This window comes from Mercenaria mercenaria, chromosome 9, assembly GCF_021730395.1.
Source record: "Mercenaria mercenaria strain notata chromosome 9, MADL_Memer_1, whole genome shotgun sequence".
In the NCBI taxonomy this organism is placed as follows: domain Eukaryota; kingdom Metazoa; phylum Mollusca; class Bivalvia; order Venerida; family Veneridae; genus Mercenaria; species Mercenaria mercenaria.
The window spans coordinates 39,297,156-39,369,244 of NC_069369.1; the positions used below are offsets into that span (position 1 = coordinate 39,297,156).

Consider the following 72,089-nt stretch of genomic DNA (forward strand, 5'->3'; position numbering starts at 1 on the left):
TTCATGATTCTAGGCCAAAGCAGTCTCAAGTTACCGTCTTGAAACCGTTTATTTGTTCTGGGTCACTGTGACCTTGACCTTTCACCTACTGATCTCAAATTCAATAGGGGTCATCAGCTACTCATGACCAACCTCCCTATCAACTTTCATGATCCTAGGCTCAAGCATTCTTGAGTTATCATCCGGAAACCGTTAACTGTTCGGGTCACTGTGACCTTGACCTACTAATCTCAAAATCAATAGGGGTCATCTGCTGATTATGGCCAACCTCCCTATCAACTTTCATGATCCTAGACCAAAGCGTTCTTGAATTAACATCCGGAAATGGTTTGGTCTACATACCGACCAACATACAGACTGACCAACCAACATCTGCAAAATAATATGGAAACAATATGGGTATGGAAGCAAAACTTGTATACCTGCTGGAATCGCAGGATGTGGCAAAACAAAGTGTTCAACACCTTTCAGTTGCCTTTTACAATCACAAAGTGACAAGTGGTTCAAACTAGAAAATGCTTTTGTAAAAAAGCGCATGTCTCCCCCAATGCAAAGTCCTTTAGGCAAGAAGTCAATAGGGGTCAGGAGCAAAAGTCAAAGAGACACTGATGGTTGGTTGCAATAGGGATCATCTACTTGGCATGTCCAATCATCCCCCTAAATTTCAGCTCTCTTGGCCTAGTGGTTCTCAAGTCACTGTTCAGGCTTCTGTGACCTTGACCTTTGATCAGGTGATCTCAAAATAAATAGGGGTCATCTACTCTGCAAGTCCAATCATCCTATTAAGTTTCAACATTGTAGGTCAAGTGGTTCTCAAGTTATTTCCAAAAAATGTTTTTACATGAACAGGCCACTGTGGCCTTGACCTTTAATAGACTGACCCCAAAATCAATAGGGGTCATCTACTCTGCATGTTCAATCATCCTATGAAGTTTCAACATTCTGGGTTGAGTGGTTCTCAAGTTATTGATCCGAACTGGTTATCAATGTTCAGGCCCCTGTGACCTTGACCTTTAACGGAGTGACCCCAAAAACAATAGGGGTCATTTACTCTGCATGAACAATCATCATATGAAGTTTCAACATTCTGGGTCAAGAGGTTCTCAAGTTATTGATTAGAAATGGTTTTCCATGTTCAGGCCCCTGTGGCCTTGACCTTTAACAGAGTGACCCTAAAATCATTAGGGGTCATCTACTCTGTATGACCAATCATCCTATGAAATTTCATCATTCTGGGTCAAATGGTTCTCTAGTTACTGACCGGAAATGGTTTTCAATGTTCAGGCCCCTGTGACCTTGACCTTTCACAGAGTGACCCCAAAATCAATAGGGGTCATCTACTCTGCATGACCAATCATCCTATTAAGTTTCAACATTCTGGGTCAAGTGGTTCTCAAGTTACTGACCGGAAATGGTTTTCAATGTTCAGGCCCCTGTGGCCTTGACCTTTAATGGAGTGACCCCAAAATCGATAGGGGTCATCTACTTTGCATGTACAATCATCCTATGAAGTTTCAACATTCTGGGTCAAGTGGTTCTCTAGTTATTGATCGGAAATGGTTTTCCATGTTCAGGCCCCTGTGACCTTGACCTTTGACAGAGTGACCCCAAAATCAATAGGGGTCATCTACTCTTCATGACCAATCATCCTATGAAGTTTCAACATTCTGGGTCAAGTGGTTCTCATGTTACTAACCGGAAATGGTTTTCAATGTTCGGGCCCCTGTGACCTTGACCTTTAATGGAGTGACCCCAAAATCAATAGGGGTCATCTTCTCTGCATGTACAATCATCCTATGAAGTTTCAACATTCTGGGTCAAGTGGTTCTCTAGTTATTGATCGGAAATGGTTTTCCATGTTCAGGCCCCTGTGACCTTGACCTTTGACAGAGTGACCCCAAAATCAATAGGGGTCATCTACTCTTCATGACAAATCATCCTATGAAGTTTCAACATTCTGGGTCAAGTGGTTCTCAAGTTACTGACCGGAAATGGTTTTCAATGTTCGGGCCCCTGTGACCTTGACCTTTAGTGGAGTGACCCCAAAATCGATAGGGGTCATCTACTCTGCATGTACAATCATCCTATGAAGTTTCAACATTCTGGGTCAAGTGGTTCTCTAGTTATTGATCGGAAATGGTTTTCCATGTTCAGGCCCCTGTGACCTTGACCTTTGACAGAGTGACCCCAAAATCAATAGGGGTCATCTACTCTGCATGACCAATCATCCTATGAAGTTTCAACATTCTGGGTCAAGTGGTTCTCAAGTTACTAACCGGAAATGGTTTTCAATGTTCGGGCCCCTGTGACCTTGACCTTTAATGGAGTGACCCCAAAATCAATAGGGGTCATCTACTCCAGCAGCCCTACAACCCTATGAAGTTTGAAGGTTCTAGGTCAAATGGTTCTCCAGTTATTGCTCGGAAATGAAGTGTGACGTACGGACGGACGGACGGACGGACAGGGCAAAAACAATATGTCTCCTGGGGGAGACATAATTACTTTCATATACAAGTTGTCCAAAAATCATAATTTATGGGACAGTTGTGTAGACCAGTCAAATTCCCTTCTCACTTTGGTTTGTACCTGCAATCTCCAAATCAGGCACCCTATGCTTTAACCCCTGAACCAGAATACATCCCTAGTTTCAGGGCAAATATAAAAGCAACTAAGACTATGTAACTTCTATACAGTGTTTATTTCAACTGTAATTTGAACTCTGCCTGCAATTCTAAAATTCATTGAAAGAAGCATGAAGGTATAGGCAAATACTGTCATGATGAAACTTACAATACAGTTTTAATTTAACAGCACTGCTGAGACTAATGGCAGAAAACACTACTTGCACGAGTAACTTTCACATCCCCTTTTACAGATGTGTTTTCCATCATTATTCCCAACAGTCAGCAATAAATGCACACTGGGAATCATACTGTTATGTTTCAATGACATCTTATTCATATAATGTTTCTATGGTAACATACACATAGCTGGAGGAGAGAATACCACAACTTGTATAAACATGCTTGAACTAGCATCATGGGAGTTGGCTCAACACTGACCACAGATATACAGATATATAATGCCCTAAAGATAGCAAAAACACATCTTTAACATGTAATAAATTCATTTCATCACTTCTTAACCTTTAGCCTGCTAGCTGCTAGTGATTCTGCCTTTGTGACCAGCGCAGACCAAGATCAGCCTGCACGGATCCTGTACATCCGTGCAGGCTGATCATGGTCTGCACTGTTTGCTATTCAGTCTGAGTCAGTAAATTTTCAGTGAACACCCCTTCGAATAGTAAATGGTACTGCCCAAACTGAATGATGGACCAGTCCATTTTAAAAATTGAGCAGGGTAAGGGTTAATCAAAATGTTTGTCTCTACTACAGTCACTTATAACTCTATCACAGTCCCTTTATATAACACATCTTACTATATTTATATAAAAATAATTTCTTTTTCTCTGTGTCAAAAAGATAATTGATTTCCCTAGCTTACTGCTGGGTGGGCTCAATTTTGGGTGTTTTTTTTTTTTTCAAGAAATTTCAAATTGCAAATTCAAAATAAATGTGAATAATAAGAATTTAGTCCGAAATTATGACCCTCTATGATTCACAAATTTATAACACTGATGATAAAGAAATTACGGACTATTTCATTAACACAAGAGAGGTAAATATTCCAATATTTGTCATAAAACCACAATATACATGAAAAGCATTTCATTACAGATGAAGTGCATATGAATTAATTCAAACTTATGTAAGCTCACACCAAACAATATTTCACTTTTAAAAGACAAAAAACAAGAGGGCCATGAAGGCCCTGTATCGCTATGAAGGCCCTGTATCGCTCACCTGACCTATTGACCTAAAGATCATCAAGATAACATTCTGACCAAGTTTCATTAAGATATGGTCATAAATGTGGCCTCTAAAGTGTTAACTAGCTATTCCTTTGATTTGACCCAGTGACCTAGTTTTTGACCCGACATGACCCAGATTCAAACTTGACCTAAAGATCATCAAGTTTAACATTCTGACTAAGTTTCATGAAGATACAATCATAAATGTGGCCTCTAGAGTGTTAACAAAATTTTCCTTTGTTTGACCTAGTAACCTAGTTTTTCACCCCACCTGACCCAGATTTAAACTTGACCTAAAGATCATCAAGATTAACATTTTGACCAAGATTCATTAAGATATTTCATAAATGTGGCCTCTAAAGTGTTAACTAGCTTTTCCTTTGATTTGACCCAGTGACCTAGTTTTTGAACAGACATGACCAAGATTCGAACATGTCCTAAAGATCATCAAGTTTAACATTCTGACTACCGTATTTTGGTGTGTATAGGTCGCGGTAATGTACAGTCCGCATCTAATTTTTGCTCTGGAAATGGTCAGAAAATTTAACTTCTAGCGTATTAGTCGCAGTTAAATTTCGGATTTTTTCCCCAGCAATATTTAATATTTACCGGCAAAAAAGTTATGGCGGCGGCCATATTGATGCCGCGGACTGAATTATTATCAGAACCTGATTGGTGGAAATCGGACTGTGTTATTTTCGTTCCCAACCGTTTCGTACCAACAGTAGTATCGGTAACAGACTACATCAAAGAAAAGCGGCTTTTTGACACTAATTGGCAGCAGACGTCTGTTATCATGCAAGTTTAAGTGTGAATTGTTTGCACAGCAATTATAACATCTTTCCGTGTCATGTAATTAACCGCGTTCTTTTGATTCTGAGTAAAAAGATTAACAAAATATCTCTTTTTGGATTTTTTTCTTTTATTTAAAAATCAAAAGTAAAAAATAATCATTCAAGCTTTTTAATACACTAAGAATTAGTATAAACAATGTTTGGAATGGAGGACGGATCTGTCCGGATTTTATCCAACCCGGAGTACATGTTAATGGCGTCCAGTAAAACGAAAGTAGAAACAAACGTAATTCAGACTGCAAAAACATCTTTGAATTAAAGTCATTCGTAATTTTAGTAGTCTGTATGGGTTATTTACGATATATTTTATTGAAAGTAACCGCTATTGGTTGAAAAGCCGCGGATATTGATATTTTTTATCCATTTTGTTCGTTCGTAACAGATGCACGTAATTTTGCGAGAGCTACGGTCAGAAAATTGGCCCGAAAAAAAAACTGCTGGCAATGTTCTGTCGTATAGGTCGCAGGAACTTTTTCAGGCAGCAAAATGGGTAGAAAAAGTGCGACCTATACACACTAAAATACGGTAAGTTTCATGAAGATACAGTCATAAATGTGGCCTCTAGAGTGTTAACAAGCTTTTCCTTTAATTTGACCTGGTGACCTAGTTTCTGACGATGGACGACGGACACAGGGAGATCACAAAAGCTCACCTTTGAGCACTTCGTGCTAAGGTGAGCTAAAAACAGACCGTTTCACACAATTTACAGGTACAAAATGTAAGATTTCATATAAAGGAATAAAACTTTAAATCAGTAACAAAAACTTAACAGTTTACACGCTGTTATCAATAAGCTACTGCCCATCTGCTTGTGCATTTTTACAAGTGTTATATCAAAAGCTGTAACCCTGAAATCCAATAAACATGTTCTATTTTCAATTCTGCCCTTAAGAACATTATAATATTAAATTCTTATCACACTTCCAACCTGCATCAGTGTCCTGCTTCTGCTAATGTATGTCCACAAGAATCAGTAACAAGTAATAATTTCATGATGTGAACAAATCACTAATAAATCCTTCACAATGTGATCGCCTGTGAAAATCTGGGTTTGTGTACAAATTCTAAAATTCCAACATACCTCAAAATAACCTACTGTTAGTGCATCAGGATGAGAGTCGTCTCCCCACCCTAACTTCCAGGACCAGGAATGGCTTTTTCTATTCCCTGATCATTACCCTAATTATTTGGGAACCCTATTTAACATATTGATTAAAGTATTACAATTCTTTATGTGCATGTAAAAAATAATGTACAAAAAAAGGCAAAATACTAAAGTTATCTGGACCAATTCTGACACACCACAAATCGAATCATGATTAATAACTAACAAAAAGTAACAATTGGGCTATTTTTTGGAACAACTTCCAACTCTAACACTTGAAACTTTGTTAGAGCTTAGTTGTATTTTCCTACCATTTATTTCAGACTAATAATTAAATCTTTACTAAACCGCGAGATCATTTCTGATTTTTTTAGTATTGTTAATACAGATGTAATCAGGATGGCCTAGTGAGATAGCTAAATTTATATACTAGGTCGAATACATACTATTGGTAACCAGAGTGCTGAGGTCACTCTAGAAGTATGGATCTACAGTCATATCTCAGCCAATATATGAGCCGCGCCATAAGAAAACCAACAAAGTGGGTTTGCGACCAGCATGGATCCAGACCAGCCTGCGGATCCGCGCAGTCTGGTCAGGATCCATGCTATTCGCTATCAAAGCCTACTGGAATTAGAGAAACTGTTAGCAAACTGCATGGATCCTGACCAGACTGCGCGGATGCGCAGGCTGGTCTGGATCAATGCTGGTTGCAAACCCACAATGTTGGTTTTCTCATGGCGCGGCTCATATGTTGTACTACCATGGTAATGTTTCACTTAATATTTCCCCATATATTAACAATTTACTAACTGCAACAGCACAATATACCAGTTCTACACTAGAATCAGACTAAGCCTTCGCAAATAGTGTGCAAAGTCATCAATTTTCGTTGCAGACTAATTTTTTGTGGATAAAAATTCAAACTAAAAATCCAAAAAGTCATTATATCCACAAAATAGCCATTCTGACCAGAACCATGAAACTTTGAGCCAATGAAAAACTTGATTTCACAGTGACCTAAAATTGAGATTTCATTTTCACATAAGAACAAGGTGACCTCTGTTTACAAATGATTTTTTGGACAAGTTTGACTGTGTATTTCACATCAACTTCAGCTTTTCCTTCAATCCTGTCTTGGAAATGTTAGTCATCTTCAATACTTCTCTATACTATTTTCTTCTGTACTCAAACATTATACTGCTTCATTGTTTCCTAAAACAATTTTCATTTCATTGTAATTGTTCCGCCATCCAAAGTGGCATTTTTTCCGTTGCAAAGTGGCATTTTATCTTACAGAATCTACCTGATTCTAAGTATATATACAAATTATTTTGAAGTTTGATAATTGATAACATTTATCATCTAAACCAAATATGTACATAATTTTTATCTAATACTAATATGTAAGTTAACAAGTCTTGTACACAGCCATTCATTCTCTGTCATGACCTCTTGATTCCAGCTTTAGCTTGCCTAAGTAATTCATCAAAGTCCATGGCACCTCTCTTTGGAGGTTTAGAGTCAAACTCTTCTTCTATCTCTTTATTGCCATCTGAAAAGAAAGTCAAAATACAATTAACATTATAGGTCTGATTTCTTTTCCCATTTGGCAAACCTTTCTTTAAACAGTTACACAAGTAGAAACCTTTGTAAACAGGACGTTTACCTTCATAACAACAGTCCCATACTGTGCAATTATTCAACTTTGCTGGCATAAAATATATAGTGCTTTTGATTCTAAACGGCTATCTTATTTGGAAATAAAAGCATGGACTTCAAATTTTAAAGATCAATGAATGGTTATTTTAGCTGTTCGTTGGGGTTTAGCATACATGCCATAATTTTTCAGGACATTTCCGGGATTCTGAGTTAAAATTTGCTCTTTGCCCGGGACATACACCGTGACATTAGTATTCGTCTGTTTCATGCATAAATATCATAAAATTACATGAGTTTCCGGAAATAAACATTGTTCCCTCGCTAAGGAATAATTTGCTGTAAATGTCGTCTAGCTTTCTAAGGGAGGTAAATAGGGTAATTCACGTCTATAGTTTGGCATGTGAATTGGTTGCGTTCCCAAGGTGAACTGAATTAGGAGAATTTCTACATACGAAGAATTAACCTGGTCATCGTGATTTAGAATCCAGTTTATTTGGTATCATTTTAAAGCTTAAACGTTTATCTAATCATTAATAAAATGGAATCCTCAAAGGAATAAAATAAATCTTGTAGATAAAATCGATATAAAATATTTCGGGTTGGGTCAATTTTCATGGATCGGTCGGCAAAGGCATTCAATTTTCCGGGACATTTCAACACTGTCCGGGACACCAGGACGAGTTGGTGATTTCTGGGACAATCCCGGACAATCCGGGACATATGACATGTATGGGTTTAGTTTTGTGGATTGACCAAACCATGAAATAAACAAAAATCAGTCCCCCATGATGACAGTAAACTGTGCATACAGTGAACTCCTCGAGGGGAAAAACAAAAGGTGTTTGTTTTAGCAACAGATTGTTATAAACATAATAGCAAACATGTTCCTTGTATAGCATTATTTGTTTAGCAAACTGATTCATATAATTGGTTGGTTTTAATGTCCATTTAAATTCAAAATTGTTCTCAATCACTGTCAATGCTACTGTAAAAGCCTGTATAAAACTTCTGATAATGATTTTTTGGGCTATTATGTCAATGTATTTTTAACATCGGAACATGGAAATGTGTTCCTTACACCAGATGAGTTGCCATAACCATGTTTGCTATAACCATTCTATCTTACATAGAAAGGCAAAAGTCGAGACATTTTTAAATTGTTCCCTATACCTGGAAATTTGTTATAACCGTGTTCATTATAGGTGAAATTTACTGTATAGAAATGTCTTCATAGTACAATAAACAAAGCTCATTCCAACCTGCTAAGACAATGGCACAATGTTAATATAATAGGGAGCAATACTGTAATGGACAAGGTGTCAATGAATCAACAGTTGTACGTTCAAACCTACTTAACTTATTACTACTGTTAATATGTTAATATAACTCAGTGTAATGAAAAAGTGAAAATGTAAAATTTCACCCAGCTGCATGTATGAAGGAGTTCGAACCCAGAAACCAGTACATTTCAGGGCCTCACAACTTCACTCGTTAATATACCTGCTGCGACCATAACATTACCGGCCCTCATGATAACATTTTTGGTAGCTTGCAGGCAAACATCACTTTAACTGTATTGCTGATACAATATGAATATGGAATATGGCAGTTACAATGACATTTAATGTCTATATATACATAAATATGTGTAGTAATGTGTGTGTGTGTGTATGCATATATATATATAAAAGAAAGCACATTCTTATTTTTCCTTAAAGAGCAGACATGAAACAAATAAATCAAGTTTAATTTTCAGCCACCATGTCTGTGCATATGACATGTATAATTTTCACTTTTTTGCAAAATGCAACATTATAACAAACATCTACTTTTCGTAAAATAATATTTTGTTGATCGTTATATATTCTCGGAAAATATCTTTCATTTTATTTCCTAGCATCAGATAGTGGTCAAGTACTTTGCAATTTTGTGAATGTGTAACAATGACACAACATAAGCTAAATAGATGAACTAATGATATCTTACTTATTTCCAAGGTTTAAATGACTATTTTGTCACTATATCAATAGCTGACTTTTGACCTTCGAACACAAAATGAATGGGATCTATACTGGTTTGTTAGGATTTACACTCGTGGATATGCTCAATCAAGAAATGCATGAAAATGAGTCCTCCATGGTTTTCAATGATCTCACAGTTATTCACGGCAATATTTCACATAGTATAATGTATGAAGCAGTTCGAACCTGAAGGCAACCAATACCACCAGGCCTCACAACTTCAAACTTTACTATCCCTGCCTCTGCTATGACGTTCCTTAAACTTACAGAAAACGTATTTTGAAGGTACAGGGTAGCACATTTCAACCGGCTTTATATTAGTGCTTAAAATTTGTTCAGCACAAATTATAAGCCTCACTGATTTATTACCATTTCTGTATTCCACTTTATAAATTCATTCAGGTGTCAAAGGAATTCTGAAACAAGTGTTGAGGAAATTTTGGCATGAAATGACCTGAATTACAAACATTTGGATTTAAAAACAGGCAAACAGTGGCAAATGAAATTAAAACTGAGGCTCAACCTGGCCAATTAATGACTCATGGTCTGCAACTGCTGTCATCAATACAAAAAAATGTGCTAAAATAGAAATATAATTTTTACCCAAGTCAGCATAATCCACATCACAGAACTGTCGTCTCCCTCCAAAACACAAGTCAAATTTTTCTAATGCAGGAATCTTTTTGCCCTCTGAAATTTGTCATCATACAAAAGTTAAAAGTTATCATGAGGAAGAATTATAAGAACATTTAAAATCAATATTCATTTAAATGCAATCTTTATTTTCAGACAGTATCTTCTCAAACAAAGTAACTTAGGGCAACAGGAAGAAAATGTGTTTTATAAACAAGAGCTGTCAGTGGACAGCACGCTCTACTATTCTCAGTGCTTGATAGTATAATATAAGCAATGAGTAAAACTTTAACATTACAATAAGCATATTCTAAGTCAAAAAGGGGCCATAATTCAGTCAAAATGCTTGATAGAGTTGCCTCCTCCTTTTTACAGACTGGGGTCATGATGGTTAACAAGTATGCAAAATATGAAAGCAATATCTCAATGGACTTTGAAAATATTTGGGGTGGTATGCAAACTTTAACATTTATTCTAAGTCGAAAAGGGGCCATAATTCAGTCAAAATGCTTGATAGAGTTGCCTCCTCCTTTTTAAAGACTGGGGTCATGATGGTAAACAAGTATGCAAAATATGAAAGCAATATCTCAATGGACTTTGAAAATATTTGGGGTGGTACGCAAACTAACATTTGTGTGACGCTCATGCTAACGCCGACGCCGGGGCGAGTAGGATAGCTCCCCTATTCTTTGAATAGTCGAGCTAAAAATTACATGCCCCACAACCGGTGTGCTATCAAAGGTGTTTTGTCTATGATTTTTTTTCTCAAGTCTGTTGAAACTTTGACCTTAAGATCCAAAAAGTGAAAGTCATCACTGCTGTTGGGCCAGGCAAAACCAATTTAAACCCCAAGGCCATTGTGACTTGACCTTTTACCTACTTAACCCTAAAGCAGTAAAGGTCCTACACATACCACAGGCAATCACCCTATAAAGTTTGACTGCCTAACTGTTCCCCCAGTTACTGTTTAAGAACCATTTTCAGTGTCACGGTCAATGTGACAGACCCCTAAAACAATTAGGGCTATTGCTGACCATATGCTCAAGCATTCTCCAGTTATTGGTTGTAAACTGTTTCAGTCTCAAGGTCACAGCGACACTTACCTTTACAGTACTGACCCCTAAACAACTGAGGTCATCTGCTGACTACTGTAGGCCCAAGCATTCTCTAGTTATTGATCAGAAACCAAAAGGTCTACTAGGGTCAGACCAACCCAAATGAGCAAAACAATAATACTCTGTCTCCTTTGAAGGGAAGCATATGTTTTTTACAATTGATAATATAACAATCATATTATTCAAACAAGATAGCATGAAGAACTTACTCTCAATAGCAGCAAAAGCATCACAGGTATATGTGAAGGTAACAAAGCCGTAGTTATCTCTGAAAACAACAAGATACAAAATTAACAATTGTATAGGCAAAAATACAAGGACAAACTATAATGAACTTTAAATTAAATTTACTTGCTTACATGGAAGCTAGATGGAAGACCAACATTTTTATAAGAACAAGAGCTGTCACAGGCGATAGCGCGCTCGACTATTTCGATGCTGGACAGTAAAACTGGGTAAGCTGGAGCTGTCACTGTAGTGTTTAATGACTCCAATGGTGGATGAAGATATTGCACAACAGCTTGAGTCAGTGTCAAAAATATTAAGTAATAAGAGAGATAAAGATAAAGTGTATCAAAACACTAAATAAGTATAATTCTAAGCAAAAAGGGGGCATAATTCATAAAATCTTGTTGCAAGAGTTATGCACCTTGTGTCATATGATGTGGGTGATGATGTGGAACAAATACTTCAAGTTTGAATCAAATCCATTTAGTAATAACTGAGATATAGTGAAAATGCATCAAAATTAACCTTAAATTCTAAGTAAAAGGGGACATAATTCATGAAAAAGTGGTGCCAGAGTTATGCACCTTGTGTCATATGATGTGGGTGATAAGGTGGAACAACTGTTTTAAGTTTGAATCAAATCCATTTAGTAATAACTGAGATAGAGTGAAAGTGCATCAAAACTTTAACCTGAAATTGTAAGTCAAAAGGGGGAATAATTCATAAAAAATTGGTGCAAGAGTTATGGCCCTTGTGCCATATGATGTGGGTGATGATGTTGAACAATTGTTTTAAGATTGAATCAAATCCATTTAGTAATAACAGAGATAGAGTGAAAGTGCACCAAAACTTTAACCTGAAATTCTATGTGGAAAGGGGGCATAATTCTTGAAAAATTTGTGCCAGAGTTATGAACCTTGTGTCATATGATGTGGGTGATGATGTGGAACAACTATTTTAAATTTGAATCAAATCCATATAGTAATAACTGAGATAGAGTGAAAGTGCACCAAAACTTTAACCTGAAATTCTAAGTAAAAAGGGGGGATAATTCATGAAATATTGGTGTGAGAGTTACGGCCCTTATGACAGATGATGTGGGTGATGGTGAGGAATAACCTGTTTTAAGTTTAAAGCAAATCCATCAAGTAATTACAGAAATAAGGAGAAAAAAGAGAAAGTGTAAAAAAAACTTTAACCAAGGTGGGGACGCGGAAAGATGCCAACGCCGAGGTGAGTAGGATAGCTCTCCATATACTTCATATAGTCGAGCTAAAAACAAAACAATTGATTTTCATCACATTTTTCACTGTTTCTTACAACAGTTCATTTCAGCATATCAAACTCTTTACAAAAACTAACTACATTTAAATCACTTGTTACATTCTAATAGCTACAAGTAAATCACGACATGAAATGGTAGTTTGGAGATATATCAGGTCATATAACTAATCTTCTGTCCATTTCCTCAACCCACTTCTTCCCCATAATTCCCTCAGCCCACTTTCAGCCCAGCATCACCTGCTTTCTGTCTGACTTAGTAACTTTCATCTCTAGATAGCAGGTCTAGAGGTGGGTGGGGGCGTAGAGAGCCCTAACCATTTTTTAACAAGAGCTCGTAGAACATGAAATGCCCCCTTTGATGCATTCAGTTATTGCACAAGGAACAGAAATTATTTGGTCACTGTGCACAAAAGTTCTACTGTTCTTCGTTAAAGTGACCATGACCTTTGACCTCAAAATCAATACGGGTCATCTGCTGGTCATGATAAACCTCCCTATTAAGTTTGGTGATCCTAGGCCCAGCATTCTCAAGTTATCGTCCGGACACATTTTAATTGTTCCGGGTCACTGTGACCTTGACCTTTGACCTACTGACCTCAAAATCAATAGGGATCATCTGCTGGTCATGACTAACCTCCCTATCAACTTTCATGATCCTAGGCCCAAGCATTCTTGAGTTATCATCCAGAAACCGTTTAACTGTTCTGGGTCACTGTGACCTTGACATTCTGACCTCAAAATCAAATGGGGTCATCTGCTGGTCATGACCAACCACCCTATAAACTTTAATGATCCTAGCCCCAAGTGTTCTTGAGTTATTATCCGGAAACGGATTGGTCTACATACCGACCGACAGACATCTGCAAAACAATATACCCCTCTTCTTTGAAGGGGGGCATAAAGACCACTGATTGCAGTGGCAGAGATCGCAAAAGAGCATTTTAGACAACTAATCTAAAAATATTTTTCTATCATGCTGATCTGCTTTATTAATGCTAGTAATAAATTCTCTTTATATTTTAGTAACAAAATATTTATGCAGGCTAGACATATTTTCAGATTTTCATTTATACAAAGGTTTGTTTTTGCCTGGTTACAGTAAGAAAATGTAAAGGTGATAAATTATTTTGATGATAGTGCAGACAATCAAAGTGTCAAAGGAGAAGGAATAGCTACTATCACAGAGCAGTTAAGACCTCTGTTATTGGAGGGAAATTTCAAATCTGTGGATTCAGGATCAAACATCATTTTCAGACATCTTGACCAATGAATCTAGAAATAGCTACTAAAACATTGCAAGATACAAATATATCAATAACCTACCCGCGTTCTCTAAAGTGCAGCTGTACATTTTCTATAGGTCCAAATCTGGAGAAATGATCTCGTAAGGAATGTCTTGAGTATCTGTGTGGCAGACCCCCAACGTAAACAATCCTTCGCTCTTTCTGTAAATACAAACATATAAAATAAGACTTAATATGGCTGACAAAAACATGGCATTACACACAAATAAATGCAAAATGCATGCCATATATAGTTTCTTTCCCATAGATTTACATACGCCGTGTTACACTGCAATGTTAACTAGAGTTGTCACAGGAGTGACAAATTATACCCCCACAATATGGCCTTGTCACAGAACTAAGCCAATGTCAAAGCTGCACTTGCTTGACCTTTGACCTACTGACCTCAAAATCAATAGAGGTCATCTGCTGGTCATGATCAATCTCCCTATTAAGTTTCATGATTCTTAGCCCAACATTCTCAAGTTATTGTCCAGAAAAGGTTTAAATGTTTTGGGTCACTCTGACCTTTGACCTTTGGAACTCAAAATAAATACGGGTCATCTACTGGTCATGACCAACCTCCCTATTAAGTTTCGTGAACCTAGTCCCAAGCGTTCTGAAATTATTGTCTGAAAACCGTTTATATGTTCCGGGTCACTGTGACCTTGACCTGTGACCTAAAAATCATTAGGGGTCATCTGCTGGTCATAACCAACCTCCCTATCAATTTTCATAATCCTAGGCCTAAGCATTCTCAAGTTATCATCCGGAAACCGTTTAACTGTTTCGTGTTATTGTGACCTTGACCTTTGACCTACTAAACTCAAAGTCGAACTTGACCTGTATACAAAATTTTATGATCCTAGACCCAAGCGTTCTCAAGTTATCATCCTGAAACCGTTTAACTGTTCCGAGTCACTGTGACCTTGACCTTTGACCTACTGACCTCAAAGTCGAACTTGACCTGTATAACATGATGTTTCACCTTTGTACCAAAATTTATGATCCTAGGCCCAAGCGTTCTAAAGTTATCATCCGGAAACCGTTTAACTGTTCAGGGTCACTGTGACCTTGACCTTTGACTTACTGACCCCAAAGTCGAACCTGACCTGTATTTTCTGATGTTACACCTGTGTACCAAAAATTATTTAAATCGGTCAAGCCTTTCATGAGTTATCATCCGGAAACCGTTTAACTGTTCCGAGTCACTGTGACATTGACCTTTGACCTACTAACCTCAAAGTTGAACTTGACCTGTATTTCATGATGTTACACCTGTGTACCAAAATTTATGATCCTAGGCCCAAGCCTTCTCAAGTTATCATCCGGAAACCATTTAACTGCTCAGGGTCAGTGACCTTGACCTTTGACCTACTGCCCCCAAAGTCGAACATGACCTGTATTTTCTGATGTTACACTTGTGTACCCAAAATTATTTAAATCGGTCAAGCCTTTAATGAGTTATCATCCGGAAACCATGAAAACCAACGGACTGACAGACCGACAAGCTCACTCCTATATACCCCCCAAAACTTCGTTTTGTGGGGGTATAATTAACATAACAGCTGCTAAATTACAACTGGAAATTTTTGTTGTCTATGAATATTTTTTAACTTGCATGGCTTCACAGCATGATATATTACAATCTCATGTTTACTAGTCTGCTTTTAGATATTTCATTCAGCTTTTAACCCTTATTACAGGTAAGCTGCATTGCAACACAAAACTTACAACACAAAGAGTTACAATACAACACAAACCATTTGCTGCTCTTTCTCTTCTTCTCTCTGTTTTTTCCGTTGTTCTCTAAATCTTTCCAGAGATTCATCTCTACGGCGAATTTCCCGTAATCTCCTCAAGCTCCTACAAATGAAAAATAGAATCCACTTATTTTGCTAAATTATCTGTGTTATATTCATACATTATTCAACACTGTTTTACTCAATTGTGAGATTTAAGCACAAGATTTTGACTACTTGAAATGGGCAGGTATGACTACAAACATGTACATGTATATGGTTATAAAAAATTTGCAACTCAGAATTTCCTTTTTTCTATGTTAGACACTTTGGTCTATTGGCCAATGCAGCCTTCATATATCTATCTAACAGATATTTGCCTACCAAATATTATTTACAATAGACAACATAGTAGATGCAGATTTCTGTACTTTCTTACTGGCACATCAAAATCATCTATGTATTGTTAATAAATTACCTGCTTCTACTTCTGCTTCTGTATCCTCTTGACCTTGACCTTGAATAAGAGCGTAACCTTGATCTAGATCTGAAACATCAAATGACTACTTGTAAATGGTTACTTTAAAATCATTTTTTAATGTCTCAATTATTTATATCTTTGCAGAACAAAACACTCTAATGAGAACAGTACATACAAGATAATCATTCAATCATCAGCAGTTTTTTTTGCTCAGAGATTTATCATTATTGTAGATTTGAAATGTCACAAACTTTGAAAGTACATTTTGTATCAGACAACTTCTTTTAACATGTACCTTGTTGAGGGCAAATCAAAACATAATAAAAGTTTGACTATCAAACAAAGGGAGACAACTCCCATTCAATATCTGGAAATCAGATGCACTAACCAACCACAGCTACAACAGCTTTACTTGCATCTTGGCATGAATAAATTTTTTAAAAAGCGCGTAAAGTAGAATTAAATGACAACACGTATTAGGAATGAGGCTTAAACCTAAGCAAACTCAAAAACACCCAAACTTTTTACATACTGACAGCAAGAATCTATCAATGATGATAACTGGTGTATATGTAAGAGTTGTGGAATATATCCATGTAAAAATACATGAAAATATTTCCAACCATCTCTGATTTATTTTGGCTTTTATGGTAACTTCAAGGTATATACAATTCAGAGGAGTCGTAGAAAAGCCTTTTTAAATGCAGACGGGACTTCAGAAATGTCCATGTTTCAGATAGTGTAACTGTTATCATATATGTATATTAGGGGCGACTACTAGTATTGAGGACAATTTTGACTATTGCAATACTATTGATATTGCTGAAAAACTATTGCGATACTATTCTATTGCAGGTTACTATTGCGATACTATTGCAAAAGTTATCTGCCACCATGTTTTATACAGTAAAACTACCAACTGGCATTGTTACACAGTGTAAGACACTGCACTGTTTATAACTGCTGTTAATACACATTGAGATACATGTTTGTATAACTGAAATGGACAGAAATAAATCTAACATTAAATACTTTTAACATTTTTTTTCTATTTCTTGCCTTCCTTGGCTTTGAAACAATAAGTAAAACAATAAACCTATGCAAGGTATACTCAAATGAATCGGCCATTTTGTTGCGAATGTCAACATGTTTATTAACACAAAGCATCGAAAAAGACGAAAATTGACGGATCGGACTAAAGTGTACCAGCACTAAATGAAGGGTCCTACGGAAAAATTTGCTATATCATACAAGTAGCCCACTTTCTTCATGTCCATAGTACATTTTCTCATTTAAGATTAAAAGGTTATTTAAATATATTTACTAATCAAAGTTTCTAAGAAACAAAATTTATTAATTATCTCAGAGACTTCCCAGTCCTTTGTGGTAGTTTAATTCCGTGAGGGTAATTATTGTAATGGAGACGTAAACATTTTCCGAAGCGCAAATGAAAGCTGCCTCTGTTTCTTGGTTTATAAATTATAAATTATTTCTTTATTTACTAAAATTTCAGAACTATCGAAACTGTCGATTGTTGAAGGAACTATCGGCCATTGTTATTGGATCGTGACTTTTCTATCGATGCATACTATCGGGACACTCAGTATCGCAATGCATCGATATTTCGATGTATCGTTACACCCCTAATGTATATGCAAGAATAAAGCTAAACTACTGCTGAATTTTGACAGCTCCGACATATACTGAAATATATTGTAAAATCTTTGACATACCCTTACAAATGAGGAATTTAAATCTCTATACAAGGTCAGCTTTGTGAAGAAAAGCTTAAAAAGACTTGCCACATCCAAATTTTTCTTACACAACTCTTAACTTATATAATATGTATATCCAGCTAAGACAATGTTATCCTTTTCAATTTCTGTGTATAAGATGTTGATTACATCCATAAATGAAATATGGAAATCTTTCAAACGGTCTCTAAAATTTATTTCGGCCTTTATGGTAACTTCAAAGAACACAAAATTCAAAGAAGTCGTAGAAAAGCCTTTACAGTTTCTATTATTTCTTACAATTCATGATCAGACACACATACTATTTGACATAACGTCATGAAAAAATTACTGCGTGCTTGGTCAGTATCATGTTTTTGGGTCATTATCAGCTATTACTGACTTGCGCGTGCAGCGCTCTCGACCAATCAGATGAGCAGTGTATATATCATAACAACATGTTTCTTTCAGACTGTATTTTCAAAAGTTGACAAAGTTTACCGTGACTTTCTGAATCGCCTCCTGCGAGATCGTGACCGGCATCTACTTCTTGACCTCGTTTTTCTTCTAGAACGCTCTTCTCTTAAATTTCGCTCTCTTCTCCATGAACGTTCTTGGGATCTTGATGGTGATCTTGATAGCGATCTTGAAGGTGATTTTGATGGCGACCTTGAAGGTGACCTTGATGACAAAGATGATGATCTCGACCCACAGGTAGAACACGATAATGACCTTGAACTGAAGAAAAATTTAGATCAATTTTAAACAAGTGGGCCAGAATAGCATTGTAAGACTCATCATGCTTGTTTCCTTGCTGTGTGACTGGTCTTATTGTGAAATTCTTTAAATTCATGGACATGAATTTCTTTGCTCTCAAGTATGTTTAAGATAAAAATGTTTGCTTGGATTTAATTTTGTGGATTTACACAACCAAAAAATCCACAAAAATTAGTTTCCCACAAATATCAATGGTTTCATAGTATTTTGTTTCGAAGTTTTCTGTATTTTGAAAACTGACACCAACCCGCTACAGCTACATTAAAAGAAGAATCATGTTGCTCTTAGATCTTTTGATACAAGACCTAACTAGGGATAATTTCTATAAAATCACTTAAGTTCTGACAACTGCTTTCTAGGACGAAAACGCAGAGATGTTCTTTAATCTTATAGTCCTACATGTGGAAAACAAGTCCATTCCTCTAGCTGCCATGTTTTATGCTGAACTAGTCACTTTTATCTGCTTAGTCACCTTTTTTCTGTAGGACTGTATATCAAATTCTAACCACTGGTATAAGTATTTTTTTAAATCACCTGTTCAGCCAGTATTTGATGTATTAGACAGCAAATTGCTCATTTCAAAACTTTGAAAAAAAATCGATTCAGATCTTACCTTGAGCCGCTACTTGACTGTGACCTTGACCTACAACAAGAAGAGGCTGAGCATGAAGACCTTGAGCATGATGATCCCGAACTAGAGTATCCCGAACATGAAGAGTATGATGACTTCCTCCGCTGTCGATATCTTCGTTGCCCCGACCTTGATCTAGAGAATGATCTTGAATTACTTCTAGAAAGAGAACGTGATTTTGACCTTGAAGGTCGTAATGAAAGATCTGGGCTATGAGTGAGACTTGAATATCCGCTACTAGCTTTACTATCGTCATTACATTTCTGTGAACTTCCATCAGCTAAAGAATCATATCTTGTACTGTTAGTGAATGAACTACAGTATTCTGGTAATTTACTATAAGTGGATGGGTCTCTGATAGGAGAAACGTCTCTTTCAAAATAGTCGTTAACCGTAATACCCCCTCTTCCTGTAACACAAGAAGCAGTCTTTTTCACTTGTTTCCTAGGTATTGACAAAGCTGTATAATACGAAGGTAATTTATCAAAAAACTGAGCAGGATCGCCGCGATCCTCCGACAAGTCTTCACGATTTTTTGATTTGAGATTTTTACTTTTTTCTTTATTAATATCGTCATCAAGTATTTCCCCTTCTTCAATATCAAAATAAACATCTTTTTCACAAATTGATTCTTTCCCACTGGATGATGAAGAAGCCTCTGTCTTTCCAGAAATCTTGAAATAATCATGATCAGAAACATGTTCAAAGTAGTTCTGATCCACATTTGAATTCAGGTCTTTCTTTTTGACCTCTGATCCAAGATGAGTGATTTTAGCATCTGCAACACTTTTGGTTACAACTTCATCGCAATCAACCTGGTCTTTATTTGAGACAATTTCTTCCTCAGCTAACGCAAGACTGTCTTTCAATTCTGAATTCTGCATCATAACACGCTGCAATCGTCTTGGCGTGCAGCCTGCTGGAAGTGCCACCGGGTGACCCCTTGTCATTGCACGTCCCCTGCCTCGCTTGGCGGGGACCATCATGGGTAGCATTACTGCAGACTTCGGTTTGTTTGAAGATTTCAGTTTTAGTAACATATCACTTGTTAATTCCTTCTTTTCCATATTGCCTGGAATTAATATTGAGAATAAAGAAGTCAGAAATATACTCTTGTTTACTTTAAACCAAGGAATTTCATGTTAACCTCTTTACTATCATGAAATGTCTTAGCCATATCTATTTATACAAGACAATATCAAATTGCAGAAATTTGCAAATGGCACAGACAAAACTTGTGTTAATAGTGAAGCAAGCAACTTGAAAAGATATAAAAGCCAACAAGGAAACTATTATCAAGGAAAAGAATTCACTTTTTTTGACATACTTCAAAATACACAAATTAAAAGACACAAGCTGTAATTGCACAAGATATATCAGTATATACTGTAAGATCATGCATATTCACAGGGAACTAATTTCTGTGTATTTCCTAGTTGAATTAACCCAAGAAAATTGGCAAATTTTCTATTTCTCGTATCCTTAAAATTTGAAATCAATGAATTCATGTGTATCCATAAAACATTTGTTTTTGACAAATTCACGAAATTTAATGCCCATGAAATTGAACGATTTTGCAGTATGTTATAATTTAATCAAAGAATTTGACTCCAAAATACAGTCCACACAGAAATTTAAGCACAAGTTTCAAATTTTTATCTACTGTAGATTGCACAGTATCTATATAATCTAATTTTTTGGTAATATCAAATACAGTAAGACTTGTGAATTTAAGAAAACCATGGATATTTCACAAACATCATGTTAAAAATCATCACATTTAAACAATGCAAATGTGCTGGTAAAAAATATTAAAATCAGGAAATAATACACTACATTGTACAGTATGCAAGCTGAAAATACATGTAAGAATTCTTCAAAGAAATGATATTAAAAAAAAAAACACCTTGCCACTCTATATGATGTCTTTTGCAATGAATGGCCTCAATTTTACATAAATACATTGAACACATGTTGCCCTTGCAGTCAATGATTAATTATACTTGTATTGTAATTTGCAGTGAAAATGGCAAGTACTGACTAAAACAAAATGGCAAATGATGATTTTACAATACATTTTCCTGATTTGAATATCCATTTGTATAAATAATGTAACATTATACATTCCAAGGTGTTACTATTATTTGTCAATTGAGCAAAGAAATGTTTCCATAAAATTTCTTTATTTCATATACCATTTTTATCTTTCCCATCTGATTCTTCAGCTGAGGTGTGTAGAGTAAATACTGGCGTTTCCCCCTGAACCTCTTCAGACACCTTACTGTCCATATTCTGTGAGGCTGTAAAAATAATTCAACAGTTTTACCTGTTGTTCACACAAACTAAGAATAACATACAGTTGAAATTCAGTATCTTGAATTCCAAGGGATCGAGCGTTTTACTTCGAGATAATCGAAATTCAGGCTTAAAATGAGATTTTGTGTATGTGTTTTCTAGACCAGACTTGAAAATGTCTTCGAGATAACCCAAATTTTGAGATATCAAACGAGAGCTTAAGATATCGAGTTGAAAATGTCTTCGAGATAACCCGTATTTTGAGATATCAAACAAGAGCTTGAGATATCGAGTTGAAAATGTCTTCGAGTTAACCCGAATTTTGAGATATCAAACGAGAGCTCAAAATATCGAGTTGAAAATGTCTTCGAGATAACCTTAATTTTGAGATATCAGAGAGTTCAAGATATTGAACTGAAAATAGTCTTTGAGACAACCCGAATTTTGAGATATCAAACGAGAGTTTGAGATATCAAGTTTTGACTTTATTTTGTATTGGACTTTATTACATAATTAATGCAATGTCATAATACTTTGACAACTTAACTTTTAGAGCTTCACTGAAATTAATTAACAATCAAATATTAAGATTTTGGCAATGAGCCAGTTTCCTGGGTAACACGGTGCTTTTTTCAGTTTTGGGGAAATGGTGGCAGGGCCCGTGAAGGGGAAATTACAACGAAACAACTAAATATGGGGGGAAATGTCATGTCGTAATATAACAGTATTTTTTTACTATTTTGTTACCCTCCAGAAAAAGATTTAAAGAGCATCTTGCCTTTTGTTTTAAATAGTACAGTTTACACATGTATTAAGAGTTTAGAAAAAAAAAACTTTTTAGGAGGAATGTTTTGTCAAACAATGGATGAAACACATTCTTTCTGGAGACAGGAATGGGTCCAAATTTGAGCCATAAAAACGACATAAAAGCAACACTGGACAAACATGTTTTTATTTCTATTACAAACATATTAAATAACTGTAATCACACTGTGTCACCACTGCTTTTTTTTGCTGTTTTTCTCCTCACAAGGATAAGTGTCCTGATTCCAAGGTCAAAGTCACAAAGGCTTTTTTTCTGTCTTATTATGTAACATGTAACTGTGTTCAGACCAGCTCAACTTTTTCAGAAAGAATGATATAAGTTGAAGATTTTCCATTTTTACAGATTTAGAGAACTGCAGTACTACATGCATGGAACAACATCCTAAGTAGAAATAGCTAACTTTCAGAAGCAACTATCAAGACAAGAGGACCATGATGGTCCTGAATCGCTCACCTCTTCCCACATGACCCAGTTTTGAGTATGACGTCGTTTTTTTCTTTTATTTGACATAGTGACCTAGTTTTTGAGCTCATGTGACCCAGTTTTGAACTTAACCTAGATATTATCAAGATAAAAATTCTGGGTAATTTTCATGAAGATCCATTGAAAAATATGGTCTCTAGAGAGGTCAGAAGGTTTTTCTATTATTTGACCTATTGACCTAGTTTTCGAAGGTACGTGACCCTGTTTTGAACTTTACCTAGATATCATCAAGGTGAACATTCTCACTAATTTTCATGAAGATCTCATGAAAAATATGGCCTCTAGAGAGGTCACAAGGTTTTTCTATTTTTATACCTACTGGCCTAGTTTATGACCGCACATGACCCAGTTTCGAAAACTGACCTAGATATCATCAAGGTGAACATTCAGATCAATTTTCATGAAGATCCATTGAAAAATATGGCCTCTAGAGAGGTCAAAAGATTTTAATAATTTCAGACCTACTGACCTAGTTTTTGACCGCAGTTGACTCAGTTTCAAACTTGACCTAGATATCATCAAGATGAACATTCAGACCAACTTTTATACAGATCCCATGAAAAGTATGGCCTCTAGAGAGGTCACAAGGTTTTTTATTATTTGACCTACTGACCTAGTTTTTTATGACACGTGACCCAGTTTCAATCTTGACCTAGATATCATCAAGGTGAACATTCTGACCAATTTTTATGGAGATCCATTCACAAGTATGGCCTCTAGAGAGGTCACAAGGTTTTTCTATTTTAAGACCTACTGACCTAGCTTTTGACCGCACATGACCCTGTTTCAAACTTGACCTAGATATCATCAAGATGAACATTCAGACCAATTTTCATACAGATCCAATGAAAAATATGGCCTTTACAGAGGTCACAAGGTTTTTCTATTATTTGACCTACTGACCTAGTTTTTGACGGCATGTGACCCATTTTCGAACTTGACCTAGATATCATCAAGATGAACATTCAGATTAACTTTCATACAGATCCCATGAAAAATATGGCCTCTAGAGAGGTCACAAGGTTTTTCTATTATTTGACCTACTGACCTAGTTTTGGACGGCACGTGACCCACTTTCGAACTTGACCTAGATATCATCAAGGTGTACATTCTGACCAATTTTCATGAAGATCTCATGAAATATATGGCCTCTAGAGAGGTCACAATGTTTTTCTATTTTTAGACCTACTGACCTAGTTTTTGACCGCACGTGACCCAGTTTCAAACTTGACCTAGATAGCATCAAGATGAACATTCAGACCAACTTTCATACAGATCCCATGAAAATTATGGCCTTACGAGAGGTCACAAGGTTTTTCTATTATTTGACCTACTGACCTAGTTTTTGAGGGAACGTGACTGAGTTTAAAACTTGACCTAGATATCATCAAGGTAAACGTTCTGACCAATTTTCATGAAGATCTTGTGAAATATATGGCCTCTAGAGAGGTCAAAAGGTTTTTCTATTTTTAGACCTACTGACCTAGTTTTTGACGGCAGGTGACCCAGTTTCGAACTTGACCTAGATATCATCAAGATGAACATTCTGACCAATTTTCATGAAGATCTTGTGAAATATATGGCCTCTAGAGAGGTCACAAGGTTTTTCTATTTTTAGACCTACTGACCTAGTTTTTGACCGCACGTGACCCAGTTTCGAACCTGACCTAGATATCATCAAGATGAACATTCTGACCAACTTTCATAAAGATCCCATGAAAAATGTGACCTCTAGAGTGGTCACAAGCAAAAGTTTACGGACGGACGCACGCACGCACGCACGGACGACGGACACCGCGCGATCACAAAAGCTCACCTTGTCACTTTGTGACAGGTGAGCTAAAAAAGGGCACCGCCTATGGGTGCCATCGCTCATCTGCAAGTGCTGGTCAGTATGTAAGAAAAGAGTTATAGTTCAGAATTTCTAAGTACAAAAGGGCCATAATTCTGACAAAATGCAGGTTAGAGTTAGTGGTCTACACGGTCAACTAGTGATGATAAACAAAGGTGCAAAGTTTCAAAGCTGTAGCTCTTATAGCTTTTGAGAAAAGGCGGACCTAAACAAAAATTTTAACCAAGAAACTCAAAATTAAAGTACAACAAGGAGCTGCGTTCAATAAACGCTTGATGCCCCCGGTGGCATCCTTGTCGATACAAAGCAACCCAAGTCCGAAACGAGGTCAAGGTCAAACTGAGGTCAGGTGATGTTTGAAGATGAGGAATGGTCACAGGTTACATCTGTATTAGAGTGGTGGAACCTATGCTCGCGGTATTTTGTACATATATAATCTTTTTAAGAAGCAAGAAAAAATTATTATTTCGATTTGCCTATGCAAAAACATAAAGTTATCCTTCTTTTATCGAAACATATTGTTGATGTGCGTCATCACGTGACTTAGTCGTCTAGTGAGCTATCGACACGGCATACGTGAAAAAGTGAAAATTCGTCCTGAAGGGAACCTATGCTGGCGGTATGTAATATCGATTAAACTAAGGACGAAAAAAAAATCAGCAGGCTAAAAATGAACAAACAAGCATATGCGAATATAATATTTAGAACATTACTCATTTATTATGTGAAAAACAAAATAAATGGGGATAAAATTTAGTATGTGCCTCTATGTGTATATTTCCCTTTCCGAAATGGAGTCACTATTAGAACAAAGCTTAAAAACTTATAATAATGTTGTTTAAAAACAGAATGTTCAAGTATTAAAGATTCAAACAACGACAGTGATTAACTCGCTAATGTTTTCTACACTTCTTTTGTGTGTAGGAAATTTACTCCTCCCTACATCTCAGAAAGAACCATTTGGACTTTGTCAAAATACTTAGATCAACATCGATCTTTTCATGGTTCGAAAGGCACTCGTAGTGTAGCCAGGCGTCACATTCATCACATCTTGCTCTTAAATCTATCTTATATCTGAATGTAATGCATGATTTCTAAAAAACTAACTTTAGTTTAGTGATTTTGACATATATGAGTGAGATTTGTGCGACGGATACAGATTGCGTAAAATGTATCGGCTGCTGTATCCGTCACGTGAATGGCACGCGTGGCTATCGCTACGTTTGTTGTAAAGGCATTTCACCACTGGTCGGTGTTGAACATAGCATGATGAAATATTTTTATTAGTGCTTCTTCAGAGAGCATATTTATCGAAATACCGCGAGCATAGGTTCCACCACTCTAGTATCAATTCATTCTTGTAAGCGGAACTGATGCTAGACGAAACGGTCCCATTTGGTTAACCAAGAGATGGCACATAAAAAGCAACCTAAGTCCAAAATGAAGTCAAGGTCAAACTGAGGTCAGGTGATGTCTGAAGATGAGGAATGGTCACAGGTTACATCTGCATTAGTATCAAGTCATTCTAGTAAGGGGTATTGATGCTAGACAGAACGGTCTCATTTGGTTAACCAAGAGATGGCCCATATAAAGCAACCTAAGTCCAAAACGAGGTCAATGTCAAGGTCAAACTGAGGTCAGGTGATGTCTGAAGACGAGGAATGGTCACAGGTTACATCTGCATAGTATCAAGTCATTCTAGTAAGGGGTATTGATGCTAGACGAAACGGTCCCATTTGGTTAACCTCGTATGGACGGACGAACGAACGCACATACTCACAGTATGATACTTATGTGACTTTTCAATGTTAAATTTTAGCCACATAAACCCAAAAATTAGTCACATAAACCCACTTTTGGACACTTTTTAAAGTGACTGTCATATAAACAAAGAGTCCAAACCCTAACCTGCTAGACACTCAAGTACCAATTTGTTAGCCCGAACAGACGAATAAATGGATGGACAGGACAATCACTATATGCCTCCTGCATCAGTAGATGCCGGGGGCATAAAAAGGGCCATAATTTTGACAAAATGCATATTAGAGTTATGGTTCTTGGCCTACACAGTCATCTAATGATGACAAAGTGTGCAAAGTTTCAAAGCTGTAGCTCTTACCGTTTTTGAGAAAGGGTGGACATAAACAAAATTTTCAATCAACGCTGACGATCAAGTGACGACAATATCTCGTTGTTTTTTTTTTTTTAATTAGGCGAGCTAAAAATGGTATGGCATACTACATCTAGTGGCAACTTACAGACAGACAAGTCACAAATGCTCTATTTTCAGTAATGATTGTTCCTAACCATCAGTTTGATTTCAAATATTTCTTAAGATGTATCACTTATCATCATCTAATAATATCTGTTTCTGTAATGACCTCACCTTCTTCAAACTGTTCCAGCAGTCCCTCAACATCTACAGCTTCTATCACATTTTTCAACACTGGCTCACTTATAGTGCGAGATATTGGTGCTTCCGCTATAACCGGTTCACTGTGACATCGGGATATTACTGGTTCAGTCATGGTGATTTGTTCTGACACAGTTATTTCCGCCATGACGTCATCGATGATTGTTTGCTCCATGATGTCAAGGTCCTAAAATATTTAAACATATGATAGAATTCAGTTCTTCAAATTACCTTTTACTGATCTAAAAATGGGTAATCTTTTACCACTGTACAAATGAAAAGTTTGCACCATAAAGTCAACCCTATTAAAAGGAAAATAAAACAAAAAGGAAAATTAAACATAAAACACTTCAAGCTCTAAAGGAAATTTACATTTTTCAATATGGTTGAAGACCGTCAGAATTTCCAACATTTTTTATTAGTACTCAGTCCACTACTAGACAAGATTCACAAATCAATTGTTGCAATATCTTACCCCACCCACCTCCATTTTCTCTTACAAAAATGATGATATTATTTCAGCTTATTATTAAATTTACTTTTTTTATCTATGGTATTAAACTTCATACTGTCCCTTCCTCCACAGTACAGAAAAAAAGCTCTTTTAACTCACTTTTAGTTAAACAAAACACCTCTTCCTGAAACCACATCAAATTATTAAATGTTTTTAAAATATACTTACAATGGTATCTAGAAAATTATGTCCAATGACATCAAAGTATTGGTCTGTAGCCACATCCATCAGAAAATCTATAATAAAGAAAATCCTTTATTGCAACAAACATACTTTGTTTATCTAACTCAAGTGAAACCACAAGTAAACTTAACAAGCTGTGTGCATCATAATAAAAGTTAACAGGTTATGATAACACATGTTGCTTCCCTAATCAGACATTGTAGTTACTTGTAGTTAAAATTCGTTTCATGGCAATTTCATATTTTTTTTAATAATTAATAACTATCTTGAAACCTTTGAAACATATAACAAGATCTATCTAGACATTTTAATGTAAATAAATATACATTGGGGACATAATTTGTGAAAAATTGATGCCAGAGTTATAGCCCTTGTGTCATACCACATTTGTGATGCGGAGCAACTATTTTAAGTTTGAATTTAATCCATTTAGTAATAACAGAGAATGACAGAGTGAAAACTTTAACCTGAAGTTAAGTAAAGAGGAGGAATGATTCATGAAATACTGATGCATGAGTTACGGCCCTTGTGTTATATGATACTGGCGGTGGTGTGGAATAATGACCTACAGTTTGAATCAAATCCCTTAGAACTGTAATAAGAGATATAAATTAAATTGAAACTGTAAGTGAAACGGTGGCATAAATTATGAAAAATTAGTTCCAAACTATGGAACTTTGTGTGTATGATGTGAAAAATTAGTTCCAAACTATGGACTTTGTGTGTATGATGTGAAAAATTAGTTCCAAACTATGGACTTTGTGTGTATGATGTGGGTAATTAACTAATGACGTGGAACACCAATTTGAAATTTGAATCAAGCCCATTTAGTAATAATAGAGATTATAGTAATAACAGAGATAGAGTGAAAGAGCACCAAAACTTTAAGCTGAAATTCTAAGTCAAAGGGGGGATAATTCATAGTATATCAGTGCAAAAATTATGGTCTTTGTGTCTAATTATGTGGATGATGATATGGAATACAATTTTAAGTTTGAAGCAAATCCATCAAGTAATAACAGAGATAAAGTGAAAGTGCATCAAAACTTTAACCAGGTTGTGTACGCAAAATGGGATGCTGGGACAAGTAGAGTAGAAATACTCTGTAGTTGGGCTAAAAATGAACATCCTTTTAATTATCATGAAATCAATGTTTCTTATATTTTACTGACATGCTTGATTTTAAATTGGATCAATGATTTCTTACGTCTTACGACCAAAGTGTGCAATTTTCAATACGTTGCTAACCTGACCAGGAATGCCTGGTTAGGAAAACACATGAGAATTGCTTTAAAATGTGATATTGCAATTTTCTTTAATTTTGCTATGGGCAAGATAAGATAATTAAGAGTTCGATGTTCAGACTATTGTTCAGACAACTGGTACATGCTTTTATGACTTCGTATACAAAGTGACTATCACAGCAAGATTTAATTTGATAAAAGAGCCTCTATTTAGTTGGTTGAGTAGTTTTGTATCAATAAATCACCGATAATTATATGTCTAGAAAAAATACCTGAGAATACCTTTAATTGAAGCCCTTAACCAATGCTAATCCCGGGTTCATTGTAACACCTGAATTCAACAACTTTATGGTAAAATACCTGAGCTACTGTGTTACATCAACTAAATTCTTTAAGTGCATCTTAAAATGAATATATTTGCCATGAATGCCAGTTGATACGCTACTGTATTTTATAATGTAATAATTGCATGGCTGTGTATTTTAATGATCCACATGATCATATATATTACAGTATTTCTGTACTTTATGCACTGGTGGTTTATAAAGAAAATTTTATAGCTGAGTATACTAAAACAGAAAATCTATTCCAACAAACAAATAATTGTATTTTACCATCAATTCCATCTAAAACGCAAGTTTTAATATACTCCATTTTAATATATATTATAGAAACTAATGAACTGCTGAGCTATGAAATGCAAAATGCCTTATGACATAGATATATGTATCTACAACATTTACAACTGATGTGCTTTGTATAACAGACTTAGTTTTATAACTTTACAGTCATGAAATATAAAGGTCAGTCAGTCACCATATTAAACATTTTTTAGTACTGTGGAAAATTTAGATAATACGTATATGGGAAATTCCTGACCGCTACATCAGGAGTTCATGGTGAACTCACACAATGATAATCTACAACAGCTGATAAAAAGAGGACAACTTAATGTCATGATAACCATGATCAGTACAATGTCAAACTGCATATTAGAAAAGTGGCCCAATTCTGGGTCACTGGTCACTTCTAATAGATATATGCATGATGGCCTCTCCCTGCAGCCACTTTAATGGCCCCTCCCAGCAGCCACTTTATTGGCCTCTCCCTGCAGCCACTTTATTGGTCTCTCCCAGCAGCCACTTTATTGGCCTCTCCCTGCAGCCACTATTGGTCTCTCCCTGCAGCCACTTTACTGGCCTCTCCCTGCAGACACTTTATTGGCCTCTCCCTGCAGCCACTTTATTGGCCTCTCCCTGCAGCCACTTTATTGGCCTCTCCCTGCAGCCACTTTATTGGCCTCTCCCTGCAGCCACTTTATTGGTCTCTCCCAGCAGCCACTATATTGGTCTCTCCCAGCAGCCACTTTATTGGCCTCTCCCTGCAGCCACTTTATTGGCCTCTCCCAGCAGCCATTTTATTGGCACAAGTGCCAGAATAAGGAGCCATTATTTTCTATATAAAGCTGATATCATTCTCTATACCAAGCTTAAACAAAATGATTGTACTTTTCTCATCAAATTAAAACTAGGTTTTATTCCATTAATCATAAACATAATTATATTCTAAATTTAAATTCTTTTTATGATAAAGTATTATGTTTGTTTACACATACAGACTACTGTTGGCCTTTTGGCTGACTAAAAAAATAGTACATGTATTATACCCCTTAACACTGCCTTCCTGTGCGAAATAAAGCCTTCTTTTATTTGTAAAGAACCAGATTTTTAAAATCACCTGAGGCTGACTTTGTAAAAAGTTTTATGGGACTACATTGTGTAAAATGAATTCAATCCATTCATCTGTTCCAGGATTTAATTGAATTAACGAACAAGATCCAAGTCAAAATGAAGCTGCAACTTAACCAAAAATTGGTGGATTATAACTGAAGTCGAACTTGGCCTGTGTTGTGTAACCATATACCCATGTACCAAATGTTTCATAAGTAATCAACTGCACATCAACAATTTGTAAAATTTAAGTCCGAAAATGGTCATTATTCTGCCAAGCATAAATAGATTGTCACCAACATCGAACTTGGCCTGTATTTTATAATCTCTGTACTTAAAATGAATTCAATCCATTCATCCTATTAAGAGTAACTGAACGGACACCCGTAAGGTAGTTCTGCATGTGTCAGCTGTGTTCACAATTTTGATAACATTTTCCCTAATAGAAATATTTCTAAATTGTACATTTTAATTTAACTTTTCACAGCCATAAATAAACGTATGGTCTGTAATATGTGCTTGTGTTTCAGATATTTACACGTGATTAAAGAAATTACGCATTACACACAGATTTTAAGACACTATTTTGAATGATCTAAAGTTTCAAATGTGTACTATTATATTTTACCTTTAGAGAAATAGTAATGTTGCCATTTTAATAAATTTACTCACAGGTTGCCATTAATTCATAAAACAATTTTCAATGAATTTTTCATTCCCTTATACCAAGTCCTGGCTTCTTCTAGGTTATCCGGATAAACAACATCACGCCATTACTTCAAGTTTTTCAAACATGCAGAACAAATTTATAGGGATAACAGTGCTTTTTCCACTATTTTAGGAATGGGGCCAGCCGGGGCCTTTACAACTGGGAACAAGAGTGCCAGACTGTCACAAAATACGCCCGTCTAAATATTCAGTTACGTATCATAAAGGTAATAATATTGATGTTGTATGCCTTGTTAACGTAAGATCAGATGAAAACTGTTCGACTTAAGAGAGCGGACATGCTTTTGGACGCCGACCGCCCGCCATGGGTGTTCACATAATATGCCCCGCTCTTTCAAAGACAGGTGTATAAAAATGTGTCAAAAAACGCCCAGTTTGGGAGATTTTTTATTTTCAGGATTAACCAACGAACCATTTTGAGCAAGTTCTATGGTAAAGATAGTCAAGTTACCAACATTTATTCACTGAAAACAATTTTTTTATTTTACATATCTTTGACCGAGTTTGCGATACACAGACATTCACAACAAACATGACTGTGTCTTGTGATTCATTATCACTTACATCACTGTCTGAATCTATTATGCAGATTTCAGCCACTGGCTCTATTGCTGTTTTAACTTTCCATTCACTTTGTTTCTTTATTTATTTATCTGGGTTTTACGGCGCACCAACGCAGTATAGGTTATATGGCGCCAAACAGGAATACAAGTTTTGGTTTCACATCTCATTTAGATCGAAATAAAAACATGAGGTATGGAATTAAAATCTGCATACCTGCTGGAATCACAGAGTTACAGCAAAACCAAGTGTTAAGACCCTATTAGTCGCCTCTTACGATCATGCAAGGGTAAGGCAGTGGTTCCAATCTTTTCATACACAGATCGTCCCAGAACCACAATCATGTGATTCTGACTAGACTTAGCCGTTGTAGGTGTGATAGTTTAAGAGGAATGCTGTCTGTCTGACAACTAAACTGTCATCAATTTTCAGCATACTTTTAGCATCAATTTTATTGACTTGTAATATAATACTTACAATTGTCAGAGGCATGTTTACAATTAACAGGCACTTACATAACAAGAGCTGTCTGTAAGACAGCCAATCATTGTCCCAGAAGCAGGAATATTACCCTAATGTTAAAATATCTATAGAGTTTCAATCCAGTATTTGCATTAGTTTTGGAGAGAGTAACTTGCATGCACTACTTTAACCAGAAGTTTTAGGTTCAAACAGCGTCATGATTTAGCCAAAATGCATGTCAGAGTTATGGCACTTGATGCAATCAACTAGTTTTATAACCTCGAAGACACATGTGAAGTTTCAATTTTATATCTGCATTTGTTTTGCAGATAGTACTGGTTTCCCAGTAGTTTCCGGACCAATTCAGTTTTCACAGAAGGAAGAACATGAAGTAATGAATGCGTGTGACATTTAGATTGTGTCTAAAAGAAATAAATATAAACGCACAGAAGAAGATTAAAAAAATAAAGAAATGAAAAATATATAAAAAAAATACAAAAAATAATAAAACCGAATGGAAAACAAATAACATCTTCATCACTAACGGAGTGCGTGTCGCGAGGAGGGCATGCAGAGGATTACCTGGTGTGTTGCTAGTATTTTGCCAACCTACTGCAACAAACAACCAGGATAAGCCAATGAAAATTTAATCCAACGAATAATATTCACAGTATTTGCTTCTCTCGCTACTATACATGTATAATATGCCTGTGTGTACCCTTTCAAACATTTGTATAGTATCTGAGTTACAAACAGATGTAAAAATATGTGACAATCAAATTTTTAAACATGAATGTAAAAAGTATTGGTTACTTTACATTTAGGAACACCCTGTAGTTATATTTTTTGTTTAAAAGTACTGTTCCACCCCTTGCATCAAGACAATAGTCATGGAAAATATTTATTATTAATATCTACATATGCTGTCCAAATATGGTTTTGATGCAAGGGTGGGAACAATGTTGTATAAAGCAAAATAGCTTTTATATGTATAATAACAGGGTACGTAATTCTATTTAAAGCAAAAATCACCGTTTTATGAAACAAATATTGAAAATTTGACTTTAAGAAATAATCTCAAATATGTATTTTGATGGTGTATGTAATTAAAAACGTATTTCTTAGTGGTTTATTTTTCACTCTTGGAGTAGGCAAATTCATATAGAAAGTGTCCGAAGTCCTTTGAAGCCTGTACCTTCAAAAATGTGAAAGTATGTCACTAGGTCAATATCAAGGTCAAAGTTTTTTCCGGTGCACAAAACTATGCATGTGGTCCAAATTTGAAGGCTGTAGCTACAGAAATGTGAAAGTAGGTCACTAGGTCAAAATCAAGGTCAACTCATGTCAATATTCATCTTGCCACTCAAAACTATACATGTGGTCCAAATTTGAATGTTGTAGGTTATTGACAAGAAGATTTTAAAAGCTTTTTCCCTATATAAGGCTATATGAACCATGTGACCCCCAGGGGCGGGGCCATATTTAACCCTAAGGGGTAATTTGAACAAACTTGGTAGAGAACCACTAGATGATGCTACATTACAAATGCCAAAGCCCTAGGCTTTGTGGTTTGGACAAAAAGATTTTCAAAGTTTTTCCCTATATAAATCTATGTAAACCATGTGACCCCCGGGGCGGGGCCATATTTGACCCTAGGGGGATAATTTGAACAATCTTAGTAGAAGATCACTAGATGATGTCAAATACAAAATATCAAAGCCCTAGGCCCTGTGGTTTTGAACAAGAGGTTTTTCAAATTTTTTCCCTATATAAACTATGTGACCCCCGGGGCGGGGCCATATTAGACCCTAGGGAAATAATTTGAATCGTCTTGGTAGAGGACCACTAGATGATGCTTCATACCAAATATCAAAGCCCTAGGCTCTGTGGTTTTAGACAAGAAGATTTTCGAAGCTTTTCCCTATATAAATCTATGTAAATTATAGAAATAAACAAAGGGCCATAACTTACTAAACAATTGTTGAACCAGTCTGATTTTCAGGGGGACACAACTAGGGTATCAATACATCATTCTGACAAAGTTTGGTCAAAATCCCCCCGGTAGTTTCTGAGGAGATGCGATAACGAGAAATTGTTAACGGATGGACGGACGGAAGGAAGGACGACAGACCACGGATGCAGAGTGATTTGAATAGCCCACCATCTGATGATGGTGGGCTAAAAACATAAACTCCTGTCATATTGTCCATAACAACGAAAGTTATAAAAAATATTTTGAATGGTGTAAATGTTAAGGAAGTGGCTATTCTTACAGTCCTGTAGGAATAGCCTCGCAGGCTATTCTTACGGCTCTCCCGTAAGAATAGGGAATATTTTAAGTGTTTCAATATTAATAACGTATGTATTTACATCTACATCTGTACAACCAACAATCGTTTTCCGATTTATTTAGAAGACAAATTTCAGTTAAATAAATATTTTACACTTTCAATAAATTCGTTGTTTTAAAATTGTTTGTTTATGTAACAAATGGAAGCAATAAAATGTAACAAAAAGGTGTTATACTAGGGGAAATCAATAACCACATACGCACTTTCCATAATTTGTACGGTAGAGCCGGTAGAGCCGTAGGAATAGACACCTGCAGGCTTTTCACTATTCTTACAGGAGGGGAGAGCCGTAAGAATAGCCTGCAAGGCTATTCCTACGGGACCGTAAGAATAGCCACTTCCAAATGTTAAAAAGATTAACATAGCTTTAATTGAGCTACTTCTGCAGGAAATAACATAGTGTAAACTTAACTTTTTCATTTTAGAGAAATAAACATTGGTACAGGTGATTGAAATACTTCAATTAATCTTGTTGCCGGTCAGTTTAGGGTCGCTATTGACAGGTGGTACTAATCACTCTTCATGACATTATGTAACCTCAGAATCGCATTTTATAAGTCTGTTGAGATGAGCCTAGAGAGAAAATGGTTTTCTTAGAAAATATCAGTGTCAGTATGAAGAAAGAAAAAACTTTATTACAGATAACTTGATCTCAACAGACTTTATGTCTAGTTTTGACGTAAAGAGCAGGTTGGGGAAGGTATTTAATTCAGCTAATTTAGCTATTTATAGCTAATATAGCTACAAATGGGTAAAAAGTGAACAAAAGAAATGTATATTTTTCTCACCCTTGCTCATATTTTTAACACGAGCATCCTGTCACTGTGTCCATCTATTCCACACAATTTTCTACACAGAACTGATCAATCAAGTACAACATTTACCGATGCAGTTATTGTTAATTGCTTTGTTTAATTGGAGAATTAAGCCCAGTTGTGTCAGTAACCACAATAGCCTGTATTAAACACCTAGAGTGACTTTAAGGCCAATGTAAATTAAAATTGAATCAAAGTTTAACATCCCCTGAATGGTAGTTGTCTGCCTGTTACTAGATCTATTTCAAAGTATTTTGATATTACATAAAATTTTGATAGTTTAGCTTATGTTACAAGTATGCAAAATTTTCTTTAATTGCAATTAATGTCAGTTAGTTATTGTTGACACAAACACTGAACACAAAAACAACTTGTCTTAGCCTAACAACAGTGTGATGACCATGCAGTGTTTATATATGGCATTAAGCTGGTAGGAGGAAATCATGTGTAACTGTATTATTGCATGGAATTTCCATGAAAAATGTGCAAGTTTAAATCTTCATTCAATTCTTTTCACCTCCCTTGGATTGGTTACACATTATATATGCAAGCTATAAAACATGTTGTGTGATATCACAGATATGTGTTAAGAGTGCTTAGGAAAGAAGAGCTGAAAATTAGAAAAACTGTGAAAAATAATGTTTGTTTTGTGTTAGGGCTGTCATCGATAGAAACGATATCGATGTATCAACGATATTTTTTGGTCGATTGATTATCAATTCCCATTTTTAAAAATCGATATTTTACACAGAGAAAAAAAAACTATCCAGATAAACACTCAGACCCTCTAAAACAACTTTTCTGCCTGCAAAAATGCGCCCTTAGTAACGGAAGTTGTCAATAAAGGTCATGTCTAAACTTGTACCGTAGCATTCTTTTCCAGCTAGTCGGCACTACCTGTATGGGGAAATACATAAATGTAAATAAAACACATGAAAAGCAGGCAATTAAACTAAAAATAACATTAACAAGAAGGTATATAGCATGTACATGAACAAATAGGTTGTTCCTCTAACTTAATAATCGATATATCGATGTATCGTCGATATCTGTCTTCCGATATATCGGTATCGTCGATATGACAAAGACCCAATCAATGACAGCCCTATTTTGTGTGCTTATCAGATGATTTACTTTGTGTGATGGCAGGATAAATTGAAATTATTTCTAAAAAAATGCATCGGTAAATAATTTATTTTATTTCTCTGAAATGTTACAAATGCCAACTTAAGTTGATATGCAAGTAACTCATATGCACCTATTTACAGTTTAAGAGTAATTAATGGAAACGTGCAGTTCTTTTGTTCAATTTTTAGCCATATATAGCTATATTAGCTATAAAAAGCTAAATTAACTAAATTTAATACCTTCCCCAACCTGAACAGAGAGGGATCTGCCCCATCACAAAATTATCTCATTCAAGTTGGACTAGCATTAGCAAGTGTCCCTAAACCAGGGGTGTAAAATTCCACTCGCCCGCTCGCATTGGCGAGTTAAAGTCTGGGTAGGACGAGTGGACCTCACTGTATACTCGACTGATCGGGCGAGTGGTTTTTACGTCGTACCTTTAATGCAATTCATCTCGAAAATCGTCAGCAAACACTGAGATGGTTCAGTTGCTACTTTGATTGACTGGAATTTACCCGCGAATCGTAATGATATCAAAAAGTAATGACGGTAATTTTCTATTCCGAGAGCACGTGCGACCTATCTTAATATCTAATTTACATCGCCGTTACTTTTGTTTATCGACACGTACACAAAAAACGCGCGTAGTGCATTCATTTTTTAACATTATCGCTTCAATTTTTCAACACTGCTTGAGAAGTAATACAATTTGAATTCTATTAAGATTTCAATAAAATATCGACGAAAATGTAAGCAAATTTGTATAAAAACGGTCAAATTTTCATATAATCATTTCTTAAATTTCAAACAGCACGATCTTAATTACTTATTTCTTTCTAAGAGAAAATAAGTGATACATACTATAGGCATAAAATTAAGACTTCTGACCAGAAAAAAAAAAAAACAGAATTAAAATATCTTAAATGAAAAAGCGGCCGTAATTTAAATACATTGCGTAAAACGATTTTTTTTTTGTTAAAAAGGTTTCTGTTAGTGTGGCGGAATAGGTTACGTGACCTCGTGGACGTAAATAGAAATATGGTTTTAAAATAAAACAAAATGATGTTGTTGCGGTTTTTAATAAGTTTTAAATGAATCTTTGTACATGTATTTTTGATAAAATATTCTTCTCAAACGATAATGTAAATTCCTTAAGGGCAAATAGGTCTTAGTGGTAGGATTTCCACTATTTTCGTTTGAGACATTTACTTCTAAGTTTATACGCGATATTGCACATTCGCTTTTAGTAACAAATTAAGGAAGAAACTTTTTTATTAATTTCTGCTTCTCATCAATTTAAAGAATCGAGGCGGTACGATCAGACAGTGATGTGTCACATGGCGCGAAAACTGTAATATAACGTAATGCCATGACAATCTTGTGCAACAATACCGCTTTGATCTCACTTCAGATGTCAAACCGACCCACTTCTTTTAACTCTTTGAGAGGATGTTAACTGATGATGAAAACAAGGCCAATTACTTAGTTTATCAACAGAATAATTACCGACGATCGTCAACTTTTTTTTTCACTTTCAAGACGGGTAGGTGGATGATGATTATTGTGTCCATATTTTAGGACACTTTTCAAAATAATTATTTTTCGGGAAATAAGTCTTGAGAAAATGAAAATAGCTGATATTTAATACTTTCCTGACACTGGGAAACTATGGTAGGGGTTAGACTGTGATTATTATTACTATCGATGCAGATATTATGGAGAGCAACTTGATGGTGGAGATGACAAAATTAGTGAAAGAAAAAGAAAAATGCCTGGTGTGAAAGGGAAATTTTAGAGTAACAAAAATGAACAATCAAAAAGGAAACGTAGTGTATCAGCTATGTGTTATATTTGAAATTTGCTTGTTGTGCATAAATACTCCTTCCATAAAACGCGACAGTATTAAAAATGGCAATTATAAGGGCAAGTGACTGTTCAGTTAGGGCGAGTAGATTTTGCTAGCTACTAGCCCTGCAGGGCGAGTGGTGTGAAAAAGAATTTTACACCCCTGTAAACTGTTTACTTTTCCACAGAAAAATCTAATATCATGCCAATAAAAAGCACAAATATTATACAGGAATTGACATAAACTAAAACAATGTATGAAACTTGTCAAAAATTCTGCAACACGTGTTTGCCAACTTTGGGATTATTTTAGTCACACCATGTGGCCACGATTCACGACACGAAAAAAAATATTCTATAGCAAACGTATAAAATGACATCGGTTTAAAATGATAGAATATTGCCTACTTTATGACTCTGATCGATATTATTCGGATTCTTTGTCAACTTTAAGGTGAAAACTGCTAATATAACATCACAACATTCCTGGCACCTTCTTGGATAGTTGTCAGCCATTCATTTCCGGTGACGTCATTCAATCTGATTCAACTCCTGTGTTATGCCGTACCATACCGTTCATTTCTAGGCTAAATCTGTTCTTTTTTACATAAAATACACTTATTTAAATTTATAACGTTATTTCAACATTTTCTAGAACATCAGATTTGCAAGAGATTTATATTCCCATGAAGTACTAGATCTATATCGCTTCTATAGAGAAGGAAAGGGAACTTTTATATCAGAAAGTTACGCTCCATTAACAACCCTCAGAATATACATTTTTTTTCATGAAATTCTTTCGATACGTAAAATTCATAAGTCGCCATTTTTATTTATCACAAGGCAGGGACATGCAGATTTCGACAGAATATTGTAAATACAAGGAGTGTTAAAAAATACTCGTAAAAGTGCTCTAAATTTTTCACTTATATACAGTATATAATATGAAATTAGGCGCTGCCTATCTGACGGGAAAACCTAGTGATAGTGATACGGATTCTTTCTTTTTTTCTGCATTAAATTGTTCTTTCTGATATTTTCTGTTTGGCTTTCAGTTTTGACAGTAAGCCTGATGGTTTTGCTATTGTTATAAAAATAAGAAGGGGAAATGTTTTAAAAAGTTTTGTTTAAATGAACATAGATCTAATCATTTCTTCAAATGTATCAAGACTAGACAGACAATGGAAAATAGTGTTCATGAGTTAAAGATAATAGTGATATTTGGGTGCACACAAATAGTTTCTAAAAACGACAAAACAATCCAAAAAAATAAAACACAACAATTTACACATTATGCCTGCGTAACATCACATTCAATATCATCTTGTTTCTGATATTCTTTTGTAGTATAGATACCGGAACTTACATAATCCTGCTATCCTAAACACGGACTATTTTAATTCTTTTAAATGACAATAGTTTTGTTATTCAAACAGTGCAGTAATGTAGCTTACATCATAATTCATTATTGGAAACAAAAAAGCGGGCCGCTTGAATCATCCATAAACTCGTTTCATGAAGAAACCCGAATAACACCGATTTCTATTGATACCGCGAATTTTCAACTGGATAGAATAATTTGTTTAAATAATGCGGCGCCCGATCGTTCATAAGAAATTTTATTTTATCAAATATCGTCCTGAAAATTATTTATTGCGCAAGCACGGCAGCAGGTCCGGTAGAATTATGGGAGAACAACAACAACAAAACCGGTGAAGGTATAGAACATATTCCCAAGTTGAATGGTATACAGGTTTACTTTGACATATATACACGTACACATTATCTATAGACGGAAAAACCTTCGGTTTTCCCGTATTAAATGTAGATGAGGGAATTTTAAGTTCTGTGGACAAATAATAAGTAAATACTAGCAGCCATGACAACGTCATGTAGCGTTATTCTGCCAAAATTTGTTTCTTTTCCTATTTTGTATGGACTATTTTAAAGTATTGCTTCAGTTCCATGCACTTATTTATTTTTCCAAAATACGATTTCCTTCCGCAAATAAAAAAGATACACGAAAAGTGCGAGCTATACTAATGTTGTCAAATCATAACTGTAACAAGATTAGAGTGTTAGACTTGAAATTTCTCTGGGTCATTACCTGAACTGAATGAGCGTCGAACGGATCTCAGCGGTGGCGAGGTGTCAAAAATTAAGAAGAAAAGTTGTCCTATATAAGGCATTTAGGAATAATGTTGTGAAGACAGCAACATTTTGACAGTGATAAAGGACAATTAGAAAGTTACAAATAGAAGACGGCAATGTGTCCACCAATGTCTAAAAAATTAAGAACTCATTGATTACGATCAGCACATCACAGTTCAGTTTCCCCGGGTAATATTATATGAATAGTCTTTATTCTTAGCCGAAAGGGGTAGGAAATCCCTAAAATGGCCATAAAGATTGAATCACTGCTAGCTGTAAACTGCATTTTATTTGAGAAGCCGGACCAGGTTTGCGGAAGGGACGTTGACACAAAACGATAAATAAATTATGTTTAATCTAACTTTATATGAAAGCCACCCGCAAGCCTTTCATAACGCTGAAAGAATTCTTAAAATCGGACAACTATTGAAAATGATATGGCAGTTTGAAATTTAAGAAAATGATGATCATGGAGGCAGCTATTTTAGTGCGTTTATGACGTCATTTACACACTGCTGAATTCTTTATTTAGCAAATAACCTTTTAATACATTAATTTCATATGTTTCTTCAGTGTAAGATGTAAAACAAGGTAATTTCTTTCATTATAGCTGGGAAAAATAGAGAAATCGTTTTACAGAAATAAGTAAATGCAGTTCAAATATGTATCTAGAAATTTAATAAATCCGATATTTGGGTTTTTTTGTTGCCATGGGAACAAAATGGCCACCATTTTGATCAAATATTTAAATGCTCATAACTTTCTCATTTTTAAGCCGATCAAGGTCAGCTTTAATTTTCAAGAATATCTATTATAATGTAATATATATTTCAAGACTGTGTTAAAGCAATTCCCTTCAAATTGGATTGTCTCCCTTACATTAACTAAAGTCGTGTCATTCATGACCCAAGTTAATAATTCTTTGTCACGGATTTTGCATTGATCTAAATATTTTGCTTTGGGCAATACACGGAAATTAAGCTCGCATATTACTCCATAGAAAGCAACAAAACATGTCGCCAGATTTTTATATAAATCATGTTGTTTTATAGATTCATATAGAAATATTATTCTTGTAAAGATATAAAACATTTCTGTAAAACAAAAACAACAACATTATGTTAGCTTATGCTATTGCGAAATTCGTATTGTTATGCAACAGAAAATGAAAACATTTGAATAAATTTCTTTTCTTTTCTTTTGAAACTTTGAATCCCGCCAGAAAATGAAGGCTAAACATTGAAATCCGAGGATTATTTTAGAAACGAGCTTTCCCACAAAAACATGTATAATAGTTTTCCTAGAGAAAAACGAAACTTGTGTGAAGATGAATGTATTCCCATTTAGTTTGAATATTCTTGTTCATATAACAGTGCTTTTGTTTAACTTTCATGCCCAGAGGTTTGCTCTTTAAAGCCCTGCTCCGCGGCTATTCAAATTTTATTGTGTGTATGCAACCCATGATTACAATAGGTAACAGTTAACGGCCACGCGCCACACTTTATTTCTTTTATAATTCATAGTCAGGATTTTCATGCTTTTTCAGTGACAATTTAAGGTTAAAAGGTAGGACTGGAGCAGGTCTTTAAAACATGATAAGATAAAGTAATAAATTAATGGTCAGTTTTTCAACTATTAAGTAAAGACTTAAGCTCCGACTTAAGCCGTGTCGGATATATTTACAACGCTTAAGTCAGCACGTGAATAACGGGGCTCGACAAAAGTTAAACCTTCGATTGGATTTTTCTACTTTGAGCGGTGTCAGCAATGGCTTATCTTTCTATTGTTATTTTAAACCTGGGACATAGGAGGTTAAAGAAAAGATGGAGGCGGAATATTTAGACATGGATTTAAATTTCCAGCACGAAGTTAAAGCAGAAATGTTGAGGAGGGAAGGAATGATACGGGACTGAGCAAACCCTTTCGTTATGTACGACGATTTGGACTTTTGGATAGATTTCGTCTCAGTAAAGCTAGTATTAGAGATGTTTTACTTTATAAAAAAAACTTAAACCAACGGCGAGGCCGACGCCGACGCCGACGCCGACGCCGACGCTGGGGCGAATGCAAAAGCTCTATTTTTTATTCGAAAAGTCGAGCTAAAAATGTAACGGATTCAACTGTTCAATTTTAACTTTACTAAATTCTCTACGTTTGTACACGTTTCAAAAATACGTGCAAGCATAAATATATAAGTGCATGTAATTAATTATTATTACATGTAACGCAAAAATATGTAGTTGAACATATATATATGGATACGCACGTCTACATATATACGTCTCCTTTCAATGACGTGTGGATTTTGAAATCCATGCATTTGCAAGTGCAGTTTGAGTACCTATACTATTAATTTAAATTTACAAATGCATTCCTAATTACAAGTGCATATTGCACGTGTTTTGTACATGAAAGGTGGAACATTTAGGAATAATGAAAACAATAAGACAATGAGCAAACATAGGAATGCTTGTAGTCTTACCTTGAATTAAATTCACCTTTTCCCAGCAATTTTTTTTTCATTCATAAGACGGGCGCTAGTGCTTTTGTGTTTTAATGTGTCTTTGTATTTTTCTATGATTTCTATGAGAATTTCTTTTTCGAAAGTAGTAAATCACCAAAGTAACACGTTTTATATATGTAAAAATACAGCGAAACGGTCCGATGACTGTATCTACATGTTCATAGTATGTGACCAAGGCTTAGCTAATACATCGCAAATATACCCGCCGAGTATTAGTAAAAATCCGTTAGAAAACAAGGTTGAGCGATGGCTTGACTAATACTGGTTTAAGCATTTCTTAGTGCTAGAGTTGAAAAACTGGCCATAAGCAATACTCATTATACTGTATTTGAAGGCAATGGCAAAAAAACCCCGAGCAATTTAACAAACTTAAAAAACATACATGTTAGTAAAACACGCACATTAACTGGCCTTGATCCTTACTGTAAACTGCAAGGCTTTCCATAGAAATCAAGGAAAGAAAGAATCTATTTAATCATGAATCAAGTTTCTGATTTTTCTTATCAGCATTTGTGTATGTACGGAAGTGTATTAGTGCCAGGTGTATTTTATTTTTTAAATCGAAATTTCGAGTTACTAAAGAAATTTCGAGTTACATACTTTGAAATTTAGAGTTACAAAGTCGGAATTTGAGTTACTAACTCGAAATTTCGAGTTACTAACTACAATAGTTTACGTTGATGTATAGGTCCTGGCCAAGATTAGGTACCTGGTGTATCCATTGGGTAGCCCTACAGGATCGTATAATTAAGATGACCGGGCAGCGTTTGGTCATAGAAAATATCACTATTTAAACCATGTTTATTTATTTATTGATTTTGTTTGGTTTAACGTCGCACCGACGCAATTATAGGTCATATGGCGACTTTCCAGCTTTTATGTTGGAGGAAGACCTCAGATGCCTAAAACCATGTTTAAACCTGGGAAGGCTTTCGACCTAGTTTGAGCCCATATGTCAATGAAATATTGAAATACCCTAAATGAAAGTGTAGTTATGAGTCTGACCAAGATTGGGTACCTGGACAGGTCTACATTTTGAGCAGAGGTCATAGAAGGTGACCGGGAAGTATTCAAACTTAGAATATTTCACTATTTTGACCACATCTGGAAGATTTTCGACCTAGTTCGAGCCCCTACCACATGAACATACTATACATGTAAATGGGGGTAAATATCCAGGATACAGTTTGAAATCTGGAGTAGCTCTAGAGGCTATGGTAGGTCATACATTGATGTATGGTAGTATATGTTCAAGTCCCTACATGTTCGGTACAATATATGTATGTGTAGATAGATGATTCCACTACGAAGGGTCAAAAGTCGTCCATTACATTTTTGGCCTTTGACAGACGAACAGACGTTCAAATTTTGCGGATAAAAGGGCAAGATAGTAACTCGGAATTTGAGTTATAACTCGAAAATTCGAGTTACGTAAGTCGAAATGTTGATTTAATAAAAAAAAAACGCACCTGGCACTAATGCTCTTCCGTATGTTTTGGCCAGTTTTTCAACTATTAAGTAATGACTTAAGCTCTGACTTAAACCGTGTCGGAGATATTTACAACGATTTAGTCAGCACGTGAATAACGGGGCTCGACAAAAGTTAAACCTTCAATTTGATTTTTCTACTTTGAGCGGTGTCAGCAATGGCTTATCTTTCTATTGTTATTTTAAACCTGGGGCATAGGTGGTTTAAGAAAAGATGGAGGTGGAATATTTAGACATGGATTTAAATTTCCAGTATGAAGTTAAAGCAGAAATGTTGAGGAGGGAGGGAATGATACGGGACTGAGCAAACCCTTTCGTTATGTACGACGATTTGGATTTTGGATAGATTTCGTCTCAGTAAAGCTAGTATTACAGATGTTTTACTGTATAAAAAAAAACTTAAACCAACGGCGATGCCGACGCCGACGCTGGAGAGAGTGCAAAAGCTCTATTTTTTAATTCGAAACTCGAGCTTAAAATGTAACAGATTCAACTTTTCAATTTTAGCTACGTTTGTACACATTTCAAAATATACGTGCAAGCTTAGATATATAGGTGCATGTAATTAATTTTATCCTGTCACTTGCAATATTTTCGACCCGATATCAGGGTGCCGTATATCTTTCTTGATATACCGTCAGTTGATCATGTGACCAGTGATATACGGTCAGTTGATCATGTGACCTTATGATCGATATTGTTGTCATAAGAAATTTTGCAACGAAACCGTCATCATTGTGTTGGAAATGTCCGAACTAAGAAAATGAGTGGTCAAATAATGAGATTTTATTCAAAAACGAAGAAGTTATTGCGATTTTGCCGGTAATCACGTCATAATATAAGTGACGTCATTACGAATATGACGTCATTAAAGCGGTTGTCGCACACTTATTTTTGTAAAATAAATTGCCAAATATCGGAAAATGAAGTAATGACAAGATAAATAGAATAATAGGTTAGTGCCTAAGATGGAGAAAGTTTCTCTGGCTCGGCTCCGGACGTTATCAGGTTCGCCTTCGGCTCACCCGATAACCTCCTCCACCTCGCCAGAGAAACTTTCTCATCTACGGCACTAACCTATTATTCTCTATATAAGTACATGTAGGCCTAACGCACAAATATTTAGGTGAACATATATATAATTATATATATATGGACACGCACGTCTGTATATATACGCGTCCTTTCAATGACGTGTGGATTTTGAAATTCACGCATTTGCAAGTGCAATTTGAGTACCTGTACTATTGATTTAAATTTACAAATGCATTCCTAATTACAAATGCATATTGCACGTGTTTTGTACATGAAAGGTGGAACATTTAGGAATAATGAAAACAATAAGACTATAAGCAAACATACAAATGCTTGCAGTCTTACCTTGAAATAAATTCACCTTTTTCCCCAGCAAATACTTTTTTCACTCATTGGACGGGCGCTAGTGCTTTTGTGTTTTAATGTGTCTTTGTATTTTTCTATGATTTCTATGAGAATTTATTTTTCGAAAGTAGTAAATCACCAAAGTAGCACGTTTTATATATGAAAAAACACAGCGAAACGGTCCGATGACTGTATCTACATGTTCATAGTGTGTGACCAAGGCTTAGCTAATACATCGCAAATATACCCGCCGAGTATTAGTAAAAATCCGTTAGAAAACAAGGTTGAGCGATGGCTGAACTAATACTGGTTTGAGCCTTTCTTAGTGCTAAAGCTGAAAAACTGGCCATATGTGTATCATTAATATCCGAACTCATTTTTTTAATTAGCTCTGATTCACCCTTTCTATATACTTATTTGTAGTGTCTAAGTTACTTTAGTCTTGTATAATCAATGATATACATCAATCAAATATGCCATTCAGATATGTGTTTGTACTTATTATACAATTCAATCACCGTGTAAACTTAAGTCTTCAGCTGTAAAGGTGACTATTTTGCATGCTTTCCACGAACAAAACTGTGACAAAAAAATGTAGGCCGTACTAAAGAGATAATCCTACCGTGCAAACTCATGGAAAGCATGCTATTATAAATTTTGCTGTTGTTGTTGTTGTTTTTGTTTGTTTTGTTTTCAAGCTTGGATTTAATATCTAAAATAGACATGATATTGCATGTCTGTTAATTTTACGCGTGGAAATCATGCTGTATCTTTTATTTAAATAAATGTACACTTTCTCTCCCCTTCTCACCAGCTTTCACTGATCGCCTAACTTGCAAATTACACTATTTCATAAGAAAATTATTCTTTGATGTGGTTTTTCTCCTGTCGTTGAATGTTTCAACATCCCAAAGATATTTAGCTCTAGCTGGAACTGATGTAATTTATGTTGATTCGTATTGTTCTCATAAACAGTTTGGTGAAAAATCAAAGCTCTGTTCTATTCTGTTCTTTTCATTTTTTTCCTATTTTTTGTCTAATGAGACAATTATAAATGTTATTATTTCAAAAGTCTATATTGAATCGTACGTCAGTTGTTGGTATATGCAATTCCGTTAAGTTACATCAGAACTTTAAGAAATCCACAAGGTTTTTTTTTTTATTTCTTGATACACTTTGAAGTTAAATGGAAGCAAGAAGCCTTTACCCTATTACAATTATAATTATACTATTAAGTCAAGAATACCTACATATGTGATAATAAATTGTCATGCTTTGGAAAATATAATTTATTTGCCTCTAAAGTAAAAGAAATTGAAAAGTTTAGTGATTTTCACTATTATTTCAATATAAGCGACGGTGATACTTTTAAAACAAAATTGGAAGCAAGAAGATGTTCTGTTAGAATGAATATTTTCACATTAAATTGAAGAGAAGAAATTGATGTATATTGTCATATCTGCTAAAATATTCACAAACCAAAAGACATATTTGAAATTAATCATTGAAAATATATTTCCTATATAATCTATTGCTCAAAGTAATATCAGCTTGATTATCGGATAATTTTCAAGGGGGACAACCTCCAGTCAAATGCTTTGAAAATTCTTTCACTTCTTTAAATGGTATAATAAATCCTGTCATATGGAATTAACATAAGAATAACATTGGCTTTCCCTTTAATGGCTCGTACTCATTTTGTCATCATCTATCATATTCGGAAATTTAAGCAAATATATTTTCAGAAATAAAGATTTTAGAGCACTATTCCGGGTACCCTTTGAACACCGCTCGTATATATACATACTTAATCCCAACAGAGTATATAATATATATACAAAGAAAATACGATGCTAGGAGGAAAGGGCACGAGGAACGAAAGAAAGATTAGGACTATTTATATTTGAACTACTCGTGACTAGACATACGTAGGCTTACATTTGATTTGATAGTGATCAGCCTTCTAACGCAAATACTTACCGAGGTAAAAAAAGTCTAACGAGGCCTTTACTGGCAGTATAATAAATAAAATATTTGTGGTAAGGGATAGTCATATCCCTTCGCTTTGGAAACTGTACATGCTGGCAATTACTATACTTTCTAAGAAGCAATCCTTTATGTTGGTGTGTCTGAAAGACACTAGATTCATGCTAAAATACTAGTGTCTACTCAAAATGTTTAGTGGGAGGGGGTATAGTCTCCTTCGAGTCTGTCGAGACTGTCTGTGGCAAAAACTGCCTTCTCTAACTGAGAATTTTGGCTCCATGGATGTAGCTAGGATCGGGACAACATGGAATTTGGCATTTGCACACCTACAGATGTTGTAATAATAATTGATGCCAATTCAAGACAGAAAATTGGTCACAGAGTTACGGCTTGAGAAAGAATAAAACCCGATCAAATGATTCTTGATTGATCTTATTAACATTGCATACATTTACATCTATGATCAAGTGATCAAGTATTCGAAATTAATCATAATGAATTATGCTATGTCTGACATATGTTAAATCAATGAAGAGATAAATCTCACAAGGTACAGTGTTAAAAGAAAAGAAAAACTATACAGCGGACGCAGTGGCACCGTCTGACTATCGGAAACCAAGAGTCGTGAGTTCGTGCCCCCGCCACTCCAAATAAAAAAATACTAACACTGGAATGGGTCCCGTGTAGTGGTGCTTTACTCCTGACAAGCTAAGGAACCAGAGAAGCTTTTGGAATCGGAGAGTCATCTTATCTTGCACTACCCTCACATTAAAACCACATTAAAAAAATTCAAATGTATTTTTCACTGATAAGAAACTATAAAATGGTTAAATTTAGTAAAACATGGGGATAAATGTTTGTTTTACATGTAAGATCAAAATATCTTTCAGACATGCCACTAATGAAAATATTGCATTTTGTGTTCACTTGTGAATGTTATTCATCAGTCTTACACTGAAACACATAAATATTTTATTTTTTGAGGGGATTTTGACCACTATGTCATTTTTCAGGGATTTTGAAATACAAATGTACACTCTTGTGGAGAAGTCGCTCATATGATTTACCGGTGGCGACTATCAATAAACTTACATAGAACGTGCTAAAATGAGTTAACATATTACATTTAATTGTGCAGAAGATGATAATCAAAGGAGGCGTGTAGACTGATTTGTTCCAGTGTTTGTCAGTTCCTTTATTGCATTTGGAGTCAAAGTTGTTACAGACCCAGAGGGCCGCTGACCATTTTTACTACTCCATAACGTTAGCACACTGGCCAAAGCTTTCGTAGAAGCGGTGGTTCCAACGCTGCGGCGGTGGAGGATTCGTCGCAGAAGCGGTGGAGAAATATGGCCGACTGACTTACATTTACGCTGTCATCGGTAAGTTTTCAAATGTGTTTTTCACTTTTGACTGAAAACAGCCAGTGAGACAGAAGCCGACATGTGCACTCTTCCAGCCATAAACGCTTGTTCAGTGCAATTCTTTGTCATTAATGTAAACACTTCTGTACAGTTTGACGAGGGACTGTCGTTTTTGTAGAATTTCCATCAAAAATGGTAAAATCTTGTACAAAACGACCTCTGAGCACGTTTGTTTTAAAACGTAAGACCAAATCAGTTCACACCTCACGCGTGCCTGATCACCATCAGTTTTAAAATTAAACAATTTTATGTAGGCCAACAAGTCTAGCCCTCTTACGAGATTCAGTTTTATCCTTACAAATACTCCTATTTCCATCTAGAATTTTGTACGGGCGACTGCGTTCTTTGAATATTGCTTTTCCTGCTGTACTTCGGTCCTTTTATTTTATATAAATCTCAGATCTTGACTTGGATTTCATCAAGGCCAAAAATGCTGACGAAGTCAAAAAGATTTTAAACATGGCCTCTGGAGAGTGAAGATTTAATCTTAAACCAAAGATGGCCCAGTTTCGAAATCATCCTACATCTTGTAGAGACAATCATTCTGACCACCACTTGTAAAATATGGTCTTTCCATGTTAACCCTTGTTACTTAGTTGTAAGCTTTCGAAGTTAAACTTCATTATATAAAGACAAACCTCTAGCATATTTATAGGGGTTTCCATTATTTGACTTTGTGACCTTTCTCGACCCTAGATGGCCCAGTATCAAAACTCATTGGATACTTTATTTAGGAAAAATAGTGACGAAGTATCATAAACATAAACGAAGGTCAGAATAATTCACCTAGAGCTCAGGAAAGCTGAAGATTGAAATACTCGGATACCTATATATGCTGAAAATTGCTGCAAGTTTTTGGTTGACGGGACCTCTGAGACAACAAATGAGCAACTGTCCTCAGGTGGTCATCATGGATCATGCTTGTTGACGTATTTGAATAGTTATAACAATCGTGTATTTGAGACGCGTCGTTTCTTTATAAGCTCGTCTGAATTTTCAAATTGTCGGCGTCAGTTTTCTCAAAAACTATAACAGCTATAGCTTTGAAACTTTAGCACACTTGTTAATCATCATTAGGTGAGTAGACCAAGAGTCATATCTCTGATAAGCATTTTGTTAGAATGATGGCCCCTTTTGTACTTAGAAAATTTGAATTTGTTGGTTAAATTTTTTGTTTAGGTCTGCTTTACTTGAATACTATAAGAACACTAGCTTTGAAACTTTGCACACTTGTTTATCATTATAATGCGAGTATGTAGGCCAAAAGTCATAAGTCTGATATGCATTCTGCCTGAATTATGGCCCTTTGTGTACTTACAAAAACTGATTTCCTTTTTATTAAGGTCAACTTTTCTTGAATACTATAAGAGCTATAGTTTTGAAACCGTATTTTGTTTATTGTCATTAAATTGGTAAGTAGGTCAAGAACCATAACTCTCTCTTGCATTTTGTCTGAAGTATGGTTCTTTTTAACTTAGAAAATCAATATTTCTTCTTGTTGATTTTTAGCTCACCAGAGCCAAAGGCTCAAGGTTAGCTTTTGTGACCGCTCGATGTGCGTCGTGTGTCAACAATTTCTAAAAAAAAATCTTCTTCAAAACCACTGGGCAGATTTACACCAAACTTCACAGGAATATCCTTGGTGCCCCCTTTCAAAAGTGCCCAAAGAATTGAATTCCATGCAGAACTCTGGATGCCATGGCAACCAAAAGGAAAACTTTGAAGATCTTCTTGTCCAAAACCACAGGCCCTAGGGCTTTGATATTTAGTATGTAGCATGATCTAGTTGGCCTCTATCAAGATTATTCATTTTTTACCACGGGTCAAATATGGCCCCGCCCTGGGTGTCACATGATTTACATAGATTTATATAGGGAAAACTTTGAAAATATTCTTGTCCAAAATCACAGGTCCAAGGGCTTTGATATTTGGTGTGTTCAAATTATCCCCCTAGGGTCAAATATGGCCCCGCCCTGGGGGTCATATGGTTTATATAGACTTATATAGGGAAAAACTTCAAAATGTTTTTTTGTCCAAAACCATAAGGCCTAGGGCTTTGGTATTTTGCATATACCATCATCTAGTAGTCCTCTACCAAGATTGTTCAATTATCCACCCAAGGGTCAGATATGACCCCACCCTAGGGACCCGTCACATGGTTTATATAGTGAAAACTTTGAAAATACCACATGGCCTAGGGCCTGGATATTTGGTATGTAGCATCGTGAAGAATCCTTTAAACCAGATGTTCAAATTATCCGCCTGTGATTAAAACTGCCCGCCTGGGTCATATGTTTATAGCTATATCGGAAACTTTGAAATCTACTGTCCAAAACCACAGGCCTAGCTTTGATATTTTATGTAGCATCACTGGTGCCATCTACAGAATATATCAAATTATCCCCATAGGGTCAATATAGCCCCGCCATGGTCACATGGTTTATATAGACTTATATAGGAAAACTTGAAATCTACATGACAAAACCACATGTCCTAGGGCTTTCATATTTGGTATGTAGCATCGTGTAGTAGTCCTTTAACAAGATTGTTCAAATTAGCCATCCTGGCGTCAAAACTGGCCCCGCTCCGGGAGTTGGGGGGCACATGGTTTAAATAGACTTATATAGGGGAAAACTTTGAAAATCTTCAAGTCCAAACCACAGGGTCTAGGGCTTTGGTATTTTGCATGTAGCATCATCTAGTAGCCCTCTACCAAGATTGTTCAAATTATCCCCATAGGGTCAAATATAGCCCCGTCATGGGGGTCACATGGTTTATATAGACTTATATAGGGACAACTTTGAAAATCTACTTGTACAAACCCACATGTCCCAGGGCTTTGATATTTGGTATGTAGCATCGTGTAGTAGTCCTTTAACAAGATTGTTCAAATTAGCCTACCTGGGGTCAAAACTGGCCCCGCTCCGGGGGTTGGGGGCACATGGTTTAAATAGACTTTTATAGGGAAAAATCTTTAAAAAAAAAGTCTTGTCTTAAAGCATAAGGCCAAGAGCTTAGATTTTATAAGTGCATGCTCTAGTGATTTCTACCAGATTGTCAAATCATGACCCTGGTCAATACAGGCCACACCCAGTGTCCTTGTTTTACATAAACATTTGTTTTTGAACTTGCAAAGAATTGGACAACAATATAAGTTTGATACAGATTTCAACACCATTTTGAATAGTCTTATTTGTCATCTACTGACCTACTTCCTCGTTTTTGAAGTTACAGCATAGAAATTTGGACCACACATATAATTTTTGGTACAGATTTCAATACTCATCTTGAATAGTCTTAATCATGACCTACTGACCGACTGTCTTGTTTTTGAAGGTACAGCACAGAAATTTGGATCAAGTTTATAACTTTTGATACAGATTTCAATACTCATCTTTAATGTTCTTAAATCTGACCTACTGACCTACTTTCTTGTTCCTGAAGCTACAGAAAAGAAATTTGGACCACATGTATAATGTTTGATACAGATTTTAATACTCACCTTGAATATTCTTAACCCTGATCTACTGGCCTACTTTCTTGTTTAGAAGGTACAGCAGATTTGGACCATCTGTACCATTTTTAACGGATTTCAGTAGTTATCTTTAATAATCTCTACCATGACCTACTCACCCAGTTTTTTTTTTGTTTTTGAAGCTTTAGCAAAACAATTTGTTCAAGCAAGCAACTAAACTCAGGTGAGCGATATAGGTCCATTATAGTCTGAACACACTTAGTAAAGGACCACCTATGAACCATTTGGCAAAATGATTTCAAAATGAATTATCTTGTCAACCATGTAGGGTAAACTTACCTGTCCTCGTGGCAGCAATGTTTTGCGACTCGGCATGATCTGAACAATCTTAGCAGAGGAATACCAACGGCCCATATTTGTGATAGTGTAGAAACAGTTGCTAGAACTGCTAGTCGCAGACTCATCAGTCTAGAACCGTCTATCAACAAGTGTATCGCCCCGTTACTCTCGATACACTCTCCTGACGGTGGGGACAGGAGTGTTGATCAGGCACTGCTTGTCTGCTACGGCTGCCATTCATTATCTTTTCGGCGTAACCAGAGCCAACTGGACGCTCTCCCGGCAGCTTTTCCTACTGCATGGGCTGTGGCTTTCCTTACTTTCCTTTTGATGCCCAATGCGCCAAGCATTTCCCTTTGATGCACAGTGCGCCAAGCATTTTCCATAGTGACTGGGCTGGAAATCCTCTGCAGCCAACCTCTACAGGGAATACTTGTATTTTACATCCCGCTTTGTTGCAGCATCTACCAGGTCTTGGTACTTGACTGACTTACGTTCATACGCTTCTTCTGTTCTCTCCTCCCAGGGCTCAGTCAGTTCCACCAGTATCACCTTCTCTGGAGACTATGACCACAGTACGATGTCTGGGCGTAGGTTTGTTTGGATGATGTCCGGAAACACCAGCTTCCTTCCCAGATCAACACGCATTTCCCAACTTCTGGCTTCGTTTAGCTGACCAAATGTGCTAGTGGTTGTGGTCTTCTTCCCGCCTTCCTTAACAAATGAGATAAACTGGGGACCTTTCTTGTTAGGAGTTCGTGGTTTCTTTCTCTCCCTTTCAAATGTATCAGCCAGCTCGCTCAGGACTAGGTCATGGCGCCAGCGGTAACGCCCCTGCGTCAAAGCCGTTTAACAGGATGAGAGAGTGTGGTGGAGGCTGCCCCTTCCAATGCAGAGTGGGCATTTTTGGTCATCTGCAAGCTTCCACCTGTGGAGATTTGCTGGTGTTGGAAGTAGGTCATACACTGACCGAAGAAGGAAGCTGAGTTGAAGTGGTTCATACTTCCAAAACTCCTGACAGATAAGTGTTCTTTCCGGAACAGTCCATTTTGTCCATGCACACTGCACTGGCATCTGCAAGGATCTTGCAAACCTAGTTTGATCCTCACTTCTCCGGATCTCTTTCTGAACCATGGACATCTTTTCCAGCTTGTTTGCTTGTTCCCAGCGTTGCTTATGTCTTTGTCCCAGCCCTTCTCTCCGAATATTCGTTGTACCAGCTATGTCCCTGTGCCTAAGATTAGCTTCAGCCCGGTCAACTGCTTGCTGTACGGGTCATTTTTTCCTGTTCTGACGTCTATGCCCGCATTGCTGATATTCTCATCTGCGGAATCCCTCAGGGTGAGCAAGAGTCTTGCTTTTGTCACCTTTACTCCTCTGTTAGCACAGTAAAAAGATGGCGGTAAGCCGAGCCGCCTCTTGAGATACTTGCTGTAACAGTTTGTTCTAGCATCTCTATTAGGCTGATTGGTACTTCATACACCGTAAGTGGCCATACAAGTCTTGGAAGTAGGTCATGCTGAAACATCCAGGCTTTGAATTTCCCAGGAAGCTCGGTCTTACTATCTTCTGGAGACCATCTTGTACTCTTGGCTACCCATGTCAGTGAGTGTAGAATCAAACCACTTGCCAAGGCATTTGATAGGTTGTTGACCAGGGATGGGATTTCTCCCCCCTGTATTTCCAGTTTGAATTTATCAGTGACTTTCCCCTTCTTTATCACCAATCATCTGGACTTCTTTGGCTTGAATGTCATATGGGCCCATGTGGCAGTCTCATCCAGAGCTCTCAGAATCCACCTTGCTTGCACATGTGTCTTGGTGATGACTGTCATGTCGTCCATGAGTCCCCCGTTTGAAGGCAGACGAATTCCAGAGCTTGTTTTGGGACCCCTCGACTCCTTTTCTGTTGCCTTTATCATAATGTTTTATCTTAAAGAAATAATGAAGCGTTTACAATGATGAATTTGTATAAGCTATATATCGGTAATATCTAGTCTATATATCTATGTGGTGTTTTGTTTAGCTGCCACCTGTCACCTGTCACCAAGTGTAACCGGACCTGTGCTTTGTGATTGAAAAAAAATTCAAAGCAGGTAACAACAGCTGTTGGTTCATCGATTCAGAAATAAATGTTTCGGTAGTGTTATCATGTGAAGATTTATCAAATGATTCATGAGAACACAGCTGCTTATTGTTTTGTTTCGCCGTGTGTGTCAACAATATGAGAAAGGCCTAGATTCTATGCAATAAATGGCTTTCATAAGTTTGATGAACATCCATCGAGCTGTACTCAGCCTAAGCCTTTGCATGTTGAGCTCAAACAATTTATATACAAAGTTTAAACAATAACCATTTCATTTTGACTTGAACAATAATTGCATACTGCGTGCAATATCTTGCACACAAAAAGCCTTTAAATTAATGATAACATTTGCATACTGAGCACAACAATTTGCATGCTTAAGCATTAAAACAATCTTTGCATGTTAATAACAATAACAATAACTGATTAATGCCAAATGGGGAAAACCAATTACAAATGGACCAAAGAAGCGACAACGCATAGCATCTTAGGATGTTCTGGCTTCTTTTCTAAATGAACTAAATGAAATAAAATTAAGCCTTGACAAAATTGTGCATTATTCTAACACGACCTGGGTACAGACAAAAACCGTGTGTTATTATGCAACATATTCGCTGATTCTAACACGATCCGATTAATTTTCCTATTAAACAAAGAAGGCTGAAAACAGTGAATTGTTATACATTCTAACACGATCCGATTCATTTTCCTAATAAACAAAGAAGCCAGAAAACAGAGAATTATTATACAACAAATCACTGTTCTGACGTCATAATTATTACATCATGGCGTCAAACGGCATAGCGGCGCGCTGGAAAAGAAACCGATTGAAAACTGGCAAATATTTAATGAATGTCGTCAAGGATGTACCTAAAAATCCTTGGTAACGTGTTAGAATCGAAATAATATATCTCATTTAGTGATCTGCTCTTGAATAAATCATTGTCGTTCAGATGCGTATTATTATATCACTTGGGCTGCGCCCTCGTGATATAATTCCTTCGCATCTGAACTCCAAACAATGATTTATTCAATGACAAATCACTGGATGAGATATATTATTTCTTAAACAAATCACTGTTCTGACGTCACAATTATTACGTCATAGCGTCTAACGGCGCTGGAAAAGAAACCAATTACGGGCAAATATTTAATGAATGTCGTAAAGGATGTACTTAAAATCCTTGGTAACGTGTTAGAATCGAAATAATATAGATCTATCTCATTTAGTGATTTGCTCTTGAATAAATCATTGTTTTGTCGTTCAGATGCGTATTATTATATCACGCGGGCTGCGCCCTTGTGATATAATTCTTTCGCATCTGAACTCTAAACAATGATTTCTTAATTATACATCACATCTATTATGTCATAACGTCAAACGTTATAGCGGCGCACTGGAGTAAAAAAAATACACAAAACGGAATATTTGGTGGATATCTTCAAGACATAGATGAAAAATACTTGATAATGTGTTAGAATCGAAAAAATATATCTAGGACAGTGATTTGCTAAGTTTGTTGTTCAGATACGTATTATTATATCGCTTCAGCTGCGCCCTTGTGATATGATTCATTCGCATCTGAACTCCACACAATACTTTTTATTCAGCGACAAATCGCTGTTTATAAACCACTTGGATTACAATTTGCATATTACATCTACAGTTGTTGATTGTTTCATAGCATCTATAAATGTAATAAACGTATTTAATGTCAATTCTGATAACATCTCAGTTTGAAATTGGTAGGAAAATGTATGGGAAAAATGTAAGAAATCATCATATTAAAGGGAAGTAATTCTGAAGAAAATACACCAACAATTTCTTTTTAATTGGGTCCATATGACACATGAGCTAATACAAAAAAAGACTGAACAGGAAAATATCAATTTTTGACTTTTGACCTTCAGATGTGTGTGACCTTGACCTTTGCACTAGGGGTCTGGATATTGCACATGACACATTGTCTCATTATGGGGAACACTTGTGTCAAGTTATATAAAAATTCCTTAATTGATGACAGAGTTATGGACTAGAAAGGAAAAGAAATACTATTGACATTTGACCTCTGACAGTGCTTTGACCTTTGAGTTAGGGATAAGGGGTTGCGTAAGACAAAACACTTGTGCTAAGTAATATTAAAATCCCTTCATGGATGACAGAGTTATTGATCATACAAGAAAAAAACCCTGTTGACCTTTGACCTCCAAATGTGACCTTGACCTTTGAGTTAGAGGTCTGGGTGTTGCACATGACACATCATCTTATCATGGCAAGGGCGTAGGAGCTAGGGCGGCAGGGGCGGATCCCGCCGCCCCAATATTTCGAGGAGCGGCGAAATGCCGAACTCGTAAATTTTTGAAAAGGCTAGAAAATATAATTGAAAATAAAAACAGCGGTCTACTATTTATCATGAAGTGCATCGGCGACTGATATGTACACAGAATCGTGTCATATCGCTGACACCTTGCTAATCCCCTTTGGTGACAGGGATTGTACAAAATCGAAAATCCGCAACAACCAAGGCGCTGTATTTTTACGCCGCCAGACTTGGATTATAGGCGATACATTAATTAATATTATTATTATTTTTAATACCAATTTATATAGCACTCTTTTCATGCACGTGTACACGTTCAAAGGTGCTTTACAGAATAAATTCCCAAAATACAACAAATACGTATACAAACATAATGCATTCCACACTAACAAAAATCATGAATGAAACAAGTATAATCAAAAAAAAAACAAGATAAAAAACCATAAATGTATCGGTCAGTTAACAAAGTATTTTACAAAGAATGGGTTTTGAGCAGGCTTATGAAAGAAAGCTAGTGTGTCAGCTTCCTGGTTCTTGACAGGAAGGGATTTCCCAAAGCTTTGGAGCAGTCCCACGAAAAGCTGCGATTGCCAAAACATCATGGTTTTAGTTTTTGGCATAACCAGTGACAGTTAGTCTTGTGATCTTAGGGTCCTGAACCGGTTTATACACATCTAGCATATCCCAAATATAAAATATATGATTGTGACGGGCGTCTTAGTGATTACGCAGCTGCAGTGTTCTGGAATGTTGCAACTTTTTAAAGGGTGTGCTGTTTGGTATACCACTTAACAAGGCATTACAGAGGTCTAACCGTGAAAAAAACCAGGCTGTTTATAAGGGTTTTTGCGGCATCACTGGTAAGATACCGTCTGATGTGACCTATTCTGCGAAGTTGTGCTATCCAGCCCGGCACACCGGTTGGACTTGTTTTTCCATATCCATACCGCTGTCAATACTGCTCCAAGATTCTAACACATTTCGTGGATTTTTTTCACAGAATCACCGACCTTCACAGAAACGTCATCAGTGTACTTTGGGGTTACGCTTTGATGTCAATAGCATTACCTCAGTTTTATCAGCATTTAGCTTCAGCATGTTGGAATTCATCCACGAGACAATTTCAGCCAGACAGACCTCAATGCGGCGCAAAGCTTCACTTCTGACCACAGCCTCTATCGGCTTAAAAGATAGGTATAATTGAGAGTCATCAGCGTAGAAATGATGAAGAAGTCCATGACGTCTGCATATGGACCCACGGGTTTTAGTGTACTGATATAGTCTTTGGACCAAGCACTGATCCCTGGGGCAACACTGTATTTCATCAACGTAGGCGGGCGACACTCACCATCAACGCATACAGTTTGATAGCGGTCACTAAGATATGATGAATCCATGCAAGTGCTTTGTCTGTGACTCCAAAATGATGTTCGAGCTGGTGTAACAGTGTTTGATGATCAGTCGTGTCGAAATCCGCAGAAAGATCGAGTAGCACGAGGACTGTTACAGAATTTTGATCGAGAGATGTGAGGATGTCATTCTGACCTTTATCAAAGCCGACTCAGTTGAATGAAACTTTCTGTAAGCAGACTGCAGTCCCTCATGTAGCTCATTTTCACTCAAGTGCCGCTCAAGACGCGCTCTACTACCTTTTCTAAGATTTTTTTAAAAGAAAAGGGGGGGTTAGATACAGCCTGTAGTTTTTGAGAATGTTTGGTTCAAGACCTGGTTTCTTTGTAGGGGTCTTATCCTAGCACTTTTAAACTCTTTTGGTACATAACCTAATTCCATTGATGTATTTATGATGTTTGTTATCAGCGGCAAGAGCTCGTCGATTCATTAATGAAAGTTAATCGATTTTTATTGCTTACTGCCAAACTTGCAATTAATGTTGTATCTCAAATTCTGCCGACAAAGGAAAGTATCTTGAGTAAAACACAAACGCAAATCGGGATCTTTAGATGTCTTTACATAAAATATTATATTAAATTAATATTTTTGACGCTTAAACATATTGTTTGCAAATCAAAGGCACGATCATAATGATTAAAATTTAACGCATAAAATGTAGAAAATCCTCAGATCTAGTTAAATTAACAAGTATTTCAGCTTCTACATACAAATATAAAAGGCCAATCAGCCTCGCAATTTTGCATTTCCAAAAACGATCATTTGGTAAAAAGACCATGAACTCCGTTCATTCAACCCTCAATGGTTTAAAGAAAACAGTGAAATTTCGTTTTTCCTTTATAATCCATTTAATGACTAAAATGCTATAAGGATTAGATTACCCCTTTAAGTCAGGGTCTTGTGCTCGATCCTCTACTTAGACACTCACTGGTTTTACACTGGCAAGACATTGTGCGTATCTAACATCGTACCGCCGTTACAGTGTTTAAACATAGTAATCTGTAAAAAGGGGTGAAAACTCGAAAAAAAACCGAGTATGTTCAACAGATACTGAGCAGTCCAAAAAGTCGCCAGATTGCACCATTTACTCTAGCTATATGCAAAATTTTCCCGGGGCAACCCCGTATCCCGTTCATAGGAGGGGGACACCCCCTCCCAAACCCACCCCCTCCGCCGCCCCAATGCTCAAATCGTTCCTACGCCCCTGCATGGGATGCATTTGTGCCAAGGATTGTTGAGCTACAGTCCGGACAGGACTGTTGGTCTTTGACTTCCAAGTGTGGCCTTGACCTTTCATCTAAGGGACCGGGGTTTGTCATGACACGTTGTCTCATCCAGGTGAATAATTTGTGCCAAACGATATTTAAATCCTGTTTTGCATGTCAAATTTATGGACCCGACAGGAAAAAACACTATAGACCTTTGATCTCCAAGTGTGACCTTGACCTTTAAGCTAGGGTTCTGGGTGTTGCACATGACACGTTACCTGATTATGGGGAACATTTTTGCCAAGTAATATTGTAATCCCTTGATGGATAACAGAGTTCTGGACCAGACACGAAACAGACCTTGGTCATACCATGTTAAAATTTGACTGTGTGTGAACTTGACCTTTGAGCTAGGGGTCTGAAAGTTATTATGGGGTATATTTGGGCCAAGTAATATAAAAATCCCTTTACGGATGGCAAAGTTATGGACTGGACAGGATAAAACCCCCTGTTGACCTTTGACCTCCAATTGTGACCTTGACCTTTGAACCAGGGGTTTGGGCTTTGCGCATGAAACGCATGGGGAACATTTGTGCCAAGTAATATTAAAATCCCTTGGTGAATGACAAAGTTATGGACTGGATGGACGGAATGACGGAAAAGCGCAATCCTATAGTCCCTGAAACAGTAGGGGACTAATAACCTCAGCTCAATGAAACTGTGTACATGACATGAGCGATAACCTCTGCAGGAAGAGCTTCTCAAAACTGTGTATGCAGCATGAACAATTACCTCTGCATGATGAGCTCCACGAAGTTGTGTATGCAGCGTGAGCAAAAACCTCTGCATGATGAGATCAACGAAACTGTGTACATGACATGAGCGATAACCTCTGCAGGATGGGCTTCACAAAACTGTGTATGCAGCATGAAAAATTACCTCTGCATTATGAGCTCCACGAAATTGTGTATGCAGCATGAGCACGAAACATCTGCTTGATGAGATCAACGAAACTGTGTACGTATCAGGAGTGATTACCCCTTCGTGATGAGCTTCAGAACACGAGCTATAATCTCTGCATGATGAGCTCAATAAAATTGTGTACACAGCAGGAGCAATAACCTTTATTGCTCTGTGAAACTGTGTATGCAGCATGAGCGATAACTTCTGCTCGATGAGCTTCTAGAAACTGTGTACACAACATGAGTAATAACCTCTGCATGATGAGCTCAATGAAAGTTTGTTCGCTGCACAAGCATTAACCTCTGAATGATGAGATCCACAGAATCTTGTACACAACTGTAGCAATAACCTCTGCATGATGAGCTAAACAAAATTGTGTGCGAAGCATGAGCAATTACCTCTGCATGTTTAGCTTCATGAAACTGATGAAATTGTGAAAGCAGCAGGAGCAATAACCTCTGCATGATGAGCTCAACAAATTGTGTTTGCAGCAGGAGCGATAACCTCTGCATGATGAGCTCAATGAAACTGCATAAGCAGCATAAGCGATGACCTCTGAATGGTGAGCTCAACGAAACTGTGTACGCAGCATAAGCAATAACCTCTGCATGGTCTGCCCATTGAAACTGTGTACATAGCATTAGCAATTATCTCTGCATGAGCTCCGTGAAATCATGTATGCAACAGGAGCGATAACCTCAACAAAATTGTGAATGCAGCATGAGCATTTACTTCTGCATGATGAGCGCAATGAAATTGTGAAGCAGCATGAGCAATAACCCCTGCATGATGAATTAATTTTACTAATTTATGTGCGCAGCAAGAGTAATAACCTCTGAATGATGAGCTCAATGAAAATGTGTACTAAGCATGAGCTATAACCTCTGCGTGATGAGCTTCCTGAAACTGTGTTTGCAGCAAGAGTGATAACCTCTGCATGTTTAGTTCATGAAATTGTGTACGCAGCATGAACAATTACCTCTGCATGCTGAGCTAAATGAAAGTGTGTGTACAGAACAATAGTGATAACCTCAGCATGATGCGCACAATGAATTGTGTATGTAGCATGAACAACAACCTGTCCAATCTGTCTTTGTTACTGCTGAAAACAGTACCAACTTCTCTTTAAGTAACTGACAACTTATACACATGACTCTAGAGATGGCGGATGAATGACTTCAGATAAAATGCCTTCTGGCAAACTGTCAACAAGAGGACCATGATGGTCCTGAATCGCTCACCTCTTCCCACATGACCCAGTTTTGAGTATGACGTCGTTTTTTCTATTATTTGACATAGTGACCTAGTTTTTGAGCTCATGTGACCCAGTTTTGAACTTGACCTAGATATTATCAAGATAAAAATTCTGACCAATTTTCATGAAGATCCATTGAAAAAAATGGTCTCTAGAGAGGTCACAAGGTTTTCCTATTATTTGACCTATTGACCTAGTTTTCGAAGGTACGTGACCCTGTTTTGAACTTTACCTAGATATCATCAAGGTGAACATTCTCACTAATTTTCATGAAGATCTCATGCAAAATATGGCCTCTTGAGAGGTCACAAGGTTTTTCTATTTTTATACCTACTGGCCTAGTTTTTGACCGCACGTGACCCAGTTTCGAAACTGACCTAGGTATCATCAAGGTGAACAATCAGATCAATTTTCATGAAGATCCATTGAAAAATATGGCCTCTAGAGAGGTAAAAAGATTTTAATAATTTTAGACCTACTGACCTAGTTTTTGACCACAGCTGACCCAGTTTCAACCTTGACCTAGATATCATCAAGATGAACATTCAGACCAAATTTCATACAGATCCCATGAAAAGTATGGCCTCTAGAGAGGTCACAAGGTTTTTTTATTATTTGACCTACTGACCTAGTTTTTTAAGGCACGTGACCCAGTTTCGAACCTGACATAAATATCATCAAGGTGAACATTCTGACCAATTTTTATGGAGATCCATTCACAAGTATGGCCTCTAGAGAGGTCACAAGGTTTTTCTATTTTTAGACCTACTGACCTAGTTTTTGACCACACATGACCATGTTTCGAACTTGACCTACATATCATCAAGATGAACATTCAGACCAATTTTCATACAGATCCCATGAAAAATATGGTCTTTAGAGAGGTCACAAGGTTTTTCCATTATCTGACCTACTGACCTAGTTTTTGATGGCACGTGACCCACTTTCGAACTTGGCCTAGATATCATCAAGACAAACATTCAGACCAACTTTCATACAGATCCCATGAAAAATATGGCCTCTAGAGAGGTCACAAGGTTTTTCTATTATTTGACCTACTGACCTAGTTTTTGATGGCAAGTGACCCATTTTCGAACTTGACCTAGATATCATCAAGGTGAACATTCTGACCAATTTTCATGAAGATCTCATGAAAAATATAGCCTCTAGAGAGGTCACAAGGTTTTTCTATTTTTAGACCTACTGACCTAGTTTTTGACCGCACGGTACCCAGTTTCGAACCTGACCTAGATATCATCAAGATGAACATTCAGACCAACTTTCATACAGATCCCATGAAAAATATGGCCTTTAGAGAGGTCACAAGGTTTTTCTATTATTTGACCTACTGACCTAGTTTTTGATGGCACGTGACCCAGTTTCGAACTTGACCTAGATATCATCAAGGTGAACGTTCTGACCAATTTTCATGAAGATCTTGTGAAAAATATGGCCTCTAGAGAGGTCACAAGGTTTTTCTATTTTTAGACCTACTGACCTAGTTTTTGATGGCACGTGACCCAGTTTCGAACTTGACCTAGGTATCATCAAGGTGAACATTCTGACCAATTTTCATGAAGATCTTGTGAAATATATGGCCTCTAGAGAGGTCACAAGGTTTTTCTATTTTTAGACCTACTGACCTAGTTTTTGACCCCACGTGACCCAGTTTCGAACTTGACCTAGATATCATCAAGATGAACATTCTGACCAACTTTCATAAAGATCCCATGAAAAATGTTACCTCTAAAGTGGTCACAAGCAAAAGTTTACGGACTGACGCACGCACGCACGGACGACGGACGCTGCGCGATCACAGAAGCTCACCTTGTCACTTTGTGACAGGTGAGCTAAAAACATACATCACATTTCTGTATTGTCCAAATCATAGTCTTGTGATTAGCCTAACCTGGACAGTGTATCTACCCTTTGGCCAGTGGGTGGCAAGTGATTCTGCCTTTGCAACCAGCGCAGACCAAGATCTGCCTGCAGCAGTGAAGGCTGGTCTTGGTCTGCACTGTTCGCTATTTAGTCAGTAAATTTTCAGTGGACACCCCTCAAATAATAAATTGTACTGCCCAAAATGAATGACAGACCAGTCCATTTTAGAAATTTAGCAGGGATAAGGTTAATGAATACACCCCAGATGGTTCTTGCAAACAGCATAATTCTGACTTTCACTGAAACTCTGCAGCTCATCTGTAAACAAGCAGTGAACAATTTCCAATTTATATTGTGATGTTGATAATAAATATAAAAGCTGAAATTGAACTTAGTGATTCAAATGTAGCTAAAAATAACTAAACAAATATTTAGTAACTCCCATTTTTAATGTTCTTTCATGTTTTAAATACAAACAGCTGTTTTAATCATTCAGTATGAATGTATAAAATAATGATTACAAAACTGAGCTCGAGTACATGTAGCACACATTACAGTAACTGATATACTTCCACACTGTATGAATGAAAACAACAACAACAAAAACAACAAAGTGTTTGATGGAACGGGTCATGACCTTGCAGTAAAATGATGGTTAGTGGTACTTTATCCTAAGACATCATAATTATGATATTTATGATGGTAAATCTTCATTTAAAACATTATCTATAAGGCACTTTGCTTTTTTTCTTTTTCTTTTTTTTAAGTCTGCAATTCCTTAATATAAGAAAAGATGAGCTTTCACTATGTGTCACATATATGAAGTGATTTGCTCAATAAAATTTCTATATGTTGATTAAATTATTTTTATGGCTGTCTACACCTAAACGTACTTTGTTTTGAAGGGTAAAATAAGGTTTTATAACAGTTTAATGAACATTTATGTCTTCCTGCAGTATGAATTGCTATGTTTTGAGTATTTACATAAAATGTACCGTCTGAAATTTAGAAAAATTAGGTAGCTTCTAATAAGACCAAGTTTTACTGCATTTAAACACACCAAAGGTGTTATGGGCCTGCTGAATAATTTTGCCATTTTATAGATCAAGTCAATTCGACCAGTTTTCTTTACTTGAAATAGTGTCAAAATCAGTAGGCACTTGTGTAATATCAAAATTATGCCTTTCACTAAATAATGTCATACTTTTGATAAAATGAATTTGCAATAATTATATAATTTTGATTCTAGTATGTCTTTCATGTAAAAAATGGATTAAACAGGGAAGAATTAAAATATTAAAATGGTCCACATGCCAAAAAATAATTTAGGATTTGTGAATGTCTAGTGAATTACAATATATTCTACTTACCTATGGTAATAAGTGATTCAGAGTGTGTGAATTAAATGTAAAACAGTCTGGTTTTATCATTTTGATTCTTCAATGTCTTTTATATGAAATATTACATAATATCAAATACTGGAACTCTCCTTCTGGGCACCTGTTGATGTGACCTCTATGCAGTTGTGTTTTAATGAAAATGAACATGACTTTTCAAATCAGAATGTACAATAAAACCATCACCTATGCTTACCTTCACAAATGAGCCACGCCATGAGAAAACCAACATAGTGGGTTTGCGACCAGCATGGATCCAGACCAGCCTGCGCATCCGCGCAGTCTGGTCAGGATCCATGCTGTTCACGTTTAAAGCCTACTGCAATTAGAGAAACCGTTAGCGAACAGCATGGATCCTGACCAGACTGCGCGGATGCGTAGGCTGGTCTGGATCCATGCTGGTCGCAAACCCACTATGTTGGTTTTCCCATGGCACGGCTCAAATATTACATTTCAACCCCTCTTTAATTTGAAATTGTCATCATGTAAAACTGAAGAAATAAGATTTATCATATAAATGAATATTTTTGTGCTACAGAATGTTTGCGAATGTCTCAAAGCAGACTAAGGCAATTTGCATGTGTAAATATTTGTGCAAAAGTAAGAATGGTATATAAAGAAGAATGAAAACAGCTATAACTTATGAGAAATTGCTAAATTACTGAATAAATTTCCACTGTATGATCATATGTGCATGACAAATGTCAGGAACTGCCTTTTTATCAAGATGCTTATTATTTAATTTTTTTTTCCTTTAAAATTTCAAATGATTTTCAATAAATAAGAAATAAATTCCTATCGAAACTGATACATTTTCCTAATGTCACACTTGTGATAAAATGAATTGCAATATATAATTTTGATTCTTGTATATCTTTCATGTAAAAAATGGATTACACAGGGAAGAAATATGCAACACAACAATGCTTCTACACACTGATGTAAAAATTCCATTCTCTCCTTTTAGGGTAGTGTTTGGGATTTACTTTTGTGTGACTGTCATAAATTTTGTCACGTTTTCAGAAAGCATTAACATTTTAATGTTGCAAAATTAACCATTTACTCAGTATATAAACCGGATGAAATCTTAAAAAAAAAAAGCTTTCAGATATAATGTCATCAAACATGTAAAAAAGCTGCATTATGACTGTCGCTTTAAAAACATTGTGTAATTATGCAGTAAACTATTAAGTATAGACTACAGATCACTTCTGAAAACTTGAGAGCATGCAAAGCTTTCCCTAGATCATCAAAATTTACAAACTGAACAGTATGAAAAATATTCAAGTTCCTGGAAGTTTCAAACGTAAATTCAAACATATGCACATTTTCTGAGCTGTTTGTCACTTTGAAAATAATATTCATGCAAAATTTACAACTGATACTAATCTAAGAATGAGTGAGCAAAAACATGTCTAAATTTTACACTGAAAATACTGATGAACAAGGGCCCTGAAGCCAGTTACAACAATAGTTATGAAATGAAAGCAAATAAACAGAGTAAACTACAGAAAATTACATATACTAACTGTTCTAATTAAAGAAACTGAGAAGACAACAAAATTTATCATAAGTTAAACTGATAAGTGATATTTTATGTAATGCCCTAAAATGAGGTTTGGAATTTAATCCAGTATTTGATTTGCACTCGTAACCTAAAACATATTTTGTTTTCATCCATGACATTTAAGATTAAAGACAGAACAAAGCATAAAATAAAAATGCTGAACCATGGAAATTGTCTAAATTTACTGTATATAATATCTATATAAAAGTAAATTCCTATCAAGAACATGAAACCTTTACTTGGTTATGTAACAATGAATTGACTTAACTTTAAAGAAATAAAAAAATAAAGGGAATTGCATACTTGTAGTGTAAGATAAAAATGTTTTCACCAACTGAGCACCTGAAGCAATATTTTCACTAAGTAGTGTAACCACAACAGAAAATGTGAAAGCAGTCGTTCACGAGTCAAAGGGATTTCCTCTTAAATGTTATTGTAAAACTAACACCTTTTAACAAAAAATGTATGTCTTTTCAATAATTTTAACTAAATTCTTATCATGTTACCGATGTAATATCATTATGACATAATAATATTTATGTTGGTAAAATATTTTTTTTTTTTTTTTTTTGGTTGGGTTTAACGTAGCACCGACACAATTTTAGGTCACATGGCGACTTTCCAGCTTTAATGGTGGAGGAAGACCCCAGGTGCCCCTCCGTGCATTATTTCATCACAAGCGGGAACCTGGGTAGAACCACCGACCTTCCGTAAGCCAGCTGGATGGCTTCCTCACATGAAGAATTCAACGCCCCGAGTGAGGCTCGAACCTACATTGATGAGGGGCAAGTGATTTGAAGTCAGCGACCTTAACCACTCGGCCACGGAGGCCCCGGTAAAATATTCGATAGTGTTACGAGATTTATGGATTTCTATTACAATGAGATATATCAAGACGTACATATTGTTTTGAACCTGATGAAATGTTTTGATAAATCATACTTTCACTGCAAAGTTATGACATACAGCCCGCTGTTTTATTTCAATAAACCCCTGAAAAACATGAAATACAGAATTCTTTAATAAGACATGAAATAACATCAGAAAAGTCAAACTAAAGAGTGAGTCGTCATGTTAAAAGGAACCATCTTTTAGAAGAAGATGTACAAAATGAATGATATTTACTCAAGCAAAATAACAGACCTGTAACAGTTTAACCTTTACCCTGCTTTATTTTCTAAAATGAACTGGTCCATCGTTCAATTTGGGCAATACCATTCATTATTCAAAGGGGTGTTTGCTGAAAATTTACTGACTGAATAGCGAACAGTGCAGATCATGATCAGCTGATCTTGGTCTGCACTGGTCGCAAAGGCAGAATCATTTGCCGCCAGTAGGCTAAATGTTAAGGGAGTTTTTGTATAATTACATATTTTTCATGAGGTTACGGCATTGCTTGGCAATAAGGAGAGGAAAGCGAGCTCTTGGCTCACCGAAACAGTCAATTAGTGTCGAAAACGCAAACGTAAAATATGTAACCAAAGCAAAATTGCCGATTTTCATTAAAGTAGGAGTCGTAATGATACAGCCAGGTGGTCCCTTTAAATGTGACAATTCACTTACAATGAAAAAATGCAAAACAGTAAATTACCAACAGTGAGATAGCACAGGAATGTCAATTTTTACAAAACTGCACAAAATAATCCAATCTAAAAACTAACTCAAACAAACAACTGTCAGCTAATACTAGCACATGAGCATTATACAATCAGTAACATTTTAGACAAATAAGACACCTGCCAGAAAAGAGGTGGACTTAGGTTTTAAAATTATTAACTATCTATTCTAAACTATAACTACATTTTGAGGCATGGCCTTGCTTTTTGTGTATATTATTGATACACTAAAATGTTTTACTTTGCAAACTGAGGGGTGAATGTGAAAAAGTCTTTAGTGATTCTTTATGTTCTCTTTCACATTTAACCCTCAAAATAATAAATATAAAACAGGACTGTGACAGCTTGGGACTGACTCACTAGATATACAAAATTCAGATTGTGACATCATCTGATTCAGCGACATCATCACTCCAGGTCGTTTGAAGAATGGCTTAGCATTATTGCTCAGGTTTTCTTATCATGTGTCAGTCTTGTTTAAGTTAATTTTTCTACACAAGCGAAATACAACTCTTCTGCAAATAAAATTCTCAAAAAAACCCCAAAAAATGTAGATAAGCAATTTTCTAATGTTCTTATTGAAGCTGACAACATTCAACCATATCTCTGAGGACACTATAAATGAGCCGCACCATGAGAAAACCAACATAGTGCGTTTGGGACCACCATGGATCCAGACCTGCCTGTGCATCCATGCAATCTGGTCATGATCCATGCTGTTCGCTAAAGGTTTCTCTAAATGCAATAAGCTATGAAAGCAAACAGCATGGATCCTGACAAGACTGCGCAAATGTGCAGGCTGGTCTGGATCCATGCTGGTCGCAAACGCATTATGTTGGTTTTCTCATGACGCAGCTCAAATGTTTTATACAGTGAAATAATGACATTGAGCAATCAACTTTGAGTAACACTTTTTCTTCGTAGAGACTCACAAAACTTTCATAAAAGACATTTTTCATATAAACGGTTCATTTCAGTCTTGTTTTTGTATTCAGCATCTCTAGCAGAGTTAGACTGTAAAAGCATCGTTCCAACAAGTAAGAATAAAATTTTAACTTTAGAACTGTATATTTCTTTCTATTATGTACCTCATCTTTTACTTCTTGATAGCAAGCTTAGAACAATGAGGATTCCAACATGCAAGGCCAGCGACTCTGGACGGTATAAAAACATCTTGCCAATTTTTTTTCTTTCTTCAATCGTACCATGAGAAAAAATATCATTAGCATTCTATATGGCATATGACTAACAAAGGGGAACAACTCAGACTTTCAGAACCCCAAGTGTATATGGTTATGATTTGAAAACCTACAAAAATCATTTAGTCTTAAAATAGTCGCAGCTGGATGTCTTCCTATCATGAAGAATTCAATGCCTCTAGTTCAGACCCACTCTGATGAGGGCCGTATAATTCTAAGTCAGCTACCTTAACCATCCGCCAACGAAGGCTGCCCCTTTTTCCGTGTTAAAAGATCTGCATAATCCAGGTGCTTCTGCACAGAACAAACATGTGATAATTCTATTCTATAAACATGACAAGAGGACCATGATGGTCCTGAATCGCTCACCTATCTCCACATGACCCAGTGTTCAACTGAGTATGACATCGTTATTTCTATTATTTGACATAGTGACCTAGTTTTTGAGCACATGTGACCTAGATATCATCAAGATAAAAAATTCTGACCAATTTTCATGAAGATCCATTGAAAAATATGGCCTCTAGAGAGGTCACAAGGTTTTTCTATTATTTGACCTAATGACCTAGTTTTTGAAGGCACGTGACCCACTTTTAAACTTGACCTAGATATCATCAAGGTGAACATTCTCACCAATTTTCATGAAGATCTCGTGAAAAATATGGCCTCTAGAGAGGTCACAAGGTGTTTCTATTTTTCGACCTACTGATCTAGCTTTTGACCGCACATGACCCAGTTACGAACCTGACCTAGATATCATCAAGCTGAACATTCTCACCAATTTTCATGAAGATCCATTGAGAAATATGGCCTCTAGAGAGGTCACAAGGTTTTTTCTATTTTTAGACCTACTGACCTAGTTTTTGACCCCACGTGACCCAGTTTCGATTGCTTAGATCATCAGTTGAAACATCTGACCAATATTCATGAAGATTCATGAAAAAATAAGGCTTATGAAGTCACGGTTTTTCTATTTTAGATCTGCTGACCTAGGTTTGTACTCACGTGACCAGTTTCGAACTTGAACCTAGATTATCTTCAAGGTAAACATTCTGACCAATTTTCCTATGAAGATCCATTGAAAATATTGCACTTTGAGAGGTCAGCAAGGTGTTTTCTATTTTTAGACCTATGACCTAGTTTTTGACGTCATGACCAGTTCGAACTTGACCTAGATATCATCAAGGTGAACATTTGACAATTTTCTGATGATCACATTGAGAATAGGCATAGAGGGTTCAGGTTTTTTTCTATTTTTAGATTATGACCTAGTTTTTGACCACATGACCCAGTTTCGACTTGACCTGATATCATCAGTGTGAACTATTACTGACCAATATTCATGAAGATCTCATTAAATTATGGCCTTAGAGAGGTCACAATGTTTTTCTATTTGTAGATTCTGACCTAGTTTTAACCCACGTGGCCAGTTTCGAACTTGACCTAGATATCAATCAAGTGAACATTCTGACAATTTTCATGAAGATGCTTGAGAAATATGGCCCTTAAGAGGTCACAAGGTTTCTATTTTATGACTAATGACCTAGTTTTTGAACCTACGTGACCCAG

At 36.2% G+C, this 72,089-nt stretch overlaps 1 protein-coding gene across 1 annotated transcript; it reads right to left on the reverse strand.

The window, feature by feature from the left end:
• Positions 1-2,679: 2,679 nt before the first annotated feature.
• LOC123546929 (serine/threonine-protein kinase PRP4 homolog) lies at positions 2,680-39,395 on the reverse strand. Its single transcript, XM_045333593.2, has 12 exons — positions 39,260-39,395; positions 27,972-28,039; positions 27,263-27,476; positions 21,616-21,720; positions 19,403-20,492; positions 18,514-18,750; positions 16,277-16,345; positions 15,820-15,922; positions 14,097-14,218; positions 11,471-11,529; positions 10,117-10,203; positions 2,680-7,385 (listed from the first exon to the last, which is right to left on the reverse strand). The coding sequence occupies exons 2-12, from the start codon at positions 28,029-28,031 to the stop codon at positions 7,276-7,278; spliced, it is 2,256 nt and encodes a 751-aa protein (XP_045189528.2). The 5' UTR covers positions 28,032-28,039; positions 39,260-39,395; the 3' UTR covers positions 2,680-7,275.
• Between the last annotated feature and the right edge of the window lie 32,694 nt (positions 39,396-72,089).

Coding starts and splice junctions, on each gene's coding strand:
- LOC123546929 (XM_045333593.2), bottom strand. CDS start 28,031: ATGGATGTGGCTACAGACCAATACTTTGATGTCATTGGACATAATTTT. Junction 18,751..19,402: donor CAGTCAAGTAGCGGCTCAAG/GTAAGATCTGAA, acceptor ATTTTTCTTCAG/TTCAAGGTCATTATCGTGTT. Junction 15,923..16,276: donor AGAAGCAGAAGTAGAAGCAG/GTAATTTATTAA, acceptor TTTCATTTGTAG/GAGCTTGAGGAGATTACGGG.